The following is a 72089-nucleotide window of genomic DNA, read 5'->3' as shown; positions in this document are numbered from 1 at the left end:
TGTCAACATTTTTTTTCTTTTTGAATGATGGTTTATTTTCTTTTAAATGTATATTAACTATATATCATCAGAATCCAGTCCATTCCTGGCACAGCTAGGGCACACATTGCATTGGAGGAGGGGTAACAGGTGCATCTCTCTATGTGGACTGATAGGCGCAAAGGGCGGAGCTAAGAGCTGTGATTGGCATCAATCCAAGATGGAGGCTCAGTTCCAGGATCGAGGTGAATACCGCCGTGTGGATTTCTACATTTCATTTGAGTTTTTTGACCTCATAAACACATATTTGTTAAACAGAATATAAAAATCCCTAAAAAATAACGTTGTTGTTTTTTTGTTTTTTTTTTTAAACGGGCGGCATCACTTCCTTTTCCACGTTTACTAGGTTTGTATTAGTAATAACATCATCACCCTGCAGAAAAACTGATTATTTGTCAAGTGACGGAATTAGATAAATTCTAACTTGGTTTAAATGTGCCTAAAAAACAAAATGGCGGCTCCCCTGACCCTTGGTATCATACCCAGATTAAAGGATTTACTCTCTCCATTTTTAATTATCGCCATAGTTTCACTAGCTGTAACATGGACGTCAACCAGGACATGCCTGAGCTCACAGTCCTGATGGTTTAAAGTAATAAATCCTGACGCATCAGCTCTCTCACAGGGGGGGGGGGGGGGGGAGGTAGGTACCAAAAGAAAATCTACTGAATGTCGTTAACAATTGCTTTCCCGTTAACGGGTTACTGGCAAGACACATACTGTTAACATTTCCAGCAGTTTCAGCTCCGGGGTGGGAAGATACCAGACAAGACTTCAAAATGGAATTCATCTTAATCCATGAATGCACATTAGGCATTATTAACCCATGGTTTGGGAGGAAATATGCAACATCGGAATGGCATCTCGCTAAATGTAGCCGCTGTCCATGGAAATCACATTATATCTAAAGATCACGGCAGCGTTTCCACGTTATATTTATCTTTCCCTTCGCTCCAAATGCTCAAAAAGGAAAGTTAATTATACAAAGCTAGTGCCCTCACGGATACTATGTATATATGGCTGATACAGTTGTTCCTTTAACTCTGAGCTCGCTGGAGATTTGGAAACAGTTTTCATGCCATTGACGCAATGCTGCAAGAGTTTAACCCCTTTGTCACTGAAAAACAGTATGCGGGCTGTGTTTGTATGTATGTGGGCTGTTATATTGTATTTGTGTGCATGCGGGCTGTTATATTGTATTTGTGTGTATGCGGGCTGTTGCATTGTATTTGTGTGTATGTGGGCTGTTATATTGTATTTGTGTGCATGCGGGCTGTTACATTGTATTTGTGTGTATGCGGGCTGTTACATTGTGTTTGTGTGTATGTGGGCTGTTACATTGTGTTTGTGTGTATGCTGGCTGTTATATTGTATTTGTATGTATGTGGGCTGTTATATTGTATTTGTGTGTATGCGGGCTGTTACATTGTGTTTGTGTGTATGCGGGCTGTTATATTGTATTTGTATGTATGTGGGCTGTTATATTGTATTTGTGTGTTTGCGGGCTGTTACATTGTGTTTGTGTGTATGCGGGCTGTTATATTGTATTCGTGTGTATGTGGCCTGTTACATTGTGTTTGTGTATATGTGGGCTGTTACATTGTGTTTGTGTGTTTGCGGTCTGTTACATTGTGTTTGTGTGTATGCGGGCTGTTACATTGTGTTTGTGTGTATGTGGGCTGTTATATTGTATTTGTGTGTATGTGGCCTGTTACATTGTGTTTGTGTGTATGTGGGCTGTTACATTGGGTTTGTGTGTATGCGGGCTGTTATTTTGTATGTGTGTGTATGCGGGCTGTTACATTGTTTTTGTGTGTATGTGGGCTGTTAGTTTATTTGAGTCGTTTGTGGTATCGTGCTTGATACCTATGAATGTGGGCTGTGTATGGGGGCTTATTGTGGTATTGTTTGTGGTTTTGCGTGTCTGTATGTGGATTGTCAGTGGTGTTGTGTTTGTGAGGACTGTGTTTGGTACGGCCTCTGGCAGCCATAGGTTGCTGACCCCTACCCTACACATTTATTAACCCTTAATAGGACACATCGGATTGGTGACAGCACCGTAACATAACAAGCAATCTCTGTGCTCAGACTCCCGCTACTCTTAGGCAGCAGTACGTCTATATTACTCAGCAGAACAAACATATAAACAAAGCCTAAACATGCCAGCTGTCTCGCAGTGATACACTCATCCACGCTGCACATTACACTGACACCAGGGACCTATGCTTCTCACTATCAAGTTCAGTTTTCACGGTTACTCTGTTGGTCAATTCAAATGTACAACACTGTACGGAGCCAAGATAGCGGTAATAAACGCAGTATTATATTCCTGGCGGATATATGCTGTATCTTTCTTGTTATGATTTAATTAGATTAATAGCCAACTAAGGCTCAGAATTCCATGATGTCAGTTTTTCAGACTTGGGAAGTGACCCGTGTTGCATGCTGGGAGTCTGCCTTCATTGGACTACAACTCCCAAAGGAAGATGATGAGAGTGATGTTCCAAGCAGGGTTGCTCACTAAAGGAAGAATTCAACATGAATTTTGCCTACTGCGAAATGTCAGTTCTATGTGACTCCTCTGATTATTGTTTGGCTTATAGACATATTACAGAGATAGTCACACAGTCCGTGGCCGGGTTTCTAGACAGATTAAAGAGATAGTCACAGAGTCCGTGGCCGGGCTTCTAGACAGATTACAGAGATAGTCACAGAGTCCGTGGCTGGGCTTCTAGACAGATTACAGAGATAGTCACAGAGTCCGTGGCCGGGCTTCTAGACAGATTACAGAGATAGTCACAGAGTCCGTGGCTGGGCTTCTAGACAGATTACAGAGATAGTCACAGAGTCCGTGGCCGGGCTTCTAGACAGATTACAGAGATAGTCACAGAGTCCGTGGCTGGGCTTCAAGACAGATTACAGAGATAGCCACAGAGTCCGTGGCCGGGCTTCTAGACAGATTAGAGAGATAGTTGCAGAGTCCGTGGACGGGCTTCTAGACAGAATACAGAGATAGTCACAGAGTCCATGGCCGGGCTTCTAGACAGATTACAGAGATAGTCACAGAGTCTGTGGCTGGGCTTCTAGACAGAATACAGAGATAGTCGCAGAGTCCATGGCTGGGCTTCTAGACCGATTACAGAAATAATCACGGAGTCCGTGGCCGGGCTGCTAGACAGATTGCAGAGATAGTCACAGAGTCCGTGGCCGGGCTGCTAGACAGATTGCAGAGAAAGTCACAGAGTCCATGGCCGAGCTGCTAGACAGATTGCATAGAAAGTCACAGAGTCTGTGGCCGGGCTGCTAGACAGATTACAGAGATAGTCACAGAGTCCGTGGCCGGGCTTGTTCTAAGGCGCAGAAAGTGAGTTAAAATGATATTAGGGGTTGTGACCTGCAGCAAATCCTGATCAGTCCACAAGGGGGAGCACCTCAGACATAGAGAGATAGCAGGATGCTGTGTTAGAGATGTCAGTAGAGTTATCTTCTCTCCTGCTCTGGTGGCCACATAGTGACCTGTAGCTCAGCAGTTACTTTAATTTTATTTGTTATGCATTCACCCATTGTACAGCACTTCATAATCTGATGGCGCTATATAAATAATAGAATAATAATTCAGGATGCACAGATTCTGCCTTCAGTGGACTACAACTCCCAATGGAAGATGATGGGAGTGATGTTCCAAGCAGGTTTCACTAAAGGAAGAATTCAACATTAATTTCAAATCAAAGGCCAAAATAGCCGAGCTGGGAAATTCTCAGCTATGCCTTCAGTTCGACCACTCTGGTACTTAAATTTAACATTCAGTTTGAATTTGCACTTTAGTAAATCCCCTGAAATGAGTATGGAACCCAGAGATGTTATTCGTGATCCTGACCTACCAGGGGTTTTATGAAGAGACATTTGGGGGCAATGGACTAAAAGTGGAGCATTAATCATGAGCATTCTATTGGTGTCCATGGTGACAGCTCCACTCTCGATACATAATCTGGGAAATCTCCAAATAGCACTCAGATCCATGCAGGGTAGGGAAAAGGACGAACACATGGTCCTATGCCCAAAACAGTTGCAGCCGCAATACTAGGTGCTCCGCCTGGCTCTCCGGTAGCGTTTGTTCCCCTTAGTCTCAGACACCTTCCCGCCAAAAAGCCCTCTCCTGGCTGATTTCAAAGTGGTTCAAAACCATGAACCAAGTTGTCATGGAACCGCATGGTCACCTCATGCGGAAAACATTTTCATAACATTTGCGGCTAAGTCCCGCTGATTGTGATGGTTTCCCCATGGTTAGGAAGCCATCCCACCACTTGCCACCAATTTTAGTGAAGCTCCCTGTACCCTGGCTGGGTACCTCCACCAAGGACCGCTTCCTAGCTGGAACCATGGCTTGACTGGGGTCCTCCTGGAGGCTCTCTGTCCTGGAACAGGCTAGGGGACTAGCTCTATTCCCTCACAGGGACTGGACGACACACACTCCAGGGAGCTCTAGTCCTTACCAGGACTTTCCCCGCCCAATCCTCCATGAGCTGGAACAAGGTGCTGAGCAGTGATCATAGCCCTTCCCCTCCCAGTAACTAGACACATAGATACATAGTTTTGGGAGTACAACTGGTTTTAATGAGCCAAACTCTGCCTTTTATGCACAGATCACAGACAGGGGGTCTCCATTGTAAAGACACAAGCCCCTCCCAGGAATATCTGAGCCTGGTAGATAAATCTTATTGCTGTTGGGTAGAATTAGAGCAGGCAGGGGCAAAATATAAGCATGGGAGCTACGAGGTGGAAATGGGTGGGGCCATATAGCAGATGGGTGGAGTTATGGGGAATCCCCTGTAGCCCTGGAAGAGCAGCAAGGACCTTTCAAATCCAGGGCTTTTGTTTATTTTTTTCCCAGATATGTGTGTACCCCAGTTCTCCTATTCACTATAACCACTTAATGCGGGAGCTGGATTGATTGTAAGCTGCTGGTACTCCTTCCTATACAGACAGCCAAACAGTTAACCCTTTAGCAGGCGTGCTGCACTCACACCGTCTAATCTTACCTCCCACATTAGCAGATTAACACGATAAGTACACGTTTTATTCCATGTCACTTTATTACTGCATCAGTGATTGGCAGGAAGTTTGCTGCTATCTGCCAAAGCACAGCAGGTTTCCAAATTCTGTCACGCTATCTGTCCCTTTCCAATACAGAGCACACAAATCAAAAGGAGGGAAAATCAAGGAATATTGTAAAAACAGCACTTTGGGCTCTTTGTTTTATTGGTTAATTAGCTGCAATTTGCATAATTAAACCTATGTTTTTCTGGCACCGGGCTAGACCATTAGGTCCAATTACAGACTGACAGTTAGTAGCTGAGGGAGATGCTTGTTCTAGAATAGATCAATCTGTATTCATCCTGTTTAGCCTCGCAGTGCAGGTAAGTTGTCCTACGAAGGTTACAGGTGCATTCACTACATACATTAGGACAATAGCTGTTAGGACATTTTATCTGGCATTTCATACTTTATTGATACAGAAAAAGAATCAAATGAAACTGTTTTTTTATACAGTAAGAGCAATTAAAAAGTGGGATTTACTATGAATTTGGTTTTAACACTTTCAATCTTGGCATTCAATCAGAAGTAATATTTTCATTGCAAACGTGTCTGTGCAAGATTTCATTACATTCAGCACATAGTAAGGAATAATAGACAGCGCGGGAAGATTAACCTCTAAACTAAAAACAACAAAAAACAATAATACAGTTACAAAAACAGAGTAAGACCTGCCAAGAATGCAATGTATGATAATATACTGGAACTAAATCCCATTATTTCACCTAATTCAGGTATTTTTAATAATTAGTCCATTTTGAGAGCTTTGAACTTGGTGTTTAGTAAATAAGTGAGTGTGTATATTGAATTAATTGGTCCCAGCAACATCCTTGTAATGTATGCATGATCAGGTGAACACAGCCCTCTTAAAGGGACACTATAGTCACCTGAACAACTTTAGCTTAATGAAGCAGTTTTGGTGTATAGAACATGCCCCTGCAGCCTCACTGCTCAATCCTCTGCCATTTAGGGGTTAAATCCCTTTGTTTATTAACCCTAGTCACACCTCCCTGCATGTGACTTGCACTGCCTTCCATAAACACTTCCGGTAAAGAGAGCCCTATTTAGGCTCTCTTTATTGCAAGTTCTGTTTAATTAAGATTTTCTTATCCCCTGCTATGTTAATAGCTTGCTAGACCCTGCAAGAGCCTCCTGTATGTGATTAAAGTTCAATTTAGAGATTGAGATACAATTATTTAAGGTAAATTACATCTGTTTGAAAGTGAAACCAGTTTTTTTTTTCATGCAGGCTCTGACAATCATAGCCAGGGGAGGTGTTGCAGTGAAATTGCAGGGGAATGATCTATACACTAAAACTGCTTTATTTAGTAAAGTAATTTAGGTGACTATAGTGTTCCTTTAAGTTCCATATGGATATACACTATATGGACAAAATATTGGGACACCTGGCCATTACACCACTGGGACACAGTCATGCTGGAATAGAAAATGGCCTTCCCCAAACTGTCCACACAAAGGTAGAAGCATAGCATTGTCCAAAATGTCTTGGTATACCTTCACTGGAAGCATGGAACCTAGCCCAACCCTGACACAAAGCCCACTATCCCTCCTCCACTGAACTCACAGTTGGCACAATGCATTCATAGAAAATCTGTGGGGTGAATTGAAGAGAAAAGTCCACCAGCCTCCACCGTGGAATTTGAAGGATCTAAAGAGATTCTGTATGGAGGAATGGTCTCCGGTCCCTTGCCATGTATTCTCAGCCATTATAGGAGAAGACTCTTAGCTGTTATCTTAGCAAAGTGAGGCAGAGGGTAGTGTTGACTAAAAGAGTGCCAATAATTGTGCCACACACAATGTCTGATGTCATGCCGCTATACCCCCTACATGTGCATCCGCTGTACCCAGGCTCTAGAACATCAGAAAAATCCCCCCCCCCTCTCTCCAGCTGGATTGGCTTACTCCTGGTGCGGCAGAAATTCCGTGAGGGAATTTTCCTGAGGTAAGGGAATCTGATAGAACACTGGTTCACCAGTTGTCCTTCTTTGCTTTACTTTTGGTAGGTACTAACCACTACATCCTGGGAACATCCCACAAGACTTGCCGTTTTGGAGACGCTCTGACCCAATTGTCTACCGTCACTATTTGGTTCTTGTCGAAGTCATTAGATCCTTTCTTTGCCCACTTTTCCTGCTTCAAACACATGAAATTTAAGAACTGACTGTTCACTTGCAGCTAAATATATCCCACCCCTTGACAAGTGCCTTAGTAACGATATAATCAACGTTATTCACTTCAGTGGGATTGATGCCGTGGCTGATCAGTGTGTATAAGAAATAAAATAAAAACCACACTCACACAATTAATAAGTATTATGTTACGTGTTGCCATTAGGTCTGCGCTATATCCCAGGAGGATGTCATCTGACTGTAACCAGCTACCTGTTGCGGATAATACTCTGTTCACATCAATAAGATAAAATATTCCCGTCCATTTCTCATTCTTTCCCAATTTTGTGAACGAACAAACCATTCTAATCATTTAAATTGAGAACAATAACCTTCCTTTGCTGTTGGTATCCTGATATTCCTTTAACAGGCTGTGCGGACTCTGGGATTCCTTTGTTTCGGACAGAGGAGAGCTAGTTACTTACATTGTAGTTATAAAGTATCTTGACTGATAAGAGAAAAGATTAGTCCGTGACTCTCGATCAGACGTGGCTCTTCATTCACCTTGTAACAGGTGATAATGTAACATTTATTTACCTGTAAGACATCTGTCTTCAAGCTTCACCTATTGGCATATCCACGCTGGAACTAGACTCCAGTTACTTAAAGCTAATTATTCCTCAGTCGCAAGTTGTCTGCATTGGGGTTGACCTGCGTCAATGTTCCTATATATCGTTCCTATATTTAAAAAGGGTTCAAAATCCTTGCCTGGAAATTATAGACCTGTGAGCTTAACGTCTGTGACTGGGAAACTTTTTGAAGGCTATTAAGGGATAATATTCAGGAATTCATTGGGAAGAACTTTGTTTTTAGCAATACTCAGCATGGTTTTATGAAACATAGGTCATGTCAAACTAACCTGATTGCATTCTACGAAGAAGTAAGTAGAAGTATAGATCAGGGTGTTGCAGTGGATGTGATCTACTTGGATTTTGCCAAGGCATTTGAAACAGTTCCTCACAATAGGTTAGTCTTCAAACTAAAAGAAATTGGTTTAGATGAATATTCTTGTTCTTGGGTAGAACATTGGCTTAAGGATAGAGTAAAACGAGTTGTTACTAATGGTACATTTTCAGGCTGGACAAAAGTGGTAAGTGGTGACCCTCAGGGTTCTGTTTTGGGACCGCTTCTATTTAACATATTTATATATGATCTTGAAATAGGCATTGAAAGCCACGTATCAGTGTTTGCAGATGACACAAAACTTTGTAAAGTAATACAATGTGAGCAGGATATTAGTTTGCTGCAGAGGAATTTAGATAGATTGGACTAAAATGGCAGATTAAATTTAATGTAGAGAAATGCAAAGTTATGCACTTCGGGGTCAAGAATACACAAGCAACTTCCACCCTAAATGGAAGTAAATTAGGGATAACCACACACGAGAAGGATTTGGGAATTGTTATAGTCAACAAATTAGGCAGCAATATGCAATGTCAATCTGCAGTTGCTAAGGCCAGTAAGGTTTTGTCATGTATAAATAGGGGCATAAATTCTCGGGATGAAAATATAATTTTGCCTCTTTATAAATCGCTGGTAAGACCACACCTTGAATATGCTGTTCAATTTTGGGCACCTGTTCTAAAGAAGGATATCATGGCACTAGAAAAAGTGCAGAGACGAGCTACACAATTTATAAAAGGAATGGAGCATTTTAGTTACGAAAAAAAAAGGTTAAAAAATTTAAGTCTCTTTAGTTTGGAAAAACGGCGCCTGAGAGGGGATATGATAACATTATACAAATATATTTGCGGCCAGTACAAACCTTTATCTGGAAATCTATTCATAAACAGGGCTATACATAGGACACGAGGTCACACATGTAACTGTAACTATGTAACTGTAACTATGTAACTGTAACTATGTAACTGTAACTATGTAGCTATGTAACTATGTAACTATGTAATATAACTATGTAACTATGTAACTATAACCATGTAACTATGTAACTATAACTATGTAACCATGTAAGTAACTATGTAACTATATAACTATATGTAACTATGTAACTATGTAACTATAACTATGTAACTATGTGACTATGTAACTGTAACTATGTAACTATGTAAATATAACTATGTAACTATGTAACTATGTGTAACGGATCACCTGGCACCCCGACTTGGTACCTCCGTTAAAGGATGCTCCTAGTGCTTCCTGAGGACTCCAAGCACTCTGACAGACACCATAATCACCGAATCCAAGAAACCTTTAAATTCTCCCAAGCGTATGAATGCTGTAGACCATTGAATAGGAACCATACGAATAGGCTTGTACCCCTAGCAGTCAACTGGAACAGCATACAATAAATCCTTCCCCCAATAATGAGACGACACATCACTTTGAGGTTAAAACAGGAACTCTGGACTGGCTCATCCAGCCTGGCTTTTATTTCCAACTCACACATACAGGCCACACCCAGGGGGAGGCATAAAAGAACCAATGACATAGATGTTACCTCCCACACATCCCCTCCCCTTAGTGTGACACATAATCCCATTATGCATACAGTGTAAAATATACTTTTACACAACTTTCATAACTTTAAAACCATACATCACATTCACATAAAAATACATATCCACAATCGATCCATTCAGGGGTACAACATATTAAAAAATGGCATGAATCCGACCAGGGGTTCAAAAGATACTAAAAGTATCTTTTGTTCCTTTCTGGCTGGCAGAAAAACATCCCCACAATGCACCCTGGTTTCCTCCCTTCTGCCCTGGAGTTAATTGGAGAAGTAATCCAATTACCCAGGACTAAAGGCAGACTCCATTAACCACATGGTTGCAAAACAACATAAAACACTTTAAAATACATAAAGTCGCATTTACACATAGCACACAGACATTTCACCTATCCCCAGATAGCTGGGATCTGCACGCACAAAACTACCGAATAGCGCGCAGATCCTACTCACACAGTACAATTGCCATGGAGCTAAAGTCTTTCCCATAGTCTTTCATTATATGAATAGGCTCCATGGTATGGCTATCTGGGGTATCACATTCCCATAAAGTCTGGTCCATAGTCCAAAGGCAAGAGGCGGGCAATCAGCCCCCTCCAAGGAAACGTGGCGAGGTCGGTTTCGCCACACTTCTCCCCTTTACCCCCCAGACTAACAGGGTACTTGACCTCCTGCCGGTCAGTGCCCTTGTTAGTCCAGCAGCCCACCCACAAGACAGAAACAGCAGAGCAGCCCACCCACAATAAACAGTTACTACACCTGGGTGAGGGAGAATCTTGTCCAGGTTCAGGTGCCTCACCACGGCTGTGTGGGGGACTGGTAGGCTGCCTTGGTAGGTTGCTGAGGGGGCAGAGACCAGCGGTACTCTGTCCTGTTGCCAGCACTACCACGGGAGTAGTCTGGTTGGAGCCTGGTTGCTGGAGACCGACTGTCTCCCCTTTAAATACACCGCTCTGCTGCTGGAGACCGACTGTCTCCCCTTGAGTTACACCGCTCTGCTGCTGGAGACCGACTGTCTCCCCTTGAGTTACACAGCTCTGCTGCTGGAGACCGACTGTCTCCCCTTTGGATACATAGCTCCGCTGTTGGAGGGGGAGACCGACTGTCTCCCCTTTGGCTAAGCAGCCTTGTTGCTGGGGGACAGGACTGACTGTCCTTACCCCCTGTGCTGTAGGTGCAGAGACCACAGTCCCATCTGCACAGTTGTGGGGCTTACAGTCTCCCCCTGGTACATTAAGCTGCCGCTGGGGAGAGGTGGTAACCAGCTCCTCTCCCATTAGAACACTCTGCCGCTGGGGAGAGGTGGTAACAATCTCCTCTCCCATGCATACTTTCAGTCTTTGTGGAGGGAGACCGACTGTCTCTCCTCCCAATGCAGTGTCCTGCTGCTGGGGAAAGGAGACTGGGCTCCCAATTCCCAACAAATCACACTGCCGCTGGGGAGGGAGGACGGCCCCTTTAGCTCCCTGTAACTTGGGCGCAGAGACCACGGTCCCATCTGCGCTGGTGTGGGGCTTACTGTCTCCCCTTGGTGCGCTAAGCTGCCGCTGGGGAGAGGGGGTAACAAACTACTCTCCCTTACACACTTTCAGCCGCTGGGGAGAGGGGATAACAGGCTCCTCTCCCTGCACCGTAGACTGCCGCTGGGGAGCAAGAACGGCACCTTCAGCTCCCTGTAACGCACACTGCCGCTGGGGATCTGGGCCGACTGCCCAGCATCCCTGTAGGGCCGGTAGAGAGACCGCAGTCCCATCTCCACCTGCCATCTGTGGGTCTTCCCAGGACCAATCCGTGAGGCCCCTCAACATTTGTGAGTAAGGGCCACCTGCTTCCCCACCTGGCAACTCTGGCTGCTGCTGGGGATCTGGGCCGGCTGCCCAGGATCCCGGTGGGCCCGGTGGAGAGACCTTGGTCCCATCTCTACCTGCCTGTTGTGGTTCCTCACAGGACCAGTCTATGAGGACCCCCACTTCGGGTTCCTCCCGCCGCCTCAGGGAAAGACGGCTAACCTCCTCGGATGCAGCCTCTACTCGGCTGCTGTAACGCTCCTGCTGCTGAGCATACTTCCTCTCTTTTGCCAACCGGAATTCTCGGTCCAGCCTTGTGTTTCGCTCAGCCATGACCTGGTTCCAGATCACCCGGCGTGTCTCCATGGGTATATCATCCCCATACTCGGCCACTCGCTGCCTCACCTCGGCCAGCCAATCATCTCCAGAGCCAGAACCTTCCATACTTGTCTGCTCCCAGGGGCGCTGCACGACTGCTAGCGTTGCCCTCAATTTGTAAATCCAAACAGTGTCTCTGAGCTGCTTTACCTCACACTAGGACGCCATCCCACCGCTTGCCACCAATGTAACGGATCACCTGGCACCCCGACTTGGTACCTCCGTTAATGGATGCTCCTAGTGCTTCCTGAGGACTCCAAGCACTCTGGCAGACACCATAATCACCGAATCCAAGAAACCTTTAAATTCTCCCAAGCGTATGAATGCTGTAGACCATTGAATAGGAACCATACGAATAGGCTTGTACCCCTAGCAGTCAACTGGAACAGCATACAATAAATCCTTCCCCCAATAATGAGACGACACATCACTTTGAGGTTAAAACAGGAACTCTGGACTGGCTCATCCAGCCTGGCTTTTATTTCCAACTCACACATACAGGCCACACCCAGGGGGAGGCATAAAAGAACCAATGACATAGATGTTACCTCCCACACATCCCCTCCCCTTAGTGTGACACATAATCCCATTATGCATACAGTGTAAAATATACTTTTACACAACTTTCATAACTTTAAAACCATACATCACATTCACATAAAAATACATATCCACAATCAATCCATTCAGGGGAACAACATATTAAAAAATGGCATGAATCCGACCAGGGGTTCAAAAGATACTAAAAGTATCTTTTGTTCCTTTCTGGCTGGCAGAAAAACATCCCCACAATGCACCCTGGTTTCCTCCCTTCTGCCCTGGAGTTAATTGGAGAAGTAATCCAATTACCCAGGACTAAAGGCAGACTCCATTAACCACATGGTTGCAAAACAACATAAAACACTTTAAAATACATAAAGTCGCATTTACACATAGCACACAGACATTTCACCTATCCCCAGATAGCTGGGATCTGCACGCACAAAACTACCGAATAGCGCGCAGATCCTACTCACACAGTACAATTGCCATGGAGCTAAAATCTTTCCCATAGTCTTTCATTATATGAATAGGCTCCATGGTATGGCTATCTGGGGTATCACATTCCCATAAAGTCTGGTCCATAGTCCAAAGGCAAGAGGCGGGCAATCAGCCCCCTCCAAGGAAACGTGGCGAGGTCGGTTTCGCCACACTATGTAACTATTTAACTATAACTATGTAACAATAACTGTAACTATGTAGCTATGTAACTATGTAACTATGTAATATAACAATGTAACTATATAGCTATGTAACTATGTAACTAAAACTATGTAACTATGTAGCTATGTAACTATGTAGCTGTAACTATGTAACCATGTGACTATGTAACTATGTAACTGTAACTATGTAACTATGAAACTATAACTATGTAACTATGTAACTATATTTAACTATGTAACTATAACTATGTAACTATGTAGCTATGTAACTATAACTATGTAACTATGTGACTGTGTAACTATGTGACTGTGTAACTATGTAACTATAACTATGTAACTATGTAACTAAAACTATGTAACTATGTAGCTATGTAACTATGTAGCTGTAACTATGTAACCATGTGACTATGTAACTATGTAACTGTAACTATGTAACTATGAAACTATAACTATGTAACTATGTAACTATATTTAACTATGTAACTATAACTATGTAACTATGTAGCTATGTAACTATAACTATGTAACTATGTGACTGTGTAACTATGTGACTGTGTAACTATGTAACTATAACTATGTAACATAACTATCTGGACTTGGATTTCACAGGTAAACCAACCGGCCTCAATCTACTTTCATGGGTCCATGTACTTCAAAATGAAATTTATTACTCACAGTCTTTCAATGATGACAATATGTGGACAGACATAAATCAGGTGTTAATTTAGAATGAAAACATGAATAAAATACCTATTTCAGAGATGTGGAATTGTGCTCCTCCATCATGTTAACCGAACTGTATAAATATAATAATTAGAATATAATGTATGATGGTTTTAACGGATCACCTGGCACCCCGACTGGGTACCTCCGTTGATGAATGCTCCTAGAGCTTCCTGAGGGCTCCAATCACTCCAGCAGACACCATAACCACCGTAGACTCCTCCAGAGAGCAAGGCAGGAACAAGCTCTTACAAGAGCTTAGTAGTGATTTAGCAAGGGAGTATGCAGAGCATAGCAATCCCTTGTAGCAGATTCCCCCAATAAGAGACGGCACTCCAAATTGAGGGTGAAGTAGAACTCAAGCTTTTAATCAAACTTTTATGCACATTTTGCACACATAGTACCGCCCACAGGGTTTTGCAAAACAACCAATCAATACGTACAATACACTCAGACACTCCCAGCAATTACACACAAAATCCTCCCCTCTGCCTGTGATCCAATTACCTCAACACAATAGAGTAACTTAATTATCACAGGCAGAAAATATACAGTTTTTACAAAATATTAATAACTTTCAAAATATACATGCCATTCACATAAAACATACATTTTCTGAATCAGCATGTTTTAAACATAAACATACTCAAAAATCCATCCAGTAGATAAAAAGTTAGCTGGAAGTCCTTTATGACCGACCTCAAGCACATTTTCAATGCCCAAAACAGTTCCATGAATTTGGGCTGTGCGGTCGGTCTTTTTTACACTGAAAACATGACTAAGTCCCATTTGAACGAGCGTTTGAATCTTCGAACGGGACTTAGTCTCCAGCCGCAGTGAGAAGGTTTTAACTAGCATTGTTGGATGAGAAGGTTTTAACTAGTAGTGTTGGGTGAGAAGGTCTTAACTAGCAGTTGGGTGAGAAGGTCATAACTAGCAGTGTTGAGTGATAAGGTCCTAACTAGCAGTGCTGAGTGAGGAGGTTTTAACTATTAGTGTTGGTTGAGAAGGTCTTAACTATTAGTGCTGGGTGAGAAGGTTTTAACTAGCAGTGCTGGGTGAGAAGGTTTTAACTAGCAGTGCTGGGTGAGAAGGTTTTAACTAGCAGTGCTGGGTGAGGAGGTTTTAACTATTAGTGTTGGTTGAGAAAGTCTTAACTATTAGTGTTGGTTGAGAAAGTCTTAACTATTAGTGTTGGATCAGAAGGTTTTAACTAGCCATGCTGGGTGAGGAGGTTTTAACTATTAGTGTTGGTTGAGAAAGTCTGAACTATTAGTGTTGGTTGAGAAAGTCTTAACTATTAGTGTTGGATCAGAAGGTTTTTACTAGCAGTGCTGGGTGAGGAGGTTTTTACTAGCAGTGCTGGGTGAGGAGGTTTTTACTAGCAGTGCTGGGTGAGAAGGTTTTAACTAGCAGTGCTGGGTGAGAAGGTTTTTACTAGCAGTGCTGGGTGAGAAGGTTTTAACTAGCAGTGCTGGCTGGGTGAGAAGGTTTTAACTAGCAGTGCTGGGTGAGGAGGTTTTTACTAGCAGTGCTGGCTGGGTGAGAAGGTTTTAACTAGCAGTGCTGGGTGAGAAGGTTTTTACTAGCAGTGCTGGGTGAGAAGGTTTTTACTAGCAGTGTTAAGTCAGGTGATCAGGTTTGTTTGTTTATCTTTTTGTTCAATATGTAACTGTCTTAATGCAAAAGTGAATTTCATATTGATAAAATAAGACTTGCCCTGTGATACAAAGCTCTGCCTATTTAGCTCTCTCAGTTCCACAAACAGTTAAAATATTTGGCCCTAAAGTCACACGTGCTCTTTTACTAGGAGTCCTCTGTGAGAATGTGACCTTTCAGCCCAACAACAAGACCTTTAATGTTTGTAACAACTGCTTATCAAAAGCTGCTTGCAAAGGCTGCAGACAAGATATCTGCAGCTATTACAAACTGTTTTTAGATATAACCCCAAATAAAAAAAATGCATAATTAAATGCATGCAAGATTTCATTGGAGATATATCTACAAACTTATTATCTTTTGGATTTGGCCAGTGGAGTGTCTATTAACCATCTCTGTGACCTTGATCTGTTAAGGTTCTATCTCCAGCCACCTCCTTCCATCCTCAGTCTGTGTTTGGCTTATTTTATGGTAACAATGTCTTGTTTTATAATATGTCGCTCTCCTCCCTCCATCTTACCAGATTCTCACTCCTTTAATATATACGGCCAATATTACATTTTCCTGCATGTCGTAGTCTAATAATGAGGTAAAAACATAATTAAAAACCATTATATAATCTAAACAGTAAAACACTTTATTGATTTATTTGTAATTAGCTTGCACGTTCAGTTTGTCGCCTAATATATGATTTATCCCAACGCATTCTGACCCGTTTTATTTGACATAATAAACACAAAATACAAAAGAAATGTTATATCAGGACCTTCCAATAGCTTAATATAAGTTACATATAAATCCTAGCTGATTTGCTTGCATAAACATCATCTTTTATCTTAGAATTAGGGTTAGATAGCTGCATACGGACTAATTACTTCCCAAATCATGTCAATCCGTGAGAGTCGATTGTTTCTATACTATGAGCTGGTGAGATTGAGATTATACAAAATATCGAGTGACTCACGACACATCGGCAAGACTTTAAACCTTATATTGCAATACGGGGGGCTGGCCAGCTCTGCAAACAAGCAGTAACGTGTTTTTAGGATCCTGTACAAAGTCTTCATAGTTTTACACAATTTCACACTCCTTCAAATCCACAGCTTTCAAGTCTCGGACATTAGAGGACACTGTAGTCACCCAGATCATCTCAATCCCCTGTCCCTGCAATGGAAAACATTGATGTTTTTGAGAAACTGCATTGCAGGGGTAAGTCCACCTTTAGTGGCTGTCACAACGTCAGCCACGAAAGGCGCGTCCGCTGCACTGACCGAGTAAAACTCACATGACACTGTAGACCCACAGGGGAGCATTATTCAATGCTTTCCTATGGGGAAGTTTCAATGCACAGCACTTACCGCGCATGCACTTTAAATCCCCAATGCTCTTCTGTGAGGAGCATTGAATTGGACATATGTGGAAGAGGTCATGCCTGCTCCATGACTGGCCGGAGGCAGAGAGGTACACAGCGCCAAGGGAGCCTCGCACTGGATAAAGGTAAGTCAGTTCTAAAATTGTTTTACTTTTTAACGTACCCGATTGGGGGGGGGGGGGGGGACATTAATAGATCAGGGATACTATAGTGTTATATAGAGTTACTAATTATATAGTGTTCTTTTAAAGGGACACAATTGTCTCCAAAACAACTACAGCTTAATGTACAATATACAGCTTAATGTTCTGTATACAGCTTAATATATAGTATACAGCTTAATGTACGGTATACAGCTTAATGTACAATATACAGCTTAATGTATAATATACAGCTTAATGTACAATATACAGCTTAATGTACAATATACAGCTTAATGTATAATATACAGCTTAATGTAGGGGTTCTGGTGTCTATAGCCTGTCCCTGCAGACTTTTTAATGTAAGCACTGTTTTTTCAGAGTAAAGGCAGTATTTGCATTGCTCCCTAGTAACACCTCTAGGTGCAGTCACTCAGACGGCCACCAGAGGTGCTTCCTGGGTCAGTGCACGGTGTGCAACGTCTTCACGCTTTGCATGGGGACACTGAACGTTCCTCATAGAGATACATTGATTTAATATATCTCTTTGAGGAGATGCTGATCGGCGCAGCGTGGTATTTTGGCACGCATGCACAACAGCCTTCCAATATGTCCTACGGGAAATCATTGGATTGTCTGAGATAGTCAATTTCGATGATCTCTGCCAAGGAGGCGGATCGGGGGCAGCCATGATGCTCTGCGTGTTGGTGGAAAAAAGGAGGTTAAACTCGCCTTTCACTTAGCTGACAGAGGGGCCGGGGGCCTAAACATCACTTTTTACAGCTATAGTGACAGGAATACATGTTTGTGTTTCTGTCACTGTAGTATTCCTTTAAATCACTTAATTTGCCACAAACAATCATATAGTGCTACATGTTTTTAATCGGTCTTTAAAAGAAATCACTATTATGATATCATTAAATCAGTTCTTTCACTTAAAATAAGGACACATTTATGACCTTTCTTGATTAAGGTCCAATGATAGACGAATTGTGATCCAAAACAACGGGGTTAACTAAGATGTGCAATATGTTCCCGATATCTATCTTACAATATATTAAAAGGTTATTGGATTGAGTGTCATAATGGTAGCAAAGAAGATGAAAATGGCCTTTCCACTCTCCTTTTCCAGTCCCGGGGCAATATATGAGAAAATGTAACTTAGAACACATCAGATCTTTTCTCCAGACTGTATCAAACAAGGAATAGATACTATGATCTGGCACTAAAACAAATCATTATGAGAAACTCGCTCATTGACTGGTTTCCTGCCTTCGGTGATCCATCAGGTGTCCATATTTCACATTTATCTATAAATCTCAGAAAAAAGAAACAAACGGACAAAAAGTCCAGAGGAGAGGATAATAGTAAAAAGGAAGCCCTACCTTTAATAATACTAAGGAAAAAATAATTAAAAAAAAAAAGATGTATATACCAAAAAGTGGAAGGGGGCAGCCCAGAAAAAAGGTTGCTATTAGTCAGTGAATTAAGCTGCTAATAAGGCTACAGAGGTACTGCAAAAAATGCAGCCTACTCACAGTAAAAATGAGGCTAAATAGGATAATATAGAGAAAGATTATATATATACAAAGATTTAAGGAGGATCCTCAATTTCAGAACTTAGAGGTCAGACTTAAGACTAACCTGGACAGATTTTCTCACCAAATTAAAATCAAAAAGCATAATAAATTTAGGAGGGATCTGGCTGATTTTGAAACAGGTAGAGTGTACCGTCAGACTAAGAGAAAGGTGAGAGTTGATTCGGACAATTTCAGTACATCAGAGTACGAATCTACTGATAACGAAGGGGAGTCCTCCACTCAAAATACAATCTCAACCCAACCAGCTCCTAAGAGTATTTTACGCAAGGGAGTGGATTTTTTAGGATTGAGACAAGCAGACGAAGTGCAAGGGCCCAGGACAAGGCAGGCAAAGAGGGGGAGAGGTCAGCGAAAACATTATCGTTAACAACTACCGATCTAAGGGTCATCAATCTGTCCTCTGTTACACTCTCACATTCTCAGACCACTTTATTACTTAAAGGTCTGTCCTTTGTACCCATTCCACCTTTTAATAAATTTACCTGGACAAATGACTTACATCTGTTTGCCCGCAAACTGGCCCTTCATAAATATCACACTCACAAGAATCTAGGATTGACATTTAAGGACATGGAGTGTCTTGACACATTGGTAGCACTCCTGGAATGTAATGAAGGCAGTAATTTGATTCCCAATACCCAACTTGCCCCTAAGAGTTCAGAGGTCACACCACCTCTGAAAGACTACAGGAATGTGAGGTCTTTTTAGATATGGTGTGTAGGGACATAGAAAGAGTCAACATCAAAGATCTTGACTTTGAACCCAGTGAAAATATATCTAAGTCTGAAAGGAAGGCACTTAATGAACTTAAAAATATTGATAAACTGGTAGTCAAACCCTCCGATAAGGGTGGGAATATTGTCCTCGAAGTATGTACAGATGGTACAAAAATTACTATCAGACAGCAACACATACCGTGCTTTAGCTAGTGATCCAACTCCACAATATCTGCAAGAGATTAAGTTCACTCTAAATGAGGCGCTTGAACAAAAGTTGATTACTAGGAATGAATACGATTTCCTATTAATCAAACAACCGGTACTTTCAACCTTCTATAGCCTCCCTAAGGTTCATAAGTCGCTTGTTAACCCTTCAGGGAGGCCAATTGTGTCGGGTTGTGGAAATATCACACAGAATCTAAGCATTTTTTTGGATAAAATCATGGCCCCCATGGTGTCACAACTACCGTCCCATATTAGGAACACTAAACAAATGCTCAATTTCCTCAAAGACATTCATGTACCAGAACAAGCTATGTTGTGTAGCTTAGATGTCGAATCCCTATATAGCTCAATACCACATGAGTTAGGGTTAGCAACGATCAGACAAACCCTAGAAGAAGAACTGAAAGTTCCCGTGGCATACATTAATTTTCTGACAACACTACTTAAATTGATCCTAACCAAAAACATATTTCTGTTTAATGGTACCATCTATCATCAGATAAGAGGGACTGCCATGGGTACATCTTGTGCCCCCTCCTACGCGAACCTGTATTTAGGAGCATGGGAGAAGGGCATCATGGCAGATCCCAAATTACAAACACTGTGCAGTCTAGTACTCTGTTGGAAGAGATACATACGTGAGATACGTGTTTGTCATTTGGTTAGGATCAATACAGGACTTTGAGGACTTCGTACATCTTTTGAATGAAGACTATTTTAACCTAACATTTACCAGTGAATTGGGGGGCAGGAATTTGAATTTTCTAGACCTAACTATCTCATTCCAGCCTGGAGGAGGAGTACTAACGTCTCTGTTCCGTAAAAAAACAGCCACAAATGGATTGTTAAATTGGCAAAGTTACCATCCTAAAACTTTGAGAACTAGTATACCTACGGGGCAATACCTGAGGCTTAGACGCAATTGCTCCAATATAGAGGATTTCAAGGTCAAAGCTTGGGAACTTAGAAAATCCTTTAAGGAAAAGGGCTATCCTAACAGGGTGTTAAGGAAGGCATACTCTAGAGCAATTCTATCAGATAGAGATGCACTCCTTTCAGATGACACCAAACAAAGATCTAACCCTAACCTTATTCGATGTATTGCCACTTACGACGCTGGTTGGACATATATGATGGAAACGCTTAGACGCTAATCCTAACCTCGGATATACACATTAAAGATGTGATCACCACGTTCCCTTCGATTACAGCACGAAAAGGAAAGAATCTCAAAGATATGTTGGTGCAGAGTCATTTGGCACCCTTTAAAAGACCATCCCAAATATATCTACCAAAAGGAACCTTTAAGTGTGGGCACTGTAGTGCCTGTGCCTTCATTACAAAAAATTCTAAACAATTTAGTAGTAGCAATGGAGAAGAGACCTTTCCTCTACGTGCTTTCTTCAATTGTAAGACTGAAGGAGTGATTTACTTATTAAGTTGTTCATGTGGAAAGAAATATGTTGGGAAAAACTTTTCGTCAATTTAAATTTCGAATTAGGGAGCATGTGAATTCTGTGAGAAGACCTCTTGAAACACCTATCTCACGTCACTTAAGGCTCCATCATGTAAATTCTTCCAATCATATAAGATTCATGGGGATCGAACACATTCCACAAACACAACGCAAAGGAGACTGGGATAGGAGATTAAAACAACGTGAATCCTATTGGATTTACATGCTACAAACCCTGTCTCCTGGGGGACTCAATGAAGGCTTCTCCTTTTCAGCCTTCTTATAACTCATTGTTTAGCTTTAGGACGACATAATATTTCCTTACTAGGGATTGTAAATAGTTGTATATACTTTAGTTATCACGTGATGGCTTATAAATACTTTTTTTTCCCCCTCACCCCTCTTTTCTCCTTCTTCCCCCCTCCCCCCCCCCCCCTGCTGCTTGTGAATTTAATACCTCTTTTAGGATGACTCGGTGTTGATCTATTTTTAAGGACTACATTAGTAATTGGTGAGGATCTGTTTCCTTACATCTGGTGGATGTTTCTTACCCTGTATGAATTCTCAGGGTGCCCTAGAATATTTTAAAGTCTCGTGTCACCATATAGATGTGTAATGTTAGCTCCCCATAGTGGGAACTCATTGTTGTGTCAGTATCAAATAACTGACACTTATAAAGAAGTAAAGCATTTATAATTTATTTTATTAAGTATAAATGAGTGGTCTTTTGATACATCTTTTTAATTCATTCATTTTTACATTACACAACTTACTTATAATAGATCTTTATTGATTGATAATGTGATATAATGTTTAAAGAAGTAAGGTATTCATTTTTTATTTATTTTATTAAGTATGAATACTTATAAAGAACCTGCAGTATTTGTAATAATTTTCAGCATTACAAGCTGAGTAAAGTACAAATGAGTGGTCTCTTGATACATCCTTTTATTCATTCCTACTTATAATAGATCTTTATTTATTGATAATGTGATACAATGTTTAACATGGGCAAATTGCTCTACCCTCCGCACGGTTATCTTCCATACGGCGATACTACGTGAATTGCGGTGTGTAAAGAAACCGCCCACCGACCTATAGGAATAGCTGATGCTTTTGTTTACATCGGCTACCCCCACCCCCTGTCTTTGTAGCGATCGGCATCGAATCCAGATCGGAGGAGAGCAGTCGCCGGACCAGCTTAGGCTCTGGCAGCCCCCCGTCATGGATATGTTTGTTGCCAGGTCATCTTGGACAGTCGGATGTTGGATTGAGGTACCCACAATTACTCACCTTGTTAGGGTTGATCCTTATAATACGGCTCCACCTTCTTTCATTCACCTAGTATTAGCTCCACGCCCCCTGATTGGGGAACGATCCATCCTAAGGGAAGGTGAACCATTGAGTGACATGACCGTAGGACAACCCTCAATCATACAGCAGTGTTAAATTTGGTAATTAAGGAGGGGTATATATTTCCTGGTCTATCCAGACCAGATTTAATGCTCCTGACGACGGCATGCTGACACGCCGAAACGCACGTCAAGCTATTTGTTTATTTATTATTTATTTTCACTTTACTCACTTGGTAGCACTATGCACGCATTTTAGTTAGTCAAGTGTGTGGTTATTTTTAGTGGAGGAAGGGATAGGGGCTCTTGTAGGCACTTGTGGATGTTCCACCGTGCCGAGGTATTTTAGGGTCAGCCTGGCTTTTCAGTTTATAGTTGGCTTTGGGGAATTTTTGCAAGAAGGGAGGAGGAGGGGGGACTTTCTCCATTATTTTGCTTAAGAGGACTCTTTTCTCTATATTATCCTATTTAGCCTCATTTTTACTGTGAGTAGGCTGACATTTTTGCAGTACCCCTGTAGCCTTATTAGCAGCTTAATTCACTGACTAAAAGCAGCCTTTTTTCTGGACTGCCCCCTTCCACTTTTTGGTATATACATCTTTTTATTTTAATTATTTTTTTCTTAGTATTATTAAAGGTAGGGCTTCCATTTTACTATTATCCTCTCCTCTGGACTTTTTGTCCGTTTGTTTCTTTTTTCTAGTATTCTTTCAGTGGGTTATTCCCACATTAGAGGATAATAAGTGGGTCCTTTGTGGAATTATCCAATATATTCCCTATTTGTGGGGATCGATTGGTATTCTTCCCTTCGCTCTTTTTATAGCTCCTTATGTATAAATCTTGTTTCTGCTTTTTCTAATGTGTGTCCATTTTGCTGGGAAAAAAGAATAAACCGTGTCCAGTGATGGTGAATGCAAAACAAAGCAAGCAACATTTAAAACAATTGCAGACGTAGCACTTGTCATTGTTTCAGCCCCACTCCCATTGAGCATTTAAATCTATAGTGTTTGTTCTATGGGCATTGTCAAGCAAGTGGATGGGATCAACATCTTCAAAACCAGATTTAATGGGAAAATAATAAAAGTGGCTTTAAATATGTCCTGGTTAAACATTTTATTTTCGCACTAATACTATACTCGTGGTCCGTGTAGAAGTAAACCCTAAAGGCATTGTCTACATTACTTTAATTCTACGACTCTAATGACATTTTGCTCAGAGTCACTATAACCTTTCTGTAAGGATTGTCTTCACTGTCTTTGAAGAATAGGACTGAGCATTCCTCACGATCTTCATTGCTGCTGCCTACCGTAGCGATTGATGAGACAGTGGTGATACTCGGTGATATGTTGGCTAATTCGATGGGCATGGAGCTTGTAGATTCAACTTGAGTGAGTCCATTGGGTGTTAAACCTAAAGATACTTCACTGGATTCATGCATTGGCACAGAGGTCAGAGATTCAATGTTGGTGAAACCATTTGGCATTGAGTTTGTAGATGCAACGCTCTTGAATCCATCATGCACTGAGCTGGAAAAAGGGTCGTTGGATAATACATTAGGCATTGAGCTTGTAGATGCAACATTGGGCAAGTCATTGGACATGGAGTTTACAGATGCAACCTCAAATATGAATTTTGGTCTTGGACTTATAGCGGCGCTACCTGGCTGAGCATTGATGTCCAGTTGCTTTGCACTGCAAAAAGGTGCATAGTACTCTGTCATTTCCTCAAACTGCTCATAATCAACTTTATAGCGCTTTTTCTTGGTCAGCAAGATATTGTTAAATCTGAAACCCCAGAGGATTTCATGTGGCAAATAGGATGTTCGCGACTGATGGGATGTTCCAGTGGAGTCACCGGTGTAAATAAATGTGACCAAAATCTCAAATCTGTCTGCTGCCAGAGCTTTGCGATCTAGAGCATACAAAGGACTATCTTGGTCAATGACATGAACAACAGTGACTGGGGTGACAAGTATTATTTGGTCATTGACCAACGTGAGGTCCTTGTAATCCATGGTGATGCCTTTGTCATGATCTTCATTATAACGTAAGAGCTGTGCCCTTACATTTCCTTCTACTACATGGTTAGGCCGAAAGTCACCAATGCGCCACATAAGGCACAATTTACCATCCCTCACGCCAACAACAGCAAAGTAGCTGAACCTGATGGTCTGAGCTCTTTTTCGGGCAGTTGCCATTTTTGCCATTGCTGCTCCAATAATGAACGTATCGATAATGCAGCTTAGGACTGATTGGAGATTCACCAGAATAATTGCTAAATAGCATTCCTCTGTCACACAACGGTTACCGTACCCAATAGTTGTCTGGGTCTCCAGAGAGAAAAGGAATGCTCCTGCAAATGTGCGCACATTATCGACACACGGTGTGATGTCAGGGTTACTTAAATCTCCGTGCTGAAGAGCAATGATCCAAAATATAAATCCAAAAAGCAGCCATGACAGAACATACGATAAGGAGAATATGATAAACATACTTCGCCACTTCATATCCACCAAGGTGGTGAAGATGTCCGTTACATAACTTTCCCATTCGCTTAGTATGTTTCTGAAATACACATTGCAGCTTCCATCTTTCTGCATGAAACGTCTCTGGAAGCTTTTCCTGTTCACTGTGCTATAATAATACCAGCTGTTCTCCTTCACGTTGACTAATCTCAAGGTATCTCCACTCTGGAACATCTTGACATCTACCAAGAACTCCAACGAGGAATCCAAATTAATTTCCCCACAGAAGAGAACACCTGCACAAACAAAAATAGATTAAAAAAATACTGAAATAAAAACACAACAACATTTCATTCGGTTACATCGAGAAGCAAAGTTTCTCTCTTAAATTGATTTTAACTGAATTTAATAAGCAAAAGCATCAAGGGATTAAAAAATGAGTAATTAAATAGTTTCTCCAGCCAACATGTGAGTTAATTGTAAATTGAACATCTACATGATATAATCACTGCAAGCTTCTCATCTGGGCAAATGGAGGAGAAGGCTGATCAACACATAGACATTATCTACAATCAGAGGTGGGGGGACATAGCTGGGGACCCTGATCCAACCAAAAAATGGAAAACTTTGGGTATGATAAATATTGTCTGAGGGACACATTATCGGCTTCTGCAGAGCTGGGGAAGCCAACCCAGTTGTTATTCTTTGGCTAAGAGCACAGACTGACCACTCTCAGACAATGAATTGCACAGAATTGACACTACCCAACCTCTGACAGCCAAGGTGTTAAACTCTGTATGTGCAGCATTTTATAGCGAAACATTGCACATAAATACTTCAGGCACCATCACCACTTCAAATCACTGGAGTGTTCATGATGCTTGGACTAATTCTTTAAGTGATCTGTGGAAGATCTACAGTGAGGGCTGGAAATTATGCATATAAAATTGAGGACTGCAGGCCAATAAAATAGTATTGTTAAGTACTCCAACTTATTATGAACCCTGATAGATCAAAGAGGGGCCCCAACCTTTATTAATCTGCTCATAAGCACACTTAGGGATGTTAGATGTGTTGGATCAAGAGACCTCTGCTTCCTCTGTATGAAGACAAGAATGGGACAAGCCCAAGCACAAAGACAGAGATTATGCAAAGCTGCGGTGGGTGCAGAAACAAAATGAAACAGTCCAACCCCTATACTATGGTAATTAGCAGCTATATCTAGAGTCCTTGGTGAAATACAGTTAGCTCCCAATTATAGGTATTTACAATCGTTTTATCTAACTCCTATTACGGGACAGGAACTGACGAAAAGAATGATTAGTGACGTAACCTTTCCTGGCAGCCAGCGGAACGCACCAGGTATCTGCCATGGGATCTGGCTGTTGGCAATCTTTATCTCCTACAATGAGCGGGGCTAGGATTGGGATTATTTCATTTTTTTTAATTGTGTTTGTTTTCTTAGTTTTTCTGTTTTGCTTTGGAAGATATTCCTTCAAATTGTAATGATAACCTCTCATTAGCATGCATTGCAATGTTTGAAAACGCACACAATCTCTTCATTCTGCCATTGTTTATAACGCTGTTAGTTATTATTTTATATTACTCGGACTGTTTTCTGAATATGTATTGATGAATCATTTCTTAATTGTTCATATTGTTTAATGAATTAATGAAATTTGTTCATATGGCGTTTCGGAGTCATTTTGTCTACGCAATCGTTTTTGGAGAAGCTATTCAGACAAAAGAAAATTGCACAAAAATTGGCCAATCAGCGTACTGCAAAATATAAATATTATGTATATACTTTACAGAGCCCTGAGAGGGGCATTTACCAATATGCAGTAACCGATGGAGGGGAAAATAATGCAGAGCAGTAAAATTAAATTCTATAGTTATATGTTTTATTTTTATATATTATAGATATTATAGATTGGGGGGGGGGGGGGGGGTTTCACCGCTTCCTTTTTCCCCTCTGTTGGTCACTTCTCACTTGATCTGTGAATAAAATCAGGCTCTTTTTTCCCAGCAATCCTCTCTTTTTGCCGCCACAGACAGCTTGTTCAAATTCTGTAACATTTGTTTCATGATTTGGTCATATGGCGATTTGGGATCCCAGAATTTGTATGAACCGCTGCCGAAAAAAATGGGAAAATGCATTGCGAATGTGAGACTCAACTGCTTGAAAAAAATATAACATGCTGTCTTCCAATTACTAATTGCGTTTTCTCTGTTTACACTACATTAAAAATGGGGAAAAGTGGTAAAGAGACATTTGGAAAGCATTTTGAATCGAATACTGAATTCGTTGTTTTTTTTGTTAGCGATTTAAACATCAGTTCTTAATTAAATAGAAATAAACAAAATAAAACTTACAAACAGCCACAAACAATGGGAGCATGAAGCTATTTAAATCTACAGCTACTGGTAGTCTCCGCTGTCTGTGACTGGAGGCAGAAAATGTACTTCGATATATTCTCACCTGATTTATTTGGTAAACTAAACAAGTGAAAAGATTTACAGAAATCATTTGCCATTGAAGATGCCGGTTCATCACTCTCCTAACAGTAAAAGCATTCCTTCAATTATTTGGATTTTCATTGTGGAAAATATTGTGTTAAACAACATAGAGGAGAAGAAAGGCAGGTTGGAGAGAACGTTTTATCCTTATAATTGTCGGAACCTGCAGCTGCACAGCTCACCGGGACTTGGACCAAATTTAGCATCGTAGCGGAAAACAGAACAAAAAGGGTTCCGGGTGCAAGGTGTGGGAACACCCGATGGGGCTTACACAGAGAGCTCAGTCCATTTCTTATGTTTGCCATTGTAATAGCTATTTGGATTCATTCCGAACTGCCTGCTTTTGGAAATAATCCATCACTAGATGCGGCAATGTAAGGAGCCTTGATACCAGAAGTCTAGCTCGATTCCCCACTAACTGCTCTAGACACATTATGGGCTTCGTAAAAGTATGGATCGTCTAGATTACAGCTGATATACCATAAGTCGTTACTTATCGGAACCCCATCATTTCCATACAGTAAACATTGTGATAATTGTTATTGCTCTATTTTAAGATTTTTTTTATTAATATGTTAATTTAATTATAGCGCTATTTATACATTTAAAAAAACTTGAAACATTAATATCTTGGCATCCATAAAGTCTTTTTTTCATAATTAACAGAGCCTGCATAGAGTGTGTTCAATATAAAAAAAAAAAGTAATTCATTAAACGTCATGATAATTTGTTTCCTAAACTGCATCTGAAAATGTGGATTCAATAATGTTACAAAGCTCGATCTTACTCAGATAACAAGAACTACACATTGGGAAGAGAAAAAGAAGACAACAGGGAGGGAGAACACAAATCCCGGGACCGGGAATTCGAAACCTCAATAAAGAGCTGAAGATGCAAATATCAGAATAGAAGAATTTCAATTTAAACATTAAGGGCTCAGACGTAAATAGCAGAGAGCGGCAGACACTTACACAAACTTGAAAGTCATGCAACCAGGCAGCAATTTGCACTAAAATATCTCAAAACAACAAACACAGTGACATTTAATTCTTTTAAGTGAAAGCAGGCGCCATTAAAAGTCCGGACAGCGTGCTGAAGGTTGACGCGGTAATAAGTAACAGAAGAAAATAGTTTAGTTGAATATTTCGTTTTTTTTTTTTTTTTTTTTAAATCGACTCTGAGATTCCAAAGGATTAACACATTACGGTTCTACACAGCGGGCTTCTAATTAACCCATTCCTTACGGAGACTCGCCAAGTTCAGAACGAATTCAACAATAAGTATTAATTGGAAAAATAACAATGAGACAATGACAGCTTATTATGACGACTCTCTTGGAGTTTTTCTGTCAAGTGTAAAGTACAGGGTAAAATACTGCTTCATTCATTATTTTATGATAATGCAAACTGACTAGTGAAAATATTCACTGTGTTTAATTACGCGGTAAACGCACTGCATATCGTTAGAGATCGCTTTTGGTCAGTGAACGAGCTGACGCTTTGGACTGTACGACTCACAACAGTGTCTGATCCTGCCAGGTATAAAACGTTATCCAGTTACAAACACTGTGAAACCACCGATACAAAGAACTACTGCTTTCACTAATGAAAGGCTTGCTCTAAGCACCATAAGCACTTTTAGTTGTAGCAAAGATCTTGGTGCTTTGAGCACTCACAACACTGTCTCATGAGATCTGGTTATAGCAGCAACAATGTGTAAAACGTGTTCTATGGTGATAAACTATGTATCCCATAATCCCCTGCTGTGGACCAGAATGGAAGGTTCCTGGTGAGCGAGGAGCCTGAATGTCATTTTTAATTGTAATTTATTTAAGCTAGGGGTAGGGGGCAATATTATTAATGCATAATCTATATAAAATAGTCAAAAATATAAGGTTGAATTTTTCCAACAAATTCCCAAAATCAAGAATAATTGCACCGGCCAAACAACTGTCTATTAAAATCCTTCAACAGAACAAAAACACACGGAACGCACAAGCTCGTTATAATATTAAATAATACTTGCCTTGTCTTGCCGTCTCGGCGTTATCTCTGAGCGCAGTGAAAGCGGGGGTTTATGTGCGCTTGTGGAATTATTCTACCCTTGTCACCCCCTATGACGCGCAGCCAATCAAACTGCTGGATGCACAAAGGGTGCCGTCACCAGTGACAGCGATTATATCACAAATCCACCTCCATACTGTTTGTAGATTACTGCAGTGATTGTTTCTATTTCACAAACAACTTACATGATAAATGAGTAACAATGTACCAATAACCATAACCATCTCACCTACAGCGAAAAAACTGCGCCAATCACTGCACCCCCAGCTCAGCTTTAGTTCTTTATTAACATCTAAACGTTTTGTATCACAGGCTGACTTTATACATCAATGTTTGTATTACTTCTGTTTTGTCAGATGACCGGTTCATCCTGTAATTATCGTTTTTTATTACATCCTTGAACATTATTTATTGATGTGATTATTGTTTGAAACATGTAAATTGAAGGAGTTTTTATTAAGGGCATCCATTACTAAATCTCGATGTCCTGCAGGAAAGGGATAACAGGAAGACGACTGCTTCCAATCATGGGCGTAGGAACCCCCCAAAAATCTGGGGGGGATAGCATTTTCATGGGCGTAGGAACCCCCAAAAATCTGGGGGGGATAGCATTTTTACTCGCCGGGTATATTCTTATTCCGGAGTTGTTTATCCCATTGTACAGCGCTACGGAATTTGCAGTCGCTATATAAATGATTAAATAATAACATTAAAGGGTCACTACAGGGAAGGGGTTTTACTTACCCGGATACAGCGCCGGATCCTCCTGATTAGAACCACCCCTACCCTTCCCATGAATATTAGAACCACCCCTACCCCTTCCATGCACAAAAGAACCCCACCTACCCCTTCCACGCATATTAACCCCCTACCCCTTCCATGCATATTAGTACCCCCTAACCCCTTCCATGCATATTAGTACTCCCCTAACCCCTTCCATGCATATTAGTACCCCCTAACCCCTTCCATGCATATTAGTACCCCCTAACCCCTTCCATGCATATTAGTACTCCCCTAACCCCTTCCATGCATATTAGTACCCCCTAACCCCTTCCATGCATATTAGTACCCCCTAACCCCTTCCATGCATATTAGTACTCCCCTAACCCCATCCAATAATTTTTCTACCTCCCCCCTCCTCCCATCCATATTAGTAGCCCCCCTAAACCCTTCCAATTATTTTTCTACCTACCCCTCTCCCCCTATCCTTATTAGTAGCCCCCCTAACCCTTTCCAATTATTTTTCTGCCATGTTAACTAACGCCAGTGCTGGAGTGCCGCCGTGTTTACATTAAAAGGCCTGCAGGGACAGGCTATAGACACCAGAACCACTACATTAAGCTGCAGTGCTTCTGGGGACTATAGTGTTTCTTTAATGTGAGGTAAATTAGAGATTAGTGCCACGAATAATATGCTAGATTGCCTACTTACAACCAGATGAGGATGGTGATGGGCTCTAGCTGCAGTCTGACTCCACTGGTCTGGTGTATAACAGGCTCTCTGGAGGCTGTTTGTAACTGTGGTCACAAAAATCAATGTTCTGGGAGAACGGGAAGCAGCTCCATTTTTTGGGGGCCCTTTACACAGCTCAAGGTCTGGGTCCCAGGGTCCACCTTCATGTTCCACCAATGAGTTTGTTCACAGGGGGTGGAGTGTGTAGGGGATGTCCTGATATGTGTGTAAGGAATGCATTGTGTGAATCTGTGTTTGTATGTGTAAGGGCTGCAAGGTGTGTTTCTGTGTATGTACAGGATGCAGTGTGTGCGTCTGTAAGGGGTGCATTGAGTGTGTGTAAGGAATGCATTGTGTGTTTCTGTGTGTGTAAGGGTTGCATGATTGTGTGATTGTGTGTGTGTGTGTGTGTGTGTGTACGGGGTGCATTGAGTGTTTGTAAGGAATGCATTGTGTGTTTCTGTCTGTGTAAGGGTTGCATGATTGTGTGATTGTGTATGTGTGTGTTTGTGTGTGTGTGATGGATGTCAATCTCTCTCCCTCTCTTGTCACTCTCTTTCTCCCCCTCCTCCCTTGTCACTCTTTCTCCCCCTCCCTCCCTTTGCCCTACTTTCTCCCCCTCCCTCCCTTGTCACTCTCTTTCTCCCCCTCCCTCCCTTGTCACTCTTTCTCCCCCTCCCTCCCTTGTCACTTTCTTTCTCCCCCTCCTTCCCTCCCTTGTCACTTTCTTTCTCCCCCTCCTTCCCTCCCTTGTCACTCTCTTTCTCCCCCTCCGTCCCCCCTTGTCACTCTCTTTCTCCCCTCCTTCCCTTGTTACTCTCTTTCTCCCCCTCCCTCCCTCCCTTGTCACTCTCTTTCTCCCCCTCCATCCCTCCCTCCCTCCCTTGTCACTCTTTTTTCTCCCCCTCTCTCCCTCCCTTGTCACTCTTTTTTCTCTCTCTCCCTCCCTCCCTCCCTCCCTTGTCACTCTCTTTTTTCTCCCCTTCCCTCCCTTGTCACGCTCTTTTTTCTCCCCCTCCCTCCCTTGTCACTCTTTTTTATCCCCCTCCCTCCCTTGTAACTCTATTTTTTCTCCCCTTCCCTCCCTTGTCACTCTCTTTTTTCTCCCCTTCCCTCCCTTGTCACTCTTTTTTCTCCCCCTCCCTCCCTTTTCATTCTCTTCCTCCCCCCTCCCCTACCTCTATTGTAGCGTGGCCGAGCTCTGTATGATCCGCGGGTACAGGGAGATTTTGTTTCCTGTACCCGGCCGGACTAAAAGGAAGTGCACACTCAGTGGCACTTCCTGTTAGTCCGGCCGGGTACAGGAGACAGATTCTCCCTGTACTCGCGGACCATACAGGGCTCGGCCACGCTACAGTGAGGGAGTGACAGGAGGGAGCGCTGAGCGCTTCCCTCCTGTCAGCCCCTCTCCTCATGCTGCGCCCGGGCGGTGCGCCATCATGAACGCACCAGCCTGGGCAAAGCTGCAGCCACCTGAGGCTCTCTGCAGAGCGTTCGAGCGGCTGCAGCATGAGTGGGGCCAGCAGAGCTGGGGGGGATTTCACCATAACCTGTCCCCCCCCGCATGATTTGCTGGGGGGCATGCGTCCTCCCCATCCCCCCAGGTTCCTACGCCCATGCTTCCAATTCTGCGATTATTGACCGCCACACACTTATTGATCGATTGCCGTATCAAAACATGAACTATAGAGGAATTCACCTCTACGACAGCGCTATAAAAGTGGAGCAATCAGAGGGATCTCCATGGCAACTGCTCCGTGTTTGAATTTTGCAGCACAATAGCTGTTTATACAGCAATACTGTGATCGCACCCCCTCGTCCCAACAGCCGAGTATCAGGTGTTGTGGACAGGTAGATAAGGCACCTTGGGATGTACCGTCAGCTGTAGAGTATTCTGGGAGTTTAGCTCAATAACTATTTATACCGTACGTAATAAAAAGGACTAACAGGGACTCTCCTCTGAGGCACTGACTAGAAAGGACAATCTATAAATGTTTATATTCCCTGAGGCTTATTTCCTTTTCAGAACTCAACACAAAAACACAGAAACGAACAGCACAGACGCTGTGAGTGTGTCTCACCTGAGGAAGATTTGTTTAGATAAAATTCAGGTTAAAGTGTATCTCTGTTCCCCTCGCCGGCTGTGGCTGTCTGATAGTGTGCTCAGCTGTCTCAGTTCTGTAATAATGTCACAATAAACAAGCTGGGAATTAGTGTCAGGTGTGGCTCAGGTAAGGAGAGTAAATGCTACGTCTGCAGTAAAGTGTCACTGCGGTCAGTGTGCAAATCATTGCTCTAAATAAAACAATTCCCTCTGAATACAATGAACCAGGCAGCAGCTTTATCTAAAGATTTTATACACTTGGCTGCGTTCCCAGGTAGTCAGAAACAGGTTTAATATCATCAAATAGGTAAATATACACCTGTACAGTGCATATACTGAGCAAATAGGTATACATACACCTGTACAGTGCATATACTGAGCAAATAGGTATACATACACCTGTACAGTGCATATACTGAGCAAAAAGGTATATATACACCTGTACAGTGCATATACTGAGCAAATAGGTATACATACACCTGTACAGTGCAAATACTGAGCAAATAGGTATACATCCACCTGTACAGTGCATATACTGAGCAAATAGGTATACATACACCTGTACAGTGCATATACTGAGCAAATAGGTATATATACACCTGTACAGTGCATATACTGAGCAAATAGGTATACATACACCTGTACAGTGCAAATACTGAGCAAATAGGTATACATCCACCTGTACAGTGCATATACTGAGCAAATAGGTATACATACACCTGTACAGTGCATATACTGAGCAAATAGGTATACATACACCTGTACAGTGCATATACTGAGAGAATAGGTATATATACACCTGTACAGTGCCTATACTGAACCAATAGGTATATATACATCTGTACAGTGCTTATACTGAAAAATAGGTATACATACACCTGTACAGTGCATATACTGAGAGAATAGGTATATATACACCTGTACAGTGCCTATACTGAGCAAATAGGTATACATACACCTGTATAGTGCATATACTGAGCAAAAAGGTATATATACACCTGTACAAATAGGTATATATTAACATCTGTACAATGCATATACTGAGCAAAAGAGTATATATACCTGTACAGTGCATATACTGAACAAATAGATATACATACACCTGTACAGTGTCATAAAAAAACTATACTGGGCTCTAATACACAATGCTTGACTCTCATACACAATACTGGGCTCTCATACACGATACTGGGCTCTCATACACAATGCTGGGCCCTCATACACAATAGTGGGCCGTCATACACATACTAGGCCATCATAAACAATACTAGGCCCTCATACACTATACTGTACCTTCATACACAATATTGGGCCCCCATACACAATACTAGACTGAGGCTCTCATACACAATCCTGGGCTCTAATACACAGTACTGGGCTCTCATACATGATGCTTGACTCTCATACACAATACTGGTCCCCCATACACAATACTGGGCTCTCATACACAATACTGGACCTTCATGCACAATACTGGGCCCCCATACACAGTACTGGGCTCTCATACACAATCCTGGGCTCTCATACATGATGCTTGACTCTCATACACAATACTGGGCCCCCATACACAATAATGGGCCCCCATACACAATACTGGGCTCTCATACACAATCCTGGGCTCTCATACATGATGCTTGACTCTCATACACAATACTGGGCCCCCATACACAATAATGGGCCCCCATACACAATACTTGGCTCTCATCCTAAAGACTAGTCGTCCAATATATAAGACCAGTTCTCACTCACACAACAGATATCAACCATACAGAAGACTAAACTAGTCATGGTATGCACAACACTGGTCATTTCTGGGATCATTTTTGGTTTACAATAATTCATATTTTGTGAGCAAGCACTGCTAAGTACTAAGTGATGCAGCCACTCAGCCAGATATAGTTACACCGTGGAGGTTGTTGTCACATAGTGAGTGTAGGTTTCATTACCACATACAAAGATTCTATTCAGAGCTACATTTAGTGGATACCCGTCACCTTCATATAACGGTCGTATCATTGAGTAAAACCAAAACCAACCAATTGCTTTCCCATTCATCCACTTATCCATTTATAAAGCACACATTCTATTATAAACAAGCTTTACTTCTTCCTGTCAGCAGCCCTATGACAGCCAAACCCAAAATATCGTTCTAATGTCCAACAAGACTCAACCAGTTCCTGCTCCTTCCAAGACTAGTAGCTGTAGCCCATCAGACTTCCTGTGATTGCCTGACAGGTGGAACGCATCCGGGAGATTCACTGCACTCCACAGAAAGAACGCCAAACAGCCTGAAGGTTCCTTGTCAGATTGCATTTTTCGCCCAGAGTCGTGGAATGTTTTAATTCCTTACTATAAATGTCCAGATGTTTCCAAAGTCCATGCTCACAGATGAGTTTAGATCCTCTTTGTTCTTTGCTCTCTATTTGCGTGCCAACTGTCAGTTTTTTCCATAGGCCGTCATATGATCCATGTTGTGTCTGCAATAAACGCGTCTGCAGGTGATACATGGGCGTGGGACTTTATATTATTTTAAATTCCAATAAAATTGGGGAAAAATAAGTTATGATAGGATGATGGCTCAAACAAATTGCCTAATTCTGCAAAAATCACACCAACATTGCACTCCCAATACTGAACAAGCTTATAAAAGAAGAAAATCTAGATTTCGGTCTCCGACTATATGTATTTTATTTACAATACATGTGCATTGATGTGAGTAAATGTCCACTTAAATGGCAGATTATGTGATACACGCATTGCACGTTCCGAGTCATAGCAGCATCCAGTGACATCATAACCCATCTTCACTGCTGTCATCAGATGACATCACATTCTCCCATTTTTGGATATGCCCAGCTATAGTTACATAGCAGCTAGGAGGACGGTAGAAGCACTTTTCATACACTATCCAACAGCTCAAAGCAGTGACCGGCAGGTCAAAGCAAACATGGCAGGTCTGGGGTGGTTTTCCTAAGAGCAATTGACCAAGGAAATGTAAAACAATTACCTAGTTTGTCCATTGTCACCTAAAACGTGCAATTTTCTAGTGAGTTTTCCTCAATTTCCAGTTTTGTTAGAAAAAAAAGTAATTTTTTTTTCTCAAAACTCTCTTCTAAAATTTAAGAAAAAGAAGATGCCGAGTTATGAGCAGAATGTACATTTCTGTTTGAACCCTCGTAGTTTACATTTTGGAAGAAAGAGATATTTAAACATATTGGTTTCCACTTCCAAGGGCGCCCAAACTCCATGATTCTAACCAAACACAAACAAGTGACGTGGAAAGACAATAGTTCACGACCTCGGGCTTCCTACAAGCAGCGGACGTTTGTGACGTGATGGCTCTTGGTGCAGGAAGCTCAGGAGAAAACAGAAAACAGATGGACAACTTGCCAGAGTTTTATAACAACAGGGACATTAAACTGAAGATGTCACTAAGTATCCTGGAGAAGTTTCTAAATAGAAGTAAAAAAAATAGATTGAAAGGAAATGATTGTGTTAGCAGAGCGTCAGAGTCAGGGACGACCACTTAATGCTGCGCCCATCGGGGGGGGGGGGGGGGCACATCATAGAGTGTGTTAGCTGGACTCATTGTCTCATTAAACTGATTTTTCCCAAGAGCTGGATTTTATTTTGTGTGAGCCACTATGTACAGTGCTGTTATATTTAACACATACTAGGTTTGAAGAGGGGCAAAAGCAAAACAATAGGAATTAATCAACCTCGCTTCTAGTGTCGCTTGTCATAAAGCGATCATTCCACAAGGCTGGTCACATGTCAAAGCAGCCGGAGTACGAGAGATAATGCACCCAGGGTACTGGGAGATGGACAGTTACCTACCAATCCTGTGCATTAATACATAGATCTATTAATTCATCTGTGTAAGTGTTATATCTGCCATGACGGATGGGGTAACGGCTGCAAAAACGCTGCTCAGCTGCGCAGTGCGTGGAACTCCAGACAACGTCAATAAATAGCACTCACTTTGAAACCCCGCTATATTATCAACCAGAAATCCAAAGGTCTTTTGTATGTGACTTGATAAAGAACTTGTGATTTGGTGGAAACGTTGCCAGGTCCGCTCGGGTGGAATAATACTCCTTCATTAATATTTTCAGTGTTGCGGCTCTGTTAATATTAATGTATCCTTTGCGTTTGTGGAAAGGAAGCTCGGAAACCTGCACTCGTTTATATTTCTCAGAAGTGCCGGTCCTGCTGTATATTTGTTCTGCATCTTCTAGCAGTACGTTAGTCCGGCTGATTTTCAGGTGAGGATTGACTCCATGTGACAGGCGTTCCTCCTTTTTGATTCCGTATATCTACCTGTAAGGGTGTATCTCTGTGCCAGGAACATTAATACAGCTCTCCGTATGTTTATACATTATGAAGATAAGGTTTATCCATTATTACATGTTTGTATTATTCAGAAATCTCTCAGCAAGGCTTTGTTTAATTCCTGATTTCTAGTTAGCGAATGGGACAGGGTAATGCGTTAAAGCTGTTTGGCCGTTTGGAAACATGAATCTACGTCGCCGCAGTGATAATGTCTCTGGTTCCCCTGCAAGGTTGATAATCTGAGGTGACACACATTATCACACTGGATTCTCTCCAGCCTAGAATTCGGAGTACGTATAACTTGTTAAACCTGAACTGAGCTACGTACAGCACACGGGGAAGATGTTTTGTTAAATTTTCTTTAATGAGATCTCACCCATTGCTTTCACATATTGCGTCACCCATACCAGTCTAATTAAAAGAACAAACTCTCTCAGCCACTCCCATGTGTCCCGGCCCATTCTGAGCTAGCCATTATCGTGCACTGCCTGGTCACATGCCAATACAAGGTGCAATAAGTCACAAGCCAGGAGGGAACCACCTATAAACACAACAACGTGGGCTTTCCAGGGAAATGAAAAATGCACAGGATTTGTTATTAATTGATTAGAAACGTTGTTTGATCTAGAACAATCTAATTCAAAGCAATTCTGTTTACAATGGTCCTTTACTGGCGATGACTTATTAAATGAACTGGTACGTAGGAATACTCCTCGGCGCACAAAATAATGTCGGTTCTTGCTTTGTAGGGTAGAAAAGACGTTTAGCGATTTAGTTTTGGATGAAAAGGTTTGTGCTGTCTCGCCTTTAAACTCTGTTGAGAAATGCACTGTTCCACGAGTCATGAAACATAAATAGAAACAGTAAAATTAGAACCTGTGGAGCGCAATTAGAGCTACACAAGAAGCTGTCCATTTGCAGAAAAAGGAGGATGTCTTTGCTGATAATCTAGCTGGAAAGGGGGGGTAGAGCTGCTCGCGCCTTTGTTGTGTTTGAGTAAGAGTGCGTTGAAATATTAAATCATACTCCTCTCGGTCACAGCACAGCATTGCAATGGAATCCGGAAAGGTCTGCGTTGGGTTAAAGGGACACTATAGTCACCTAAATGACTTTAGCTAAATAAAGCAGTTTTAGTGTATAGATCATTCCCCTGCAATTTCACTGCTCAATTCACTGTCATTTAGGAGTTAAATCACGTTGTTTCTGTTTATGCAGCCCTAGCCACACCTCCCCTGGCTATGATTGACAGAGCCTGCATGGAAAAAAAAACTGGTTTCACTTTCAAACAGATGTAATTTACCTTAAATAATTGTATCTCAATCTCTAAATTGAACTTTAATCACATACAGGAGGCTCTTGCAGGGTCTAGCAAGCTATTAACATAGCAGGGGATAAGAAAATCTTAATTAAACAGAACTTGCAATAAAGAAAGCCTAAATAGGGCTCTCTTTACAGGAAGTGTTTATGGAAGGCTGTACAAGTCACATGCAGGGAGGTGTGACTAGGGTTCATAAACAAAGGGATTTAACTCCTAAATGGCAGAGGATTGAGCAGTGAGGCTGCACGGGCATGTTCTATACACCAAAACTGCTTCATTAAGCTAAAGTTGTTTAGGTGACTATAGTGTCCCTTGGACTTACTACCTCGCAGGTTTATGTCCGTTGCATGTGGACCTTCTCATACCGCAGAGTGCAACATGAGGGGATGGGGGGGGGCTCTGCAATATCACTGCTTTTTCAATAGCTAATCTTTAACCCTCTCCTAAATCCCTCACCAGTGCTAAGCCATGTTCTAAACATTTATTATTTAAAAATCAGAGTGTCATTATTTAATTTAGGCTGGTGCGGTGGACACAATATGGGACTGCGATAGTCAACCGCGTCTTCCATTTAACAAATATTGTGCGGCAGGGGGAATGAGAGGCCCTTTGCATATTAAGTTTTAAAGTAAATTCAAATATATTATATGTAGGATCCCAAAATGTTCTTCTTTCACTCTGTCCTTGAAGTAGGAAGAGAAAAAAGAATTGACAGACGCATAAAAGCACAAGGCGGAGTTCGGCAGGGACACAACAGTTTCTAACTAATAACAATATAACTGGTTAATATCTAAACTGAATTACAGTTAAGCTGAAGTTTAGGGACTTTGATGCTTAAAATGCACAGCTTACAGGTAATAAGGGATGGGTTAGGGGGTATTACAATGCTTACGGAATGCTTCAGCTTGGGAAAATAAACGCACAATGCCAACAATTGAAGGCACAGCCATTACATTAGATATAAATAAGCATTTTCTGACCCTGTAGATGAAAAAATAAAAATACCAAAGATTTAATATTCCAGAACTTAACGTACTTAACGTAAAAACGTACTTAACGTAAAATCTAAAATAAAATATAGTCCAGAAAGATAGACATAATTTAAAGGTACTAAAAGTCCCATGATCCCCGAAAGGGTTCAACTGATTGCACACTGGCTGCCTGAGGATTGTGGAGGTTGCTGTTCTTAAAAAGCGGGCGATCACATTGTTATCACTGGGGTGGACCGCTCAAAGTTGAATGAATTTAACTGGACTCTGCAAGTAAATCCTGTCCACTAATATATTTATTTAATGCTATATCTCCGTGGTCCAGTGTATAATGAGGCAAAAAACCCAAACACACTGCTTTCCATTCTTCGTGGGTACTCAATCATAACTCACCATGAGGTACAATGTGCACCCCGTGTGTTTCAGTGATCTCGACACTGGAAGCTCGTTTGAACAGGGTCCTCATCTATCTATTGTTCCTGTAACAATTGGTTATTGTCTCATTTATTGCTAACTCCCCTTTTAATGTAACGCGTTGCAGACTAAGCTGACGCTATATAAATACCAATAATAATTATGCACTGTAGATCTATAATATAGAGCTGAGATACCCTATTTCTGGTCTCTCAGCCAGCTGTCTAGAAGGCCTCTTGGACTGGGACCGCAACCTCTGTGCCCCCATAACGGCAGCTCTCTAGGAACATCAGCAAGGTATGGCTACACCAAAAAATGAGTGTTTTTTCATCATTTTAGGAGTCACAAGATCATATAGACCTTCAAACTCGACAATTATTACCATTGGGCTCTTTATTTTACATTTGCATGAATTTCCATACATTACGGTACATTATGAATAAATTCAGAAAAACAATGGATAAAAATTGATTTCCATAGAAACCAAGATTGGCACAGATATTTCAGCCAAAAAAAGATAAAGACTTTACACACAATAACCACTACTGCTTGCTGTGGTGGTTATGGTGCCAGGGGAGCCTGACTCTTCTGTATTAGAACCATTTTAAAATAATTTGACTCCTTATCTGGGGTCCGCTCGTCGCCACTCCCCAACTCCACCAAGTCAGAGATCCGTCAGAGATCCGTCAGAGATCTTTGTCTGAGCTGAGACCGGAGGTGCAGAGCTTAGCTCATTGGCCTTTGAGTGATCAGTTGACGCTGCAGGAATAAACCAAGGAGAGCCAATCGAAGCTCAAGCTCCAGTTCCCCATCATCGGGCTGAAGCAGGAAATGGCACCAAGAGGATCAGGAAAGAACTACGAACGTTGTAAAAGAACCAGGAAAGAACTCAAAGTGTTCTAAAATGGTGTGAACATGGGGCGTCAGACACACCTGGCACGATAAGTGCGAGCTGCAGTGGTGATGGTGTTTGGAATGTTCCGTTAATTTATTCGGCAGTTAATTTACTCCGTGATATCCTTCTAAGGGTCATCCTACAGTGATACAGAATCCAACGTTATACTGTTTACTAATTGTTATTCCTAATAAAATACGATCCAGAGTCTGACTCCCTGTTATGCAATGCGTGTCATAGTATCATAGTATCATTTAATAAACCTGTTTACATGACAACACAGACAATCATTTCAATGGTCAAATAAACCAATAAATTCTAATATTAATAGAGAACAACTGCCCGGGCTCAGACGTGTGGTGGTGAAGAGACGACACTGGAAATTCTGACCTCAAATCTGATATTCGTGGCTTCTAAAAAAACACGTGTGTTGATGGCCATTCTATGTAAGTGTGCATGCGTTTGGTTAATTCAGCTACGGGACGAGTAGGCGCCCACTGCCTTTAATCAGGATAGTAGTGAGTCTTCCCTCTAATTACATAACAAGGAAGTCAGTATGACAGCATTTGGATGGAATTCTAATCTTCTGTCCCTCGACACGGATTAAATTACACCACAAACAATAAAATTGATATTTCAACAGGAAATTAAACCGATTGCTTTTGTTCCAAAGTAGTTTGCAGCTATTAAACCCAAGTTAAATTTTGGAAATCAAGCTTATCGTTTGGCAATTATAATATATATATAAAAATCTGCTTTACAATCAGTTTTAAAGGATTGGCAGCATAGACGTCTAAAGTGATGGGTGCATTCGGGACTTGTCTCTGCTTCACTTACAGGATAACCCGCTAAACCCTGTATTTTTGGAATACATTTTTAGCTCAGAATAGCTGACTTGGATATAAATTGCAGTATGGCTATATTACTCTAAAAGGCGCAATATTTAAGTGCATCCCCAACAATTCTTGGTTTAGTGACAACCCCATTAAAAGGACGCTATAGGCAACTTTATTTGAATGACTGCCTCTGCAGTGCCTCTGCAATTTAATAGTTAAATCACTTTGTTTATGCAGCCCTAGGCACACCTACCTGGGCTCAGACTCACGCAGCCTCCCTACTAAACGTGTGCATGGTGGAAATGTTTCAATTCTAAAGAATTTCATAAAGAAATTTCAGTTTGATTCAACATTTCGATTTGTTATGAAATATTTCAGGTCGATCTGAAAATTGCAAGGGTAGTCCTAAAATAAACAGAAATGGGTGCCTTTAAAAAATAACCAAATCTCAAATTGTGAATTAGTGATTCAAAGAGTCTGCTAGACTTGTGCACAGCAAACAGTTTTAGAATTCATTTTTTTCGGTTATGATGCAAAATTACCGCGTGGAAGTTTTCTTCTTTCACACTTCACAGTCTGTTTTATGTCAAATATCTTATCTTCTGCTCTGTTAATTGCTAGAGCCTACAGCAGCCTCCTGTGTGAGACTAAAGTTCAATTTACAGAGCAGGAAATAAAGGTAAACACACTGTGCTGTAAAATACAACCTTTTCCTCATGAAGGCAGTGTGAGCGAGATTGCAGGAGATTGATGTGTACCCCACATCAACGTCATTAAGCTAAAGTTGTTTTGGTGCTTATACAACCCCATTAAAATGAACCTGTAATGAATAAAAATCTTATGGTAAATCGTCCCAAAATACACTGAATTCATCATATATCACAGAGATACATAATATATTCAATATAAAATACTGATATTTACTCACCATATCTATGTCCCAGTGCCACCATTTTCTCATTTTCCTGGGTGTAACTCTTCTGTTTGTCCTCTCCCTGGTTAACGAGGTGACGCCCATCTTGTTCGTATGAATGCGGGCAGCGGTGTTTGGGCATGAATCTCATGGAACTGAAAACAGACCCAGAAACTCCCGAACACTTGCAGCATCGCCTGCGTTCGGTTTTATAGCACTTAGGAAGACACTGTTCGGTGGAAATGTTCATTTTTAAACTACCGAACTAGACCGACCGTAAGCCCTGATTCTCTGGAGCTGTTTTGGTCATGGGACCATGCGTGCGGTAGGTCAAATTATGACTTTCAGAAATTCCTGAACTCCTGAACTGATCTGGGTGATTTTTGGATATGTTGGTCACCCAGATCAGGGCTATCAGGGGGTGTAACGTTTGTGGGGATTTTGTGTGTTTTAAGGCATTTTGGGGGTTTTGTATAAATGAGTGTTTTGTGCCTTGAGATAAATGAGTTTAATACAGTGCTTGACTCCATTATCTCTCAGGCACAGGGGAGGGATTGACCTATTTTGTATGGGAGTGTCCTGGACCTGAGAGCCAATGTAATAGTGTATATGTTTTTACAGTAGTCTACTCTTGCATGGGGACCTGTATATAAGGCCAGTTGTGGCTGCCATTAAACAGATTCGTTTTACCCTTCATGAAGTCTAGGCTCATGTTTGGGGGATTGGAGAGCTATATTCACTCTGGAGATTGCTATAATCATTATACTCCCTTGGATTATAATCAGGGCCGGACTGGGAACAGAAAGCAGCCCTGGAAAAAAATTATTCCAGCCTTATAATTCATCGGGCCACAGAGTGTTTGTGTTTTTTATCTCGATGTGCTTTAGGGCTGTTTTATTGTTTATTACCCGCAGCCCCTCACTCTGCATGATCCATGGGTATTACAGTGCTGTAATACCCACCCTCCAGGCTGACACACACAATCTCACAACAGACAAGCTCAACAACACACACAAGTTCTCTTACTCATACACAAGCTCACTACAGACAAGCTTACTGATACACACAACCTCACTACAGACAAGCTCGCTGACACACACTAGCTAACTCAAGTCAAGATCACTGATACACACAAGCTCACTAAAGACAAGCTCAATGACACACATACAAGCTCACTACAGACAAGCACGCTACAGACATGCTCAATGTCCCTATAATCTCACTGACACACACTCAAGCACGGCACACACACATAAGCTCACTACAACCTCACTGACACACACATAAGCTCACTACAAATGCACTGAAACACACAAGCTCACTACAGACATGCTCACTACAACGCCACTGACACACACACAGGCTCACACACATATAAGCTCACTAAAAACTCACTGACACACAAAAGCTCACTACAAACTCCCTACATGCTCACTGACACACACAAGCTCACTATAGACAAGCTCTCTAAACACACAAAAGCATAATACAGACAAGCTCACTGATACAAACAAGTTCACTATAAGCTCAGTGACACACACTCAAGCACTGTACAGACATGCTCACTACAAGCTCACTGACACACACATAAGCTAACTATAAACTTACTGAAACACAAGCTCACTACAGACATGCTTACTGACACACAGGAGCTCACTACCAACTTACTGACACACACAAGCTCACTACAGACATGCTCACTAAAGCACACACAGGCTCACACACAAACTCACTACAGACTCACTGACACTCACACACACACACACATAAGCTCACTACAAGCTCTCTGACACACAACCTCACTACAGACAAAAAAAATTTGACAATAAATTTAAGGACGATAACTATCCCAGAAAATCTTGAACTACATCTGAACCTTTTATTCTAATATTAAAAAGGGACTATTCACTAAGGTGTTTATTGGTGATTTGAGAACCACCTTTAAGACCACAATAGCAAAGTTGGGGAAAAAATTCCAATTCTACTAAAAAAAGATTTATTTTTTTTACAACTTGGATATTTGTCCTAAATATTGAAAGACAATTCATCAGCACAAGTCACTTTTTATTTAATAAGCCCCTTAATATTTATATCAAAGGTAACATGCGTCCAACAGGTGATTAGAAAATAATTATTAACTTTTTAGGTTTTTCTACATCTATTAGTGTCTTAAAAGAACACTCCAAGCATCCTAACCACTACAGCCCGCTGGGACTATTGCTAAATTGGATAATTTGTCTACATCATCTAATATCATAAACAAATGCTTTTTAACCACTACACACCTCTGTAGTGGTTATGGTGCCAGGAGAACCCTGACACTAAGGTGTCAAACTTTTTTAGCATGGATTGAAATTTATCTAGGTTTTACTGGGCGCTCATCCCGCAACTGTTAAATCTGGTATTCTACAGCAGGAGAAGCCATATTTCACTGCTTAGCACAAACTAGGACTGGAGTCATAAGCTGAGAGTATCAGTGCTGTCCTCAATCTGCATGGTAGCATGCTGTAGTAGTTGTGGTATTTGAATTGTTTCATCAATTTAGAATGTCAGTTTACGGTTTATTATAAACTGGTGCTTAGTTTATATACTCCACAAAGTTTAGTTATTTAAACCAGGGCTGCCCAATAGGTAGCACCCCAGACATTGTAGAACTACAACTCCCATGATGCCTTTTCATTCTAAAGGCATGAAATACATCATGGAAGTTGTAGTTCTTCAACATCTGGGGATTTAAATTTTAGGCAGCCCTGATTTAAGCAGTGCATTGTCTGAAACTCACAAGTGTCCCTTTAAATTTAAAGTCTGTGGTAAATTCCTGTCAATTTTCAGTTTAATGAATACATCTGCCAGTGTTTTCCATAGGGATTAATTCACACACAGAAGCTCACTACAAGCTCTATACATATACACACACACACACACACACACACCAAACTCACTGACACACACTAGATCACTACAAGTTCTATACACACACACACACACACACACACCAAACTCACTGACACACACTAGATCACTACAAGTTCTATACATACACACACACACACACACACACACACCAAACTCACTGACACACACTAGATCACTACAAGTTCTATACATACACACACACACACACACCAAACTCACTGACACACACTAGATCACTACAAGTTCTATACATACACACACACACACACACCAAACTCACTGACACACACTAGATCACTACAAGTTCTATACATACACACACTACAAACTCACTGACACATACTGGATCACTTTAAGCTCTATACACACTCACACTCTCACTCTCTCTCTCTATCAATCCTGGGCTGCTTAGTGGCTATATAAGTACCTGTACCTTCACTGTACCTGGACTTTGAGTGCAGTGTGAGTATTTTCAATGAAGCTCCTTCACTTCCTGTGTGGAAGGTCACCAGGGAGAGGCTGGGGGCTGAGCTCTAGTGCGGGGGCTGGATCTGCAGACTGTCCATGCAGAGCTGGAGGGAAGCTGCTTTTGTGAGAGAGTGAGAGAGACTTTCCGTGCTCTCACTGCTCTCTGCTGCAAACCAGCTGTCACCTTTTTTTCTTACCGGCCTCTGGAAGCCATCCAGCAAACTTTCTGCCCCAGGCTCCAGCCCCAAACAAAGATGTCAGAGGAGGAAAAAATGAGTAATGTGCTGCACTGCCGGCCCCAGGAGCACCGGCCCACCGGGGAATTTCCCGGTATCCCGGTGGGCCAGTCCGGCCCTGATTATAATCACTAGCTCCTGTAAGAGCAGCCTGCTTCGCTCTCTGGACTAGGAGAGGTCTACCCACTGGAAGCTGGATCCTGGTCTTGGGAACAGTGTGTGTGGAGGACAGCGGGACCCCAACAAAGCTGCGGCGGGTTGTGGGGTTTAAGGTGGTTAAGGTGCTTATGGTGCTCGCAAGTACTAGGAAGCAGCGATTGACGGAGGTACCTGGTCGGGGTGCTCGGCAGTCCATCACAGAAGCATTCTGCAACTAAGCTATATTTGAAGCCCGACTATTTGGGAATAAAATGTGCAATTCCCTTGTCAATTCTCGTTAGGCCTTATATAAAATAACGTGATTTTAAAAACTGCAGTTTAGGTATTTCTCCAACTCTGCTGATTCTGACCTGTCCCTGACAGATTCACAATTGCTGAATAACACCAATAACATTTTTTGTAGCCCGATACTTCCTTGTTTTTGCAGGATATTTACCTTCAATTAACTCTGAATGTTGGACAATTCAAATCTCTTCCCTAAGGAAACGCTGCAAAGACCTGTGCACTCAATATTAACAGGACACGTTCTCACACCAACTTGTTACATGCTTTTTATTGACCCCAAACAAGATCTTCAGGGCAGATTAGGACACGGCTACATTGTGTTTGTATTGCCCTGAGAAAACATAATGGCTGCATCCAGCTGGCTAACACTGGTTCCACTGGTTTGGAAAGCAATAGATATCACGTAGCAAACAGCAATCATGTCCTTCCCGAGAATGGGAACTCTGACAAAGAATGTGTAGGGTCCGTACTGCCCTCCCACCCTTATCATTCTCTGGGTGGTCATAGGTTAACAGGGAATTACTTCATTTACACGGGTAATCAAAAATATTCAACCCGCTTTGAGTCCAGGTTTATTATCAAAATGTACAGACTTCCAGCTGTTTGCAATTAACAAATCAAACAAAAGCAATTGAAATAGCTCAACACAAAGAATGCTTCAAGGGGATTCCTATTATAATTATGATAATTATTAGACTTTAAGTGTAAGTCTTATTAGAATTCATTTTAAACTGACCAGCGCTAGCAGCAGATCTCACATCATCTTCCTCATCCCTTATTAGATAAACTCCAGTCATACTTTCCAAGTGGCCAGATTCCCGGGAAGAAGTCCTAATTAATGACTGAGTCACACGGTTCTGATTTTCCCTTCCAGTACCCACATTTCCGGCATGATGGTGGAAAATCTATTAAATTACAGATTTTGCCTGTAATGTATTGCCTTTGTCAGATTCACCAACAAATGGTCTGCGAGCAATCTTGCTTGACACCCCCTAGTACAGCACTGGCCTCTGGTGTATATTGTCTGACTGCTATATGTGGAGGAGGCCGAGAGCTCGATTGGGGAGAATTAGTGTGTCTGTGTGTGCTGATTATGTGTTGCTTGTGGTAAAAGTTCTTAAGTTTTTAGTTTTCCCCATCCTGTTTACTTTTTGGCAAGAGGAGTGTCATCTTTGGGTGACTAAGGTCCACAGAGGGAGCTTTAAATTGGAGGTCAATGAAGTGATGGGGGCTCAGGGCCCAGCAGGAAGATCTTCTGATCTATCTGCTGGCTCTGGGAGAGCCCTCTCACCATTAGAGATGAAGCATCATGCCCCAGCACTGACGTGGGCCCACTAGGACCTCGACCACCAACTAGGCTGCGTAATGGGTGATCTTGCTCTGTTCATATGCTCGATTTACTAACATTTAATTTGAAATAAAAAAATACTTACAACATGAGAATTGAGGATTTGTTTTCTAAAGTAATTTCAGGGCTAATTTGGGGGATACATTAAGAGGGTTCTATTATGTTTAGATCCTGATTAGCAAAATGCTAACTTTAGGTTCAAGTAGCGCAAGCCAAGTCAGGAATACAGATATTTAGACAATTGTCTAAATGCAGATTTGGATTAGCGATTTGGTAAATTTTGGTATCGATTATACTACATGGAATATAACTATGGCTAAAGTCCTATAATTACGACCTACCAATATTTATCATTATTATTTGGTGGACATGTAGTGAATTGACATTAGACCTTGCAATGCTAATTAGATATGACTGTAGAAGTCACACACATATAAAGAAAACGAATATATATTTTTCTACAATACAGCAATGTATGTCTCAATGTATTTGCACTGGAAGAACAGGGGGTGATGATCCTTTGTTTAGGATCGCGTGGACTCCCCTTAACATACACTCTATCGTTTCACGCGTCTCTTAGCACACTGCGCCAAGATCTGCTTAGTCATGTCTTTCTGGGATTGTAACAATCAGGTGACAATAAGGGCTCCTTGAATTGTGACTTGGAAATAATCCTCCTAATTAGCAGTTGTGTATAATAGCTCTGTGTATTTTGGCAAGAGATTTTCCCATCAAAGATAATTCTATCTCCTACTGAAAACAGGGAACTGCGTCTGCGCCAGCGTTGGCAAAATGCATTTTCCATTTCATTTCAAAAGCTTGGTTCAAACAGCATGGAATCTTATCGCTGTGGATTACAGGACTTCTGTAACATATTGACACAAAGCACAAATCCAGATATAAAAATCAAGGCACGACTTAAATATCTGTACCCTCTTGTGTACGGTAGCGATATTGTTATAACCTAAATATTATCAGGCTACACCCACATTATCCGGCTTGGAAGGGTTCCAGCCATATGGAAATATCAAAAGACACCTACATAAAAAGATCGCCTGCGCTCAGTGGAATTATCTGCTTGTTCTTTTCCTGTGTTTTCCATGAATTGGCTACAACGTCTGAACGAGGTGATTTCATCAGTTGGCAAGAACTAGACAGGGGGATCAGATTAATGTCAGGGAGGTACATAAAGATCATGTTATACATAATACAGCTCCATAACGGAACGTATTTCTGCTAAATATAAATGCAGGATGGCCAAGAGTTGATATGAGCAGGCAAAAGAAAAAAAGGCTTATTTAATCTGTGCAGATGGAAATTTGTAAAAACCTAGAAACTTCTTAAATAATTCGGGGTATACATCTGGTACACGATGACTGTCTGGGAAGGAAATAGTCCTTCAAAGAGGTAAAGTCACAGCTAATAGGTGGTGTTTGATGATATAAAGACAGAAGCACAACACCATGGACAGACAATAGACAGGGTTTTACCAACATGCTCGTTTGAACATAACTGGCATGTCCACATATCAGATTATTGGCAGTCCTGGTATAAAAAAATCAGTGAAACATTATGTCTGTGTTGTATGCAGGAAACCAGAGGCAAGATCATTGTGTATCACTTTGTACGTATAAACCCCCATCATAAGGGTACATCAACCAAGCACAAAAAGTGTCTCAAAAAGTCCTCTAGATGTATCATTATGCAAAAAGTTTAATCTATATCATGCAATAAAAATCAGAGGTTCACCTGAGAAAGACTTGGTGTAGCAGAACCGTTTGACTCTCAGTTGTTGGCGGACCATTTGACTCTCAGGTGTTGGAGGTCTGTTTGACTCTCAGTTGTTGGCAGACCATTTGACTCTCAGGTGTTGGAGGTCTGTTTGACTCTCAGGTGTTGGCGGACCGTTTGACTTTCAGGTGTTGGCGGACCGTTTAACTCTCAGATGTTGGTGGAGAGTTTCTATCTCACTTTTTGGCAGACCGTTTGACTCTCAGGTGTTGGCGGGTCGTTTGACTCTCAAGTGTTGGCGGACCGTTTGACTCTCAGGTGTTGGCGGACCGTTTGGCTCTCAGGTGTTGGCGGACCGTTTGACTCTCAGGTGTTGGCGGACCGTTTGACTCTCAGGTGTTGGCGGACCGTTTAACTCTCAGGTGTTGGCGGACCGTTTGACTCTCAGGTGTTGGCAGACCGTTTGACTCTCAGGTGTTGGTGGACCGTTTGACTCCTAGGTATTAGATGTCTGTTTCACTCTCAGGTGTTGAAGGTCCATTTGTCCATTAGGTGTTGGCAGATGATTTAACCCTGAAGTGTTGCAGAAATGTTTGACCCTCAGATGTTAGAACACCATTTGACCCACATGTCATGGACGAGGTTCTTTTCATTATGTAAGACAATCAGATTAGCTGATGTCTAGTTTGCAGGATCAGGTAAGGGCAAGACCTAAGAATATCTATAAAATTTCTCCAACCGAACATGACAAATAGTTAAAAACCAATGCATTGTGAGGGTTAATTATGCGGCAGCTGGATAGCACTTGCTAGGTAACTGCTATATTAAAAAGTAAAAAAATAAATAAACAAAGTTATTAATATTAAACTCATAACTGTAAATAAAATCCTTGAGGCCAAAACCAAAGATTGATCGAGGGGTTAGAATAGCAGCAGGTGAGGACTCTGTCATTGTGTTCACACTGTCCCAGAGAGTGAATGCTCCGAGGCAGACACGTCAGGCTCACCCCGAAACCCAGACACACAAACCAGTTATTCCACATCAGCGATAATAAGAGTAAAAAACATCAGCGATAATAAGAGTAAAAAACATCAGCGATAATAAGAGTAAAAAACATCAGCGATAATAAGAGTAAAAACCATCAGCGATAATAAGAGTAAAAAACATCAGCGATAATAAGAGTAAAAAACATCAGCGATAATAAGAGTAAAAAACATCAGCGATAATAAGAGTAAAAACATCAGCGATAATAAGAGTAAAAAACTGAAAAATAAATAAAAAAAACAAGGGCTGCCAGTGGTAAAGTATAGCAGAGCGGAATATAAAGTATAAAGATTTAGCACCTGCGCACTGATCTCCGGCATTCATTGTGCGGCAAAAATATTTCACAATTAACGGGAATTTTTGCTTTAAAAGATTGGAGGAAAATAAAGTTTGCGAATGGATTTCTGTCTTTGGAAGAGAATGGTCGGGTCTTTGACCCTTTGTAGCCTACATTCTGTATTCCCCGTTGGAAAAGGAGCGATATAGGGATTTAAGGAGGAAAGCCGGCATGAGAGGTTAGTGCTGAAAGGGAGCGTTGCAATTTTAGAAATGAATGACATTTTTGCATGAAATTCGATTTGTCTGAATCAATAATTTTAGAATTTTAGACTAAATGAAATTCAAAATCAATGAAACAAAACATCAAAACAATTTTCTTTCCTCCGAACGTATCTCTACTACTGACTGTAAGCTGCTGATTGATGTCTGCACTGTGTGGACAGATACTGTTTTTTACTAGTAATTCCTTTCTGGAAAGTCAGTCGTTGAAGTCAAGCAAATAATTTAAGATGAATGCATAACGTGAAAGTACGTTCTGTAACGCCAGGTAAAGTCTTCCATAGAGAAACACCTGAGGGGATTCCTGCTTTTTAGACATCTAAGGTCAACGATAGAGACAGGTGGTGATAAATGATACAGTGTCGAGTTCAGCTAACTGCTACATGTGATGTATGTGCTGGCTGTGTATGATGTGTGCTGGCTATATGTGACGTTTGTGTGCTGGCTGTGTGTGATGTGTGCTGGCTGCATGTGATGTTTGTGTGGTGGCTGTAGATAATGTGTGTGTGCTGGCTGTGTGTGATGTGTGCTAGCTACATGTGATGTATGTGCTGGCTGTGTATGATGTGTGCTGGCTATATGTGACGTTTGTGTGCTGGCAGTGTGTGATGTGTGCTGGCTGTATGTGATGTTTGTGTGGTGGCTGTTTGTGATGTGTGCTGGCTATATGTGGTGTCTGTGTGCTGGCTGTAGATAATGTGTGTGTGCTGGCTGTGTGTGATGTGTGCTAGCTATATGTGGTGTCTGTGTGGTGGCTGTAGATAATGTGTGTGTGCTGGCTGTGTGTGATGTGTGCTGGCTATATGTGATGTCTGTGTGCTGGCTGTGTGTGATGTGTGCTGGCTGTATGTGATGTCTGTGTGCTGGCTGTAGATAATGTGTGTGTGCTGGCTGTGTGTGATGTGTGCTAGCTATATGTGGTGTCTGTGTGGTGTCTGTAGATAATGTGTGTGTGCTGGCTGTTTGTGATGTGTGCTGGCTATATGTGATGTCTGTGTGCTGGCTGTAGATAATGTTTGTGTGCGGGCTGTGTGTGATGTGTGCTGGCTATATGTGATGTCTGTGTGCTGGCTGTGTGTGATGTGTGCTGGCTGTATGTGATGTTTGTGTGGTGGCTGTAGATAATGTGTGTGTGCTGGCTGTGTGTGATGTGTGCTGACTGTATGTGACGTTTGTGTGCTGGCTGTGGATAATGTGTGTGAGCTGGCTGTGTGTGATGTGTGCTGGCTATATGTGATGTCTGTGTGCTGGCTGTGTGTGATGTGTGCTGGCTATATGTGCTGTCTGTGTGCTGGCTGTGTGTGATGTGTGCTGGCTGTATGTGATGTTTGTGTGGTGGCTGTAGATAATGTGTGTGTGCTGGCTGTGTGTGATGTGTGCTGGCTGTATGTGACGTTTGTGTGCTGGCTGTAGATAATGTGTGTGAGCTGGCTGTGTGTGACGTGTGCTGGCTATATGTGATGTCTGTGTGCTGGCTGTGTGTGATGTGTGCTGGCTATATGTGATGTCTGTGTGCTGGCTGTGTGTGATGTGTGCTGGCTGTATGTGATGTGTGCTGGCTGTATGTGATGTTTGTGTGGTAGTTGTAGATAATGTTTGTAGTTCGTGCTCTGTGCAGTCTCCTCTTGCTTGGCTCTCTTTGACCAACTGCGACTATGATTCATGTGATCCAATGGGGGGATTATACTCCCTTGTGGTCCAGCAGGGGTTAACACCGTTTGGGGGTCTAGCTGGGTTCCTGAGTCCATGATGGTGTAGAAGAGGTCCTGAGATCCCGATGGTCCAGCGGGGGGAGCGTGAGGCTTGCTGTGTATATTCAGTATACTGCTGCGTACATGGAGATATATTTACCCCATGTGTTGCTATACAACCAGCTCGAAATGTATATTTACCTCCAGATCTTTACTCTAATATCATGAGAAAGTCTCGCCCAAAGCGGCGATCTCGCCCAGGCTGTTTATCTATGTGTCCTGGAAATGCAAAGATTTCTGGATGTTTCCTCAAAGCAATATATGGTGAAAAATTATCAAAATGCAATTGTTCCTGGTCATTATTGTCTCCAAGTGAAAATCAGCACTGACAAACAGGAAGGAATTAACGTGACGACCATCTTTATTGCTTAAACCAGAGCAGTCATCTTATATTTTATTAACACGCAATCTGCTATAACGTCACTAAGCACTCTCACGGTTATTCACTAAGCATGGCGAAAATGCTTGCATTCTGACCGTACTGGCAATTCTCATATTTACTAAAGCCAAACTCAGTTGGTCCGACTAGATCAGCAATAATCGCTCGGATGGGGACTATTAAACTAAACTAAAAACAACTGCTGAAACATTGTCCCTGTTTTCTGTGTCTCTGTTACCATTTATCACCAGCCTGGTGTACCGGGCTGGACTGAGTGTACACCATGTGCTGCCTATCAGTCCCACAGTAAGTAGTCAATCTGTTTTAGTGCAGTTTGATTTCTCAGCCGAGGGGTCCAGGACTGTGCAGCACTGCGCTCATTGCCGTTCACTGGCCGAAAGGTCCTGCATTGGCCGAGTTTTATTCTACGGAGACAACCAGCAGGAGAAGACCGGGGTTGGCGTGGAAACCCGGGTAAGTTATACTATGCTAATATTATTGTTATTATGATATCTATATAGCACCATCAAATTCCACATCGCTTTACAATGGGTGGACAAACAGACATGTAGTTGTAACCAGACAAGTTGGACACACAGGAACAGAGGGGTTGAGGGCCCTGCTCAATGAGCTTACATGCTAGAGGGAGTGTGGTAAAATGACACAAAAAAGTTATAGGATTAGGATTAGACTAGTGACAGTTGCAGAAGAGGAATCAGTCAGGAGCTATTAACAGTTTAATTGATACGCTTTTATGAAGAAGTGGGTTTTTAACGATTTTTTGAAGGAGTGGAGATTGGGTGAGCATCTAACGGAGGAGGGAAGCGAGTTCCACAGGAACGGTGCAGCCCTCGAGAAATCTTGAAGGCGAGCATCAGAGGTGGGAGTACGGACAGAAGATAGACGTAAGTCTTCAGCAGAGCGTAAGGGCCTAGACTGGACATACTTGTGAATAAGGGAGGATAGATAGGTGGGAGCAGCATTATGTAGAGATTTGAAAGCAAGAACCAGAATTTTAAATTGAGCTCTATATTTTATAGGAAGCCAATATAGGGAGTGACAGAAGGGTGAGGCATGGGAAGTGCGGGCGGACAGGAAGATGAGCCTCGCCGCCGCATTCATTATGGACTGTAACGGCACAAGTTGGGAGCACGTAAGTCCACTGAGAAGCGGATTACAGTAGTCAAGGCGAGAAAGGACAGTGGAGTGGACCAACACCTTAGACGCATCTGGCGTTAAATAGGGGCGGATACGCGCAATGTTTTTGAGATGGAAATGAAAGGATTTGGTGATAGATTGAACATGAGGCTTGAAGGAGAGGTCGGAGTCAAAGAGAACACCTAGGCAGCGAGCCTGCGTGGTGGAGCTGATGGACTTGGAGGGAGACAGACACAGGAGTAACAACACTTGAGGGAGGAAAGACCAGAATTTCAGTTTAGTTTAAGGAAGTGGCAGCCATCCAGTTAAAGGACCACTCTAGTGCCAGGAAAGCATACTCGTTTTCCTGGCACTAGAGTGCCCTGAGGGTGCCCCCACCCTCAGGGACCCCCTCCCGCCCGGCTCTGGAAAGGGGAAAGGGGTAAAAACTTACCTTTTTCCAGCGCTGGGCGGAGAGATCTCCTCCTGCTCTCCTCCTCCGATCCTCCTCTTCTCCTCCCCGTCGGCTGAATGCGCACGCGCGGCAAGAGCTGCGCGCGCATTCAGCCGGTCACATAGGAAAGCATTCATAATGCTTTCCTATGGACGCTGGCGTGCTCTCACTGTGAAAATCACAGTGAGAAGCACGCAAGCGCCTCTAGCGGCTGTCAATGAGACAGCCACTAGAGAATTAGGGGGAAGGCTTAACCCATTCACAAACATAGCAGTTTCTCTGAAACTGCTATGTTTCTGAAAAAATGGGTTAACCCTAGAAGGACCTGGCACCCAGACCACTTCATTAAGCTGAAGTGGTCTGGGTGCCTAGAGTGGTCCTTTAACTAACTACTGTGGGATGGCACAAAGGCACTCCTTGGCCAAGTCTGTAGTGGTTATAGTGCTTTAATAACCACGATCATTGATTCTGAAAGTCCCACCGCAGGTTGCAATAAAATAAAAGGATCCTAAGTGAAACCAATGCTCTGTGTAAGCAGAAATATTGCCCGGCGCCATTACATTACTATTTTTTGCAATGGGTTAAGGGAGAAACTATGAATGATCAACCAATCCCAACGATGGCAGAATGAGGGCAAACATTGCATGTATTATTAACCATCACCTTGCCAAGATAGCTCAGCGAGGAGGGTGGGCTTTTTTTATGTGAATTTTTTTCATGAATTGCTGCAGGTGAAGGAGAAGCTGAAGGTGCTTTCTACATAACGTTGTATTTTATTAGCTTGATGTTCACAGAATAGACCAAATCTTCCTTATACCGAATTATATTCTTCCCTTACGTTAACAGATTTTTTAAAATCCAAAACATAGAACAACATATAAAACATACACTAATTACTGATATACAACAAAACATGGCATTTAGTTTGGAGTGTAAACCGAATGAAATGATACCCTTAGAGTGTTAGTTCCTTTGACCTTCTGCACCTGGACGCCCAACCTAACTAGTATCACCACTGACTGGCCAGTCCACCTATTGTACAACCAGGAGGATTTGTTGGCAATTTATCAATATTGTTAAAAACGAATTAATACAATTACAAAATGCAAACAGCCACTTGATAGAGAAGGGTAAATTATAAAGAAAAGCACAAGTGATTTGAGAAATGTCGGGATAAAACCATCCCCACAAAACGGGTAGATAACTTTTTGGGAGGTGGTTTATGACCTATTGGCTGACTGAGAGTCATGGGAATTATAGCTAAAAAAATATCAATACTTGTGATAGTGAGAGTCTTGCGGCTCAGCGTGTCCTGGCAAGTGTGAACTCGAATTTTGTCCCCCACGTTTAGCTCTAGAATGACATCCTGGTATAGTTAGTGGGACGCAGGACCATGTGGTCGCTGTGAATACACCTGGCAGACGTTTAGGGCCAGCATTTTACCTGCTTGCACCAACCATTGCCACACGTTGAACTGAGTTCTAGATATTTAGCCATCAAGCTGATAATAAAATATTAATGTGTTCATCTCACAGCTAAGAAACGTAATCTCCATAAGTGTCAGAAATATATTCGTGATCTTTAATGAAGAAATCCTACTGTCTCGAAGAATTATTCACTAAACTGTGCATTTTATAGCCGTAAATCAGAAAGGCGAGCCTGGGGTTAAAGCAGCGGAGCTGTGACGGTAACGGGAGCAAAATATCTGTGTTTAGCGTCAGTTTTCACATTGGGATTTCATTCTATGAAATTCAAACCGTGACAGCGTATGGGATGCAAGGTGGGAAACAAAAATAAATACAAATATTTGGGTAAATTTTGGCCAAAAATGATGAAATGTATCTATATACTCATTTTATTACCGGATCTCTCAGGACATCTCCCAGGCAGACAAATAACAAGGAGCGTGCGCCGTGTCTGGAGAGAAGGTACAGGTCAAAGTGCTAGACAGCAGGAACACTCCACCCGTTTCCATGGTGACAGTTATTTGACTATTGCCCCAAATGCCTCTCTCTTTGCCACCCCTCAGGCTGTTCTACCTCCACCTGAAACATTCGGCCAGAATTCGTACCCTCACTTACCTCGGAGAGGTTTTTCCGGTGTGCAGAGACTTCCTTATTTTTTCCAGCTCAGCCAACAAGCAATTAAAGTGTGAGAGTGAAATGACTTTGTAGAAGTTAGGAATGAGGAGTTCGGGTTAAATATTTACACAGTTCTGATCTATGTGCAAAGAGATTGGCATCTCGCTCTGTGAGTGTGAGAACTGATTCCAATCTGCCGCCGTTTGGTTTTCGGTTTCTATTGTTTAGATCAATCTTTGTTTTTTTCTCAGCAGTAAATAGTTTCTATAAAAGCAGACATTACCTGCACAAAGGTTAGCACAGCTTAAAGGACACGTTGTAAATATTAAATTAGAATACATTTATAGTATATATATATGTACACACACAACACACACACAACACACACACACACACAACACACACAGCACACATACACAGCACACACAATACAGCACACATACACAGCACACACACAGCACACACACACAGCATACACACAGTACACACACAGCACACATACACAGCACACACACACAGCATACACACAGTACACAAAATACAGCACACATACACAGCACACACACAACACAAACACACACAAAACACACACACAACACACACAGCATACATACACAGCACACATACACAGCACACACACAGCACACACACACAGCATACACACAGTACACACACAGCACACATACACAGCACACACACACAGCATACACACAGCACGCACAATACAGCACACACACACACAACACACACAACACACAGGAAAATTAAATGTAAAATCCAAGACTTCGAGCAGAATAATGTGGGTTTAGTTATAGTATATGCAGAGCTACCCCCCCTTCGTCCCCCCCATCTCAAGGAGGGTACACAAAAATAGATCCCCATCTGTTGTACAACTCCCACAATGCTTTGCCAGACGGGGGTCTACCATTTGCCCATCCTTGCTGGGTTGCATTTTTTAAACAGTGTTTGTGTGTTTGAATGTGAACATGTTTTTGTATGGAGTATGTGTGTGCATGTCGGGGTGTATGGAGTATGGAGTATGTGTGTGCATGTAGGGGTGTATGGAGTATTGAGTATGTGTGTGCATGTAGGGGTATATTTGTATGGAGTATGTGTGTGCATGTCGGGGTGTATGGAGTATGTGTGTGCATGTAGTGGTGTATGGAGTATGAAGTATGTGTGTTTGCATGTAGGGGTATATTTGTATGGAGTATGTGTGTGCATGTAGGGGTATATTTGTATGGAGTATGTGTGTGCATGTAGGGGTATATTTGTATGAAGTATGTGTGTGCATGTAGGGGTATATTTGTATGGAGTATGTGTGTGCATGTAGGGGTATATTTGTATGGAGTATGTGTGTGCATGTAGGGGTATATTTGTATGGAGTATGTGTGTGCATGTAGGGGTATATTTGTATGGAGTATGTGTGTGCATGTAGGGGTATATTTGTATGGAGTATGTGTGTGCATGTAGGGGTATATTTGTATGAAGTATGTGTGTGCATGTAGGGGTATATTTGTATGGAGTATGTGTGTGCATGTAGGGGTATATTTGTATGGAGTATGTGTGTGCATGTAGGGGTATATTTGTATGGAGTATGTGTGTGCATGTAGGGGTATATTTGTATGGAGTATGTGTGTGCATGTAGGGGTATATTTGTATGAAGTATGTGTGTGCATGTAGGGGTATATTTGTATGGAGTATGTGTGTGCATGTAGGGGTATATTTGTATGGAGTATGTGTGTGCATGTAGGGGTATATTTGTATGGAGTATGTGTGTGCATGTAGGGGTATATTTGTATGGAGTATGTGTGTGCATGTAGGGGTATATTTGTATGGAGTATGTGTGTGCATGTAGGGGTATATTTGTATGGAGTATGTGTGTGCATGTAGGGGTATATTTGTATGAAGTATGTGTGTGCATGTAGGGGTATATTTGTATGGAGTATGTGTGTGCATGTAGGGGTATATTTGTATGGAGTATGTGTGTGCATGTAGGGGTATATTTGTATGGAGTATGTGTGTGCATGTAGGGGTATATTTGTATGAAGTATGTGTGTGCATGTAGGGGATATTTGTATGGAGTATGTGTGTGCATGTAGGGGTATATTTGTATGAAGTATGTGTGTGCATGTAGGGGTATATTTGTATGGAGTATGTGTGTGCATGTAGGGGTATATTTGTATAGAGTATGTGTGTGCATGTAGGGGTATATTTGTATGGAGTATGTGTGTGCATGTAGGGGTATATTTGTATGGAGTATGTGTGTGCATGTAGGGGTATATTTGTATGGAGTATGTGTGTGCATGTAGGGGTATATTTGTATGGAGTATGTGTGTGCATGTAGGGGTATATTTGTATGAAGTATGTGTGTGCATGTAGGGGATATTTGTATGGAGTATGTGTGTGCATGTAGGGGTATATTTGTATGAAGTATGTGTGTGCATGTAGGGGTATATTTGTATGGAGTATGTGTGTGCATGTAGGGGTATATTTGTATAGAGTATGTGTGTGCATGTAGGGGTATATTTGTATGGAGTATGTGTGTGCATGTAGGGGTATATTTGTATGAAGTATGTGTGTGCATGTAGGGGTATATTTGTATGGAGTATGTGTGTGCATGTAGGGGTATATTTGTATGAAGTATGTGTGTGCATGTAGGGGTATATTTGTATGGAGTATGTGTGTGCATGTAGGGGTATATTTGTATGGAGTATGTGTGTGCATGTAGGGGTATATTTGTATGGAGTATGTGTGTGCATGTAGGGGTATATTTGTGTTGATGTGTTGTGTATTTTCATTTGAATGCAGTGACTTACTTGTGTGTAGTGCTTTACTTTGAATGTAGGGGTGTGCCTGTATGAAGTGCTGATGTTTAAATGCAGGGGTGGATATGTGTGTAGTGTTGGAGTTTGAATGCTGAGAAAAATGCACTTTTACATATACACTGACACACACACAGATACACAGGGGCCCACATTGATACACAGATACACACACACACAGATACACATACATACAGACAGATAATCCACACAGATTCACGTACAGACATTCATGCAAAATGAACACATTTTAACTGAGGGTATGGCTGAGGGTGAGGGTGCCCATCAAATGTATTTCAAGGTGCACTGGTAAGTGATGCCACAACTGGCCCCTGTGATATTGGCAGCGCTGGGAGGCAGTGACAGTCGGGCACAGGGCCTAGTTTACGTTGTTGAAGGGCTGCATCACTGACTTGGCACCTGGACAGGGCTGTTTGAAGGAATTTGGGGGCAAGCAAAATGGATGTGCATAAAATTTGAACATTTTCAACAATTGAACGTTTGCAAAAAACACCACTGTACCATAAAATCATATATACATTAAAAAAGTGCACAATAACTAAATCCAACATACTTAAAACAAACACACACACACACACTAACAGACACACACACACACACACACAACAGACAAACACACACTCACTAACAGACAGACACAGACTAACAGACACACACACACTAACAAAACTCACACTCACTAACAGACACACACTCACTCCCCCCCCCTGCCTCCTTACCTTTAGGAATGCTGGGGGGGGGGGGGGTTCTCCCTCTCCCTGGGGTCTAGTGGGGCTTCTGGGCAGCTGGTCGGTCGGGCGGCGCTGGCGAGGGAGCACTTTCCCCTGAGCGCTCTGCTCAGCTCCCTCGCGCGCCGCAGAGTGATGCTGGTCACCTGGAGCCGGAATATGACGTCATATTCCGGCTCCCGGCATCACTCTGCAGCGCGCGAGGGAGCTGTGCAGAGCGCTCAGGGGAAAGTGCTCCCTCGCCAGCGCCACCCGACCGACCGGATTGTTAGTTAGCCGCAATGCTAACAAGACATTTGCCCTGGGCATTTGGGGGCTGCTTTTTTTACCTCCCCCCTGGAAAGTGCCGCCCAAGGCAAATGCCTTGTTTGCCTCGCGGCTTATATGTCCCTGGTCATTGTCTTGGGGCCCCAGGCCAGCTCGGGGGCCCCACGCAATTGCTTGGTTTGCTTGCTTTGTTGCGACGGGCCTGCACCTGGAAACACTTTTGCCAAGGGATGACCCTAAATGCAGGGGCCACTTGATGGGCCCTTTTAGAGTGCAGGCCCCAGTGCAGCCATACCAGCGGTACTTCCACCTCTATGATTATATATTGCATAAGCCTGCCACAACGTCAATGTAACCCTTTCTTGGCAGGTCCTACTCTAGCAGCCTAATGCCTGCTCTTATGAGATGAATCCACTTACTTGGTAAATGTTCCTCCTGGGACTCTCTGCAAGTCAAGGCTAAATAGGGCCCTGGATTATGGCATCTGAGACAGGGAGAGGGACAAACTGAAGGAATTAGGTCAGCACCCTGAAAATCTACGTGTAATAATTTAGGGTAAACTCAAACCTTAATCCATCCCTGTTTATGTGTACGTAAAGCTTGCACTTACTTGTACATGTTAACTTCATGAGAGAGCGGCTGTACGCAGGCACAGGTGAGTACGCCTTGAAATGAAATAGTAGACAATAAAGGAAATAAAAATTCATCCTTTGCAATGCATTGTCCAAGCCATAATTGTGAGAAATTATTGGGTTTTTCTCTTTTTGCTCGTAATGTCCTCACTCACTGCATGAGAAATGTGTGGGTTTTGTAAGGTTCGGAGACTCAAACACGTTCAGCTATTCAATAAAGTGAGAATTCAAGGTGAATTTTACATTTAAGGGCAACGTAGCCAAAGGTCAGCTTTCTAAGCCAGCTATGAGTTGAGTTTGGCTACTTTGGCTTAAATTTGAAATTTACTTTGAATTCTCTTTGAATTCTCCCTTTAATAAGTAAACTGGTTTATGTGAATTTTCGAGTTTCTGTATTTGCAAGGTTGCCATTTCTTGTACTCTGATGTTATTTAGTAAATTGCTACCAATGACCTGTATCCAGATTTAATCAAGTTTGTTACCTGCCCTGACCTTTCTACCATATCTAAAAATAAATCTGTGCTGTCTTCATGTAAACCAATCTTATCCAGATAAGATGCCTACCGCCGATCACTAGAATCAGTTCCAGACATCTCCCAGACCCTCGGACAGGACTGATGATACATTGTCTACCCCTGGTAACTAGTTTCAGACATCTTCCAAACTCACAGACCATACTGGACTATGATGATAAGATGCATACCGACGATCACTAGAATCAGTTCCAGGCATCTCCCAGACCCTCTGACTGGACTGGACTATGATGATACAAAATCTACCCAGGATCACTAGAATCAGTTCCAGACATCTTCCAGACCCTCAGATAGGACTGGACTATGATGATACCTTACCTACCCTGGATCACTAGTATCCATTCCAAACATCTCTCAATAAGATGCCTACCCAGGATCACTAGAATCAGTTCCAGACATCTTCCAGACCCTCTGACTGGACTGGACTTTAAGGATACCCTATCTACCCTGGATCACTAGTATCCGTTCCTAACATCTCCCAAACCCTCAGACAGGACTGGACTATGATGATATGCAAAATATCAAACAGAAGGTCAGCGCTAATTAACACAGGAATATTAGGTAAAAGGGAATCCCCAGCAAAGGGAATCCCTCAAAACAAGAACAAGAAGAACAAAAGAAAAGGGAAGGGCTGCACCACAGGTAAACACTAATAGTACAGCAAGCAGAAATAAGACTGGTGGAGAAAGTCTCACAAAGAAAGTTCTTATAATCCAAAGATGAAAAGTCAGTGCTTGGTAGGGTTTACTGTCCTCAATTCAACTTGTGGAGTACAGTCTTTTATATAAGGAAAAGGTAACGATGGGACACTCACATTTAGAAGAGCTCTAGCCAGCTCTAGCAGTATGGGCGTACAGCGGTATAATCCCCGCTTTAAAGGATACACGGCAACTGTCGACCACGTTCACACCAAGATGATATAAAAGACAGGAAACAGGAACAGGTGATGGTGCAGACTGTATAATTCAATCGGATAAAGTATAAGATAACAATGGAACACTTACATTTAGAAGAGCTATAGCCAGCTCTAGCAGTATGGGCGTACAGCGGTATAATCCCCGCTTTAAAGGATATGCAGCAAATGTCCACCACATCCACACACTCAGGAAGGAAGAAAAAAGGCAACAGATAGTGCTTTCAATAAAATAGTATAATCTCTAATAAAATGAAGTAAAATTATACCTACAAGGATAGAGCAGGCTGACTGCTCTATGAACACGGCGTTGGTGCTATTATCCCCACCTTGGGATAACTTGAAGTATAAAACTTAGAATTACCAGGGAAAGTGCATATAACAAGGGAGGCTGGCACAAAAAGGTGACCAAAACACCTTTAATAAGTTAAAACACACAATATTAAATGTCCATAACTCCTCCATGGAATTATACACTTTTTAATACCTATACATTTTAAACATTTTAGGTAATTTTTATGTTTAATAAAATGTTTAGACACTGAATGGTTTAAGTATCCTTTTTGATATTTCTACAGTGTTCACTTAAACGTATTTTAAAACTACTTGTAGTCATTCCTACATATTAGGGGGCACATGGGCACCCCAATAGGTAGATTACATCAGTTGTGATGCTCTAGGTGGGGGATTTTCATATATATATATATTCTAAGTACTCTGAGCATCACAACTATGCAAGACATCCAATTGCAATTCTCTTCAACCCAAACCCTAATACACCTCCTACAAACCACCAAACATCTCCCAAACCCTCGGACAGGACTGGACTATGATGATACCTTGCCTAACCGGGATCACTAGAATCCGTTCCAAACATCTCCCAAACCATCGGACAGTACTGGTTTATGATAATACCTTGCCTATCCTGGATCAATAGAATCCGTTTCAAACATCTCCTAAACCCTCGGACAGGACTGGACTATGATGATGCCTTGCCTACCCTGGATCACTAGTATCCGTTCCAAACATCTCCCAAACCCTCAAGCAGGACTGGACTATGATGATACCTTGCCTATCCTGGATCACTAGAATTCATTCCAAACATCTCCCAAACCCTCAGACAGGACTGGACTATGATGATACCTTGCCTACCCTGGATCACTAGAATCCATTCCAAACATCTCCCAAACCCTCAGGCAGGACTGGACCATGATGATACCTTGCCTACCCTGGATCACTAGTATCTGTTTCAAACATCTCCCAAACCCTCAGGCAGGACTGGACCATGATGATACCTTGCCTACCCTGGGTCACTAGTATCTGTTCCAAACATCTCGCAAACCCTCGGACAGGACTGGACTATGATGATACCTTCAGACAGGACTGGATTATGATGATAACTTGCCTACCCTGGGTCACTAGTATCCGTTCCAAACATCTCGCAAACCCTCGGACAGGACTGGACTATGATGATACCTTCAGACAGGACTGGATTATGATGATACCTTGCCTACCCTGGATCACTAGTATCCGTTCCAAACATCTCCCAAACCCACGGACAGGACTGGACTATGATGATACCTTGCCTACCCTGGATCACTAGAATCCGTTCCAAACATCTACCAAACCCTCTGACAGGACTGGACTATGATGATACCTTGCCTATCCTTGATCACTAGAATACGTTCCAAACATCTCCCAAACCCTCGGACATGACTGAACTATGATAATACCTTGCCTACCCTGGATCACTAGAATCCATTCCAAACATCTCCCAAACCCTCGGACAGGACTGGACAATGATGATACCTTGCCTACCCTGGATCACTAGTATCCGTTCCAAACATCTCCCAAACCCTCGGACAGGACTAGACTATGATGATACCTTGCCTACCCAGGATCACTAGAATCCGTTCCAAACATCTCCCAAACCCTCGGACAGGACTAGACTATGATGATACCTTGCCTACCCCCGGTCACTAGAATCAGTTCCACATATCTGCCTTTTTTCCCTATTTTTTGCTCTTTTTGGTTCCCAGGAGGTGTTCCCACAGGTCTTCTTTGGTGATAATGCTACTCACGGGATCTCTATCCCAGCACACAGCCAGAGCCTTATAATTATACATTTAATCTAGTTTGTTTCTGACATAAAGCAAACATGCATGATTCAAATTGTGGCAAATGCTACCCATATTTAATTCCCTCATTATAGCTTTCTACTATTAGTGTTGCCCAAAACACAGTCAACAATATCACTTCAAAAGGAACAGAATTCTATATGTTAACTGCTCCCTCTGTAAGCGCAGCTACCTGTGTTCTAAGTGAATCTCCATTCCTCTGAAGTAATGCCCTGGTAAAGCACTCTGTCAACGTGTGTGTTTACAGAATATTTTATGTATCTACTTCGAACATTTTTCTATTTATTTATGATATCTCTCGGTAGGAGACGTTTTTTCCACAGTAGACGGATCTCATTTGGACGCCCTGTCCACTTTGCTAAAATCTTCCATTTCTTTAATGAATTTTGTTGTCTGCCTTAGAACCATTTCCAATTCCATAATAACTTTTTTATGTACTCTTGCCCAAGATCGTACGCCATGTTAAACGCAAAAGCTTAACAAGAACTTAAAAGGAGGCAAAATTATATTTCAATGTTGTGATTCTGTGCCACGTTTTTATAGGGTAGATTTTCTTTTTTATGGGAGAAAATGTAGGTTTCGATTTGAGCTAGCATCTGACTTTAATCACAAAGACAATTTATATATTTTTTAATGTATTTTTCTATTTCTTTGCTAATGTACGCAGTGTATTGAGGCCACACAAACACATTTTGTATCATACCATTCGTACCTATCATAGTGAGATACTTTGTATATTCTGCTTCATTAGCTAATGAATTGTTCACAATTAAATGTTAATTAGGTACCAGAACACTGCTTCCTTTTTCTTATATTATTTTAGGCACAATAACAAGAACGATACGAATATGCGATTCAGTCCAAATTAAGACACACCTTTAGAAAAGAGCTGTTTATTTGGGTTTTATTTTAGAAACTCTAAACTATAAAAGCTGACTTATATTATTATTATTAATGGTTTGTTGATCCAGGGAAAATCTCATTTGGAGTCAAGAAGGACTGGTTTTATTTTTAGTAAAATATGGAGAGAAAAAAAAAGCATTTTGTTGTTTTTGGATAAGTGAGTAACAGGAATTTGTGAACTGGAAGATGGAATTAGGTTTGAGTTCACCCTAAATTATTAAAACTAATATTTTAAAAAGATACCGCTACTTCACAGAAATGCAATAAAACTGTTGGTAGTCTATATTATAGCTCTTTTCCAATAATAAGATAAAACGTTGCTCCAGAGCCAATTACTCACTGAGTTTTATTTTCTATACGTTACTCATTAGGAGCCAAATACTCATTGAGTTTTATTTTCTATACGTTACTCACTAGGAGCCAAGTACTCATTGAGTTTTATTTTCTATACGTTACTCACTAGAAGCCAAGTACTCATTGAGTTTTATTTTCTATACGTTACTCACTAGGAGCCAAGTACTCATTGAGTTTTATTTTCTATACGTTACTCATTAGGAGCCAAATACTCATTGAGTTTTATTTTCTATACGTTACTCACTAGGAGCCAAATACTCATTGAGTTTTATTTTCTATACGTTACTCACTAGGAGCCAAGTACTCATTGAGTTTTATTTTCTATACGTTACTCACTAGGAGCCAAGTACTCATTGAGTTTTATTTTCTATACGTTACTCACTAGGAGCCAAGTACTCATTGAGTTTTATTTTCTATACGTTACTCACTAGAAGCCAAGTACTCATTGAGTTTTATTTTCTATACGTTACTCACTAGGAGCCAAGTACTCATTGAGTTTTATTTTCTATACGTTACTCATTAGGAGCCAAATACTCATTGAGTTTTATTTTCTATACGTTACTCACTAGGAGCCAAGTACTCATTGAGTTTTATTTTCTATACGTTACTCACTAGAAGCCAAGTACTCATTGAGTTTTATTTTCTATACTTTACTCACTAGGAGCCAAGTACTCATTGAGTTTTATTTTCTATACGTTACTCACTAGGAGCCAAGTACTCATTGAGTTTTATTTTCTATACGTTACTAACTAGGAGCCAAGTACTCATTGAGTTTTATTTTCTATACGTTACTAACTAGGAGCCAAGTACTCGAGTTTTATTTTCTATACGTTACTCACTAGGAGCCAAGTACTCGAGTTTTATTTTCTATACGTTACTCACTAGGAGCCAAGTACTCATTGAGTTTTATTTTCTATACGTTACTAACTAGGAGCCACGTACTCATTGAGTTTTATTTTCTATACGTTACTAACTAGGAGCCAAGTACTCATTGAGTTTTATTTTCTATACGTTACTCACTAGGAGCCAAGTACTCATTGAGTTTTATTTTCTATACGTTACTTACTAGGAGCCAAGTACTCATTGAGTTTTATTTTCTATACGTTACTAACTAGGAGCCAAGTACTCATTGAGTTTTATTTTCTATACGTTACTCACTAGGAGCCAAGTACTCATTGAGTTTTATTTTCTATACTTTACTCACTAGGAGCCAAGTGCTCATTGAGTTTTTATTTCTATACGTTACTCACTAGGAGCCAAGTACTCATTGAGTTTTATTTTCTATACGTTACTAACTAGGAGCCAAGTGCTCATTGAGTTTTTATTTCTATACGTTACTCACTAGGAGCCAAATACTCATTGAGTTTTATTTTCTATACGTTACTCACTAGGAGCCAAGTACTCATTGAGTTTTATTTTCTATACGTTACTCACTAGGAGCCAAGTACTCATTGAGTTTTTATTTCTATACGTTACTCACTAGGAGCCAAGTACTCATTGAGTTTTATTTTCTATACGTTACTAACTAGGAGCCAAGTGCTCATTGAGTTTTTATTTCTATACGTTACTCACTAGGAGCCAAATACTCATTGAGTTTTATTTTCTATACGTTACTCACTAGGAGCCAAGTACTCATTGAGTTTTATTTTCTATACGTTACTCACTAGGAGCCAAGTACTCATTGAGTTTTTATTTCTATACGTTACTCACTAGGAGCCAAGTACTCATTGAGTTTTATTTTCTATACGTTACTAACTAGGAGCCAAGTGCTCATTGAGTTTTTATTTCTATACGTTACTAACTAGGAGCCAAGTACTCGAGTTTTATTTTCTATACGTTACTAACTAGGAGCCAAGTACTCATTGAGTTTTATTTTCTATACGTTACTAACTAGGAGCCAAGTACTCATTGAGTTTTATTTTCTATACGTTACTAACTAGGAGCCACGTACTCATTGAGTTTTATTTTCTATACGTTACTAACTAGAAGCCAAGTACTCATTGAGTTTTATTTTCTATACGTTACTCACTAGGAGCCAAGTACTCATTGAGTTTTATTTTCTATACGTTACTCACTAGGAGCCAAGTACTCATTGAGTTTTATTTTCTATACGTTACTCATTAGGAGCCAAATACTCATTGAGTTTTATTTTCTATACGTTACTCACTAGGAGCCAAGTACTCATTGAGTTTTATTTTCTATACGTTACTCACTAGAAGCCAAGTACTCATTGAGTTTTATTTTCTATACTTTACTCACTAGGAGCCAAGTACTCATTGAGTTTTATTTTCTATACGTTACTCACTAGGAGCCAAGTACTCATTGAGTTTTATTTTCTATACGTTACTAACTAGGAGCCAAGTACTCATTGAGTTTTATTTTCTATACGTTACTAACTAGGAGCCAAGTACTCGAGTTTTATTTTCTATACGTTACTCACTAGGAGCCAAGTACTCGAGTTTTATTTTCTATACGTTACTCACTAGGAGCCAAGTACTCATTGAGTTTTATTTTCTATACGTTACTAACTAGGAGCCACGTACTCATTGAGTTTTATTTTCTATACGTTACTAACTAGGAGCCAAGTACTCATTGAGTTTTATTTTCTATACGTTACTCACTAGGAGCCAAGTACTCATTGAGTTTTATTTTCTATACGTTACTTACTAGGAGCCAAGTACTCATTGAGTTTTATTTTCTATACGTTACTAACTAGGAGCCAAGTACTCATTGAGTTTTATTTTCTATACGTTACTCACTAGGAGCCAAGTACTCATTGAGTTTTATTTTCTATACTTTACTCACTAGGAGCCAAGTGCTCATTGAGTTTTTATTTCTATACGTTACTCACTAGGAGCCAAGTACTCATTGAGTTTTATTTTCTATACGTTACTAACTAGGAGCCAAGTGCTCATTGAGTTTTTATTTCTATACGTTACTCACTAGGAGCCAAATACTCATTGAGTTTTATTTTCTATACGTTACTCACTAGGAGCCAAGTACTCATTGAGTTTTATTTTCTATACGTTACTCACTAGGAGCCAAGTACTCATTGAGTTTTTATTTCTATACGTTACTCACTAGGAGCCAAGTACTCATTGAGTTTTATTTTCTATACGTTACTAACTAGGAGCCAAGTGCTCATTGAGTTTTTATTTCTATACGTTACTCACTAGGAGCCAAATACTCATTGAGTTTTATTTTCTATACGTTACTCACTAGGAGCCAAGTACTCATTGAGTTTTATTTTCTATACGTTACTCACTAGAAGCCAAGTACTCATTGAGTTTTATTTTCTATACTTTACTCACTAGGAGCCAAGTACTCATTGAGTTTTATTTTCTATACGGTACTCACTAGGAGCCAAGTACTCATTGAGTTTTATTTTCTATACTTTACTCACTAGGAGCCAAGTACTCATTGAGTTTTATTTTCTATACGTTACTCACTAGGAGCCAAGTACTCATTGAGTTTTATTTTCTATACGTTACTCACTAGGAGCCAAGTACTCATTGAGTTTTATTTTCTATACGTTACTAACTAGGAGCCAAGTACTCATTGAGTTTTATTTTCTATACGTTACTAACTAGGAGCCAAGTACTCATTGAGTTTTATTTTCTATACGTTACTAACTAGGAGCCAAGTACTCATTGAGTTTTATTTTCTATACGTTACTAACTAGGAGCCACGTACTCATTGAGTTTTATTTTCTATACGTTACTAACTAGGAGCCAAGTACTCATTGAGTTTTATTTTCTATACGTTACTCACTAGGAGCCAAGTACTCATTGAGTTTTATTTTCTATACGTTACTTACTAGGAGCCAAGTACTCATTGAGTTTTATTTTCTATACGTTACTAACTAGGAGCCAAGTACTCATTGAGTTTTATTTTCTATACGTTACTCACTAGGAGCCAAGTACTCATTGAGTTTTATTTTCTATACTTTACTCACTAGGAGCCAAGTGCTCATTGAGTTTTTATTTCTATACGTTACTCACTAGGAGCCAAGTACTCATTGAGTTTTATTTTCTATACGTTACTAACTAGGAGCCAAGTGCTCATTGAGTTTTTATTTCTATACTTTACTCACTAGGAGCCAAATACTCATTGAGTTTTATTTTCTATACGTTACTCACTAGGAGCCAAATACTCATTGAGTTTTATTTTCTATACGTTACTCACTAGGAGCCAAGTACTCATTGAGTTTTTATTTCTATACGTTACTCACTAGGAGCCAAGTACTCATTGAGTTTTATTTTCTATACGTTACTAACTAGGAGCCAAGTGCTCATTGAGTTTTTATTTCTATACGTTACTCACTAGGAGCCAAATACTCATTGAGTTTTATTTTCTATACGTTACTCACTAGGAGCCAAGTACTCATTGAGTTTTATTTTCTATACGTTACTCACTAGGAGCCAAGTACTCATTGAGTTTTATTTTCTATACGTTACTAACTAGGAGCCAAGTACTCATTGAGTTTTATTTTCTATACGTTACTCACTAGGAGCCAAATACTCATTGAGTTTTATTTTCTATACGTTACTCACTAGGAGCCAAGTACTCATTGAGTTTTATTTTCTATACGTTACTCACTAGGAGCCAAGTACTCATTGAGTTTTATTTTCTATACGTTACTCATTAGGAGCCAAGTACTCATTGAGTTTTATTTTCTATACGTTACTAACTAGGAGCCAAGTACTCGAGTTTTATTTTCTATACGTTACTCACTAGGAGCCAAGTACTCATTGAGTTTTATTTTCTATACGTTACTAACTAGGAGCCAAGTACTCGAGTTTTATTTTCTATACGTTACTAACTAGGAGCCAAGTACTCGAGTTTTATTTTCTATACGTTACTAACTAGGAGCCAAGTACTCATTGAGTTTTATTTTCTATACGTTACTCATTAGGAGCCAAATACTCATTGAGTTTTATTTTCTATACGTTACTCACTAGAAGCCAAGTACTCATTGAGTTTTATTTTCTATACTTTACTCACTAGGAGCCAAGTACTCATTGAGTTTTATTTTCTATACGTTACTCACTAGGAGCCAAGTACTCATTGAGTTTTATTTTCTATACTTTACTCACTAGGAGCCAAGTACTCATTGAGTTTTATTTTCTATACGTTACTCACTAGGAGCCAAGTACTCATTGAGTTTTATTTTCTATACGTTACTCACTAGGAGCCAAGTACTCATTGAGTTTTATTTTCTATACGTTACTAACTAGGAGCCAAGTACTCGAGTTTTATTTTCTATACGTTACTAACTAGGAGCCAAGTACTCATTGAGTTTTATTTTCTATACGTTACTAACTAGGAGCCAAGTACTCATTGAGTTTTATTTTCTATACGTTACTAACTAGGAGCCACGTACTCATTGAGTTTTATTTTCTATACGTTACTAACTAGGAGCCAAGTACTCATTGAGTTTTATTTTCTATACGTTACTCACTAGGAGCCAAGTACTCATTGAGTTTTATTTTCTATATGTTACTTACTAGGAGCCAAGT

General features: G+C 41.2%; 1 protein-coding gene across 2 annotated transcripts; it reads right to left on the bottom strand.

The window, feature by feature from the left end:
- Nucleotides 1-23242: 23242 nt before the first annotated feature.
- KCNJ16 (potassium inwardly rectifying channel subfamily J member 16) lies at nt 23243-57304 on the bottom strand. 2 transcript variants are annotated; one of them, XM_063453449.1, is made up of 2 exons: nt 57257-57304; nt 23243-25169 (listed from the first exon to the last, which is right to left on the bottom strand). In XM_063453449.1, exon 2 carries the CDS (start codon nt 25105-25107, stop codon nt 23599-23601), a length of 1509 nt encoding a protein of 502 aa, XP_063309519.1. In that variant the 5' UTR covers nt 25108-25169; nt 57257-57304; the 3' UTR covers nt 23243-23598. The 2 variants fall into 2 exon arrangements, with proteins under 2 accessions (XP_063309519.1, XP_063309518.1); XM_063453448.1 differs by lacking the exon at nt 57257-57304 and adding an exon at nt 32990-33156.
- Nucleotides 57305-72089: the final 14785 nt, after the last annotated feature.

Source organism: Pelobates fuscus, chromosome 5, assembly GCF_036172605.1.
Source record: "Pelobates fuscus isolate aPelFus1 chromosome 5, aPelFus1.pri, whole genome shotgun sequence".
In the NCBI taxonomy this organism is placed as follows: Eukaryota; Metazoa; Chordata; class Amphibia; order Anura; family Pelobatidae; genus Pelobates; species Pelobates fuscus.
Note: the sequence above shows the minus strand (reverse complement) of the source record. Positions and strands in the feature narration are given on the sequence as shown.

What these genes read in the sequence shown, in the direction of transcription:
- KCNJ16 (XM_063453449.1), bottom strand. Translation starts at nt 25,107, where the DNA reads ATGTTCCAGAGTGGAGATACCTTGAGATTAGTCAACGTGAAGGAGAAC.